Source organism: Perognathus longimembris, chromosome 18, assembly GCF_023159225.1.
Source record: "Perognathus longimembris pacificus isolate PPM17 chromosome 18, ASM2315922v1, whole genome shotgun sequence".
Classification (NCBI taxonomy): Eukaryota; Metazoa; Chordata; class Mammalia; order Rodentia; family Heteromyidae; genus Perognathus; species Perognathus longimembris.
In genome coordinates this window covers 37,667,337-37,739,425 of record NC_063178.1, presented here as the reverse complement: position 1 = coordinate 37,739,425, position 72,089 = coordinate 37,667,337, and the positions used below count along the sequence as shown (strand labels likewise).

The 72,089-nt window shown below is 38.9% G+C and overlaps 2 pseudogenes; both read right to left on the bottom strand.

Annotated features, from left to right (window-relative positions):
- Positions 1-3,221, bottom strand: part of LOC125366950 — a 6,287-nt pseudogene extending 3,066 nt beyond the window's left edge.
- A 9,103-nt stretch (positions 3,222-12,324) lies between these two features.
- On the bottom strand, positions 12,325-17,061 carry LOC125367291 (annotated as a pseudogene).
- Between the last annotated feature and the right edge of the window lie 55,028 nt (positions 17,062-72,089).

Below are 72,089 nucleotides of genomic sequence, written 5' to 3'. Positions count from 1 at the left end.
TCAGTATACATTTTAAGGTTGAATTTTGATTACTTATATGCCCTGAAAGTTAATACAATTAAAGCCCACTGACCTAGCAACTACCATGGCCCACTCTTCCATATCTTCAGATAAAAACAGTTCATGGCCATGTAGAGCATAAGGAGAAAACTGTCCTACTTTCACCTGAAGTTGAAGACCTTCTGGAAAATTCCAAATGTTCACAATATCGTACTCTGTTCCCAGTTTTCTTTTCTCATCTAAAATCACTTGATCCCCAGCAAGATAGTGAAATTGGCTGTCCTTCAGAAAATGGTGCAGCAAAAAGTGATTCATCAGCTTATGGAGAAGTATATTCCAGAGTTAAGACTGAAAACTTGAAATAAGAAAAGCTCCTCATTGCATTTAATCTTACATTTAGAACTAAAGAATACAACAGACATCTAATAAATTATCCCAGAAGAAAATATCTGTAGGAATAAAAATATTCTTTCTGAATCCTGGTCACTCAGAAAAGAGTTCAGAGGCCTATTTTGAGGAGAAACTAATTCTACATGTAGTCATGAATGAAGCAATTCTCAATTGCTAAGCAACAGTTTACCAAAGCCACTAATTTTATGAATGATAGTAGTTAGAGCTTGCAAAATTTTTAATGCCTATACTAGAATAAAACCAGGTCATTTGTGAAAAACATGGGTAAATCTGTTCACCCAGGTCATCCTTTGCTATTCCATAAGAAACTCATGGGTGAAAAGTGAATTTACAGTTTTCAAATCATCAGCTATATATGTGTGGAGGTTATTTGTAACTGAAAATATTAGCAGAACGTGTAATTCATTTCATCCTTGTTACTGTCCTGCTTTGCTTTAGAGCATTTGAACAATTTGAACATGTTTCTAGAGTACCTCACAAATATTTAAATCAGTATGAGTTTTTGTGTTTTTAAAAAATACCTGAAGGGGCTGGGAATATGGCCTAGTGGCAAGAGTGCTTGCCTCATAAACATGAAGCCCTAGGTTTGATTCCTCAGCACCACATATATACGAAAAGGACAGACGTGGCACTGTGGTTCAAGTGGCAGAGTGCTAACCATGAGAAAAAGAAGCCAGGGACTGTTCTCAGGCCCTGACTCCAAGCCCCAGGACTGTCCAAAAAATACCTGACATATTTAACTTCATACTGTAAGAAAGCTTACTAGGAAGTGACTTTGATTATTGTTTATGCTATCCAAAACAGAATGCCTTACCTGGGTGGGGGATGGCACCATCCCTTTTCTGTTTTCCATTGTTTGTAATTCTGTTTGATGAAGAAGCATCTCATGGAGAGCCTGGGCCAAAACATTGTATATATTGTAACTGTCTGCAGACATAGTCATGTCAAAAGCGTGCCCTGGACACCAATCTAAAGAGGCTTCATGAGGACAGTTCTATCACATTACACAGTCAGACTCAGAATCAGAGCAATTAAAAAAGAGAAACCACAGGATAGCAAGGAAAAAGTCTTTTGGGTATGTGGAAGGGTTAACTGTCTTGACAAAATCTGTAAATCCGGAAATATCTGGGTGATGGTGTAAAAAAATGAGAGGCACATGCAATGAACCTTGTATGAAATATCTCCTTCTTATATTGTCAAATCCCACTGTGAATTCAAGATGCAAACTTTGCCTCTTATTAATATTTCTCAATATACATCATTAATTCTAGTAACGATTCATTATCACCATAATAATTACAATATTTACTGTAGATTTATTATTCTGGTTATAAATAGTTCCATGATATGTATTATATGCTAGGACATGGTTTGGGAATGCTAGCTCAAAGGCTATACAAACTCTGTTCTTGGATATCTCTTCTTTCAATGCAGGAAGAATCCACAAACCATTCTCATCATGTATGGTTAACAGTCCCACCCAGTTCCATCTGAGGTTAAGCAGTAAGGAGATCATGGCAGTAGCTAGTAATGTGTCCTTTGGGGTCATCTGATAGATACCAGGAAACTTGTTGTGGTCATTCAGGGCATGATCAAAAGGCCCAAAAGTGAGCTAAAGGGAATGAAAATTGGATTCTCCATGCATCAGAAGATTTCTATTCCATAATGATATATATTTGTAATGAGTTGAAGTAGATGGAGGGTAGATTTTAATTTTAGTTTTTCAAAATTTAATTTGATTTTTAATAGTTGTACAACATACACATTAATTCCTACAATAACTCTTGAGCTTTGTCACTGTGTCTGTCATCCCATCTATATCAACCCCACTAATTCTCTGAGTTCTCCATTTCCATTTTCATCTGTGCACATTGCATCTTACATTGTGTATGTTCACTTACCTTCTCTGTATTCCTTTGCCCCTTTCAATATCTACCCCCATAAGCCCTATCTCCTCAGATAAAATATACTGTGTTGTTCTGGTGGTCATATTTAATGAATGCTATGTGTTGGTTTATCAAAAAGTTATATGACAGAATTCCACCTGTATATGTACCGTATATTGTACAATAAGCATGTATGTATTTAATTGAATATCTTTATTACATATTTATTTCATATTTCATGTTCATAGTTTAGATTTAACTTTCTTATATAAGAGAACATACATCCACTTTCTCTTTCTGAGGCTGTCCTACTTCATTCAATATTACTTGTTCATGTGTGGCGTGTGTGTGTGTGTGTGTGTGTATGTGTATGTATGTGTATGCAAATGCCCATGTCCGTGTTTGTGTGCTACTGCACAGCATGAATGCAGGGCTTCATGCATTTCACTGGCTTTTCCCCTCAAGGCTAGTATTCTACCATTTTAACCACACATTACTTCCTGCTTTTTGCTGCTTCTTTAGTGTTAATTCTCCTGAGTAGCTAAGATTATAGGTGTGAGACACCAGCACCTATTTCAACTCACCTTTACACTTTCAAATCATTTTCCCTTTCATGTTTTTTTAAAGAAAATATTGATGAGTCTTACAATTCCAAATTTTCCCTTTGTCTGATCTAACTTTTCCCTTCCAAAAAATGAGACTGTAGATATCATATTACCTGATTCCTAAATCTTTGTTATCATAAAATTTGACATGTTTATAAATCCAGTCTCTTTCTGTTACTATTTTCTAGCACCTAAAATGGCACCAAATGGGACAAAAATATTCCCCCACTCCTAACACCCTCACCTGTGGAAAACTGTAGAGGCGCAACAATGTCCCAATCTGGGCAGATGTTAATCCTGTAAGTACTGCTGTAGACATGCTGTCTCCCATACATGTGTAGTTTGGAGTGTTGTACTTCCCAAAGAGACTAATGAAGGGACGTTTAAATACTGCCCAACCTCCAAATTGAACATTACAGATATCAAATCCCAGAGTTAAGTTATGCAAAAGACCAGGGTTTTGGCTGATCTCTTCAGTAGCAAAAGTCAAGGCCAAAACGAACTGGTAGTTATTTATTTATTTATTTATTTATTTATTTATTTATTTATTTATTTATTTATTTTGATCAGTCCTGGGGCTTGGACTCAGGGCCTGAGCACTGTCCCTGGCTTCTTTTTGCTCAAGGCTAGCACTCTGCCACTTGAACCACAGCGCCACTTCTGGCCATTTTCTGTATATGTGGTGCTTGGGAATCGAACCCAGGGCCTCATGTATATGAGGCAGACACTCTTGCCACTAGGCCATATCCCCAGCAAACTGGTAGTTCTTGAAGATAAACCTGTGCATTGAGCAAAGAATTTTAGGAGGAGTATTTCTAAACAAATGACTTTGATGGATTGAGTATTTGCTTCTTTGCCAAGGAAGATATTAACACATTACCCTCAGTTAGGATGCAATGTGAATGTAGTGTCTTATGCTTTAATATAGGATTATGTAAGTACATGAATGTTATTTTTCATGAATGAAATTCAGAAACCTACTTAAGGTGAGAGAGAAAGAGCTTGCTTAGTCTCCCTTACCAAATCCACCAAATCAATAACCAGTTGTCTATTTAACAGGGAATAGGCTTTCAGGAGACACCAAATATTCTATTGCTATTGTCTTGGTATAATCAACTGCACTTGTGCGAAAAATCTTGTGTTTTAAGTCATCTCATTGATGTTATGTGGCTATATGGCAGGGCAGCTTAACTAAAGAATGTTGAATTTAAGAGCATATTTCAGAAGCAATGTCATTTAGGAAAGATCTTATAGCCAACTCTGCTCACAGACGCAAACATATAGAATGAATTTTCCTGCAATTTCAACCAGAACAAGGGTTCAAATATGAGGTGAGGGAATTTTATTCTTATTTGTGTAACAAAAGCAAAGGGATGTATGTAATTACAAAGAACTCATTATGGAGAGACTAATCTCCAACGAGGGGGATGAGGAAAGAGTTGGGAGCAAGATTTACATTGAAATCCCAAGTTCCAAGACCACCATGATACAAAAAAAAAAGTATTATCATCCCAATATATTTAGATTGAAATACTGGAAAGGAAAGAATATAAAGGAGGAAAAAGAATGAAAGTGCTATATTTTTCTTTCATGCCTTTGTGCACAATGGTGAGAGTATGTATTCACACACTCTAGAAAAATTAAAATGAAATCAATACACATTGCTTAGTAAAGGAAACAATGGGGCAAGATGGAAATACAAATGAGCAGATTAACTCTTTCAACATATAGTGTATGCATATGTGAATTCACCATGGCAGCAAATACTTGTGACCCCTTCTAAACAGAAGAAAATAGCGAGCTTGAAGAAAATATAACTGAGAATACACATGTGGAGGAGTAAATTAAAAGCAAGAATGAATACATGTGAAAGAGGCTTGGTCAAAAGTTGACAACAGTACTTAAAATAGCAAATAATTGTGTTTGGGGATGTATCAAATCTTTGAGAATGCCAAAAAGTTAAAATGAGTGTTCTACAATGTAATGCCAGAATTTAACATTCATAATGTATGCAAGGCTACAAATATAAGATAACTAAAGATCAAAATTAATCAGATTTTTGACCTTGACAGCTACAAAAGTACATCACGCTGCTTTATGATCAAATTCTCAGAGTAAAGAAAAAAAGGGTAATAAGACGATGGGATCAAGACTGAACTCAACGGAATTACATTTATCAACACATATTGCCCATGTTCCTTGTTGTACTGAATCAGTATGGTGAAAAGAGCTATATTACTGAAAATCATCTACAGATTCAATGAAGTCTAAAATAAATCTCCCCTCACTTCTGTCACAGAAATAGAACAGGCATGCCTCAATTTTACAAAAAAGGGAAATCCTCAAAGAGCAAGAGCTATTAATACTGAAGTATCTCTGTATTAGATTTTTCTAGAACACTGGGGAGCCATATCAGCAGAACAAAAATCCAATAAGCAAAACAGACACATAGATTAATGAAACATGGATCAAAGAAATCCCTGTAAACAACTTCAGGTATCTGATGCTTAGAGCAGTTGACACATAATACATGCCCTAAAAATGGCATTCTTAGTATGAAAATTTTCACCTGTGAAACGAGGTATCCATGTGTCACACACTGATAAGAGACCCTAGCCTTCAACATGTTTTTTTTAATATATTTTTATTATCAAACTGAATTACAGAGAGATTACAGTTTCATACATTAGGCATTGGATACATTTCTTGTACTGTTACCTCATCCCTCATTCCCCCCTCCCCCTCCGTCTTCCCCTTCCCCCTCCCCCTCAGTTGTTAGTTCATTTTCATCGAACAGTTTGTAAGTATTGCTTTTGTAGTTGTTTGTCTTTTTTTACCCTGTGTCTCTCGATTTTGGTATTCCCTTCCAATTTCCTTGTTCTAATACCAGTATACACTGTTTCCAATTTACTCAGATAAGATACAGAGATAGTGTAGGTACAACCACAGGAAGGTTAAGCTCAAAACTGATCATTTCTTAAGTAGAGACTGGAACTTTGTTAAGAAGTAGAGAAAATGATGAAAATTATACATATGTAGGTGAACTTAATGCAACTTAAATAATTCATACAGTAATAGCAAGAAGAAAACTATGGACTTGTCTAAGTGGTTGGATTCTTTCAAATTGAAAAGCCTCAGCACAATGAAAGAAACAGTGGGACAGCCAAATGAATGGTTGAAAATCTTGCTACCTCTTCTTCTCACAGAGAATTAAAATCCTAGTATAAAACAACTCTTAAAATTTAAATACTAGTAGGATAAACGTTCAATCAAGGAACAAACATATGAACAGAAGGTTTAAGAATTAAAAAGTATAAATGGAAAATGAATTCAGAAAAAATGATCAACCATTTGAACAATCAGTACAATAGAAATCAAAGGTTTAATGAGTTACCTATCACCCCAGACAGGAATTGCAGTTTTATTGGAACTGAAAAATGAATGTAGGCAGTGAATGAATGGAAAATATCAATCTGACAGTTTAGGGCTAGAGAAATTTAACCTGAAGGTTCATTCATTCATCGGAGAATGGCAGTGATGGGAGCAAGGAATATGCATTTTTAAATGATATTATCAAGCACATAAAACTCAGAGACGAACACTGAGCTGGAGATTCATGCTTGAAACATGGTATTTAATTGCTGCTTCTGTGATATAAATTAAAAAGTAGCTCCTTTGTTTATATTAATTAATTTGTTATTAAAATTCATTAGTTTTTTTTTTTTTTTTTTTTTTTTTGGCCAGTCCTGGGCCTTGGACTCAGGGCCTGAGCACTGTCCCTGGCTTCTTCCCGCTCAAGGCTAGCACTCTGCCACTTGAGCCACAGCGCCGCTTCTGGCCGTTTTCTGTATATGTGGTGCTGGGGAATCGAACCTAGGGCCTCGTGTATCCGAGGCAGGCACTCTTGCCACTAGGCTATATCCCCAGCCCATCATTAGTTTTTTAATGTAAGGAAAGAGCCTTTCAGGTTACTTCCTTAAAAGGTCCCATGTAGATAGCATAGGTACATATTGTCATTGCTCATTTTAACCTAGGCAAATATCTTCTCATTAATGGCATGAGAGCTAGAGGCTTCTCATTTCAGAGTTGTTTTAAAATATATTCATAAGTAAATTACTTATTCTCCTATTTGTCATTCATGCACATATATACTTGGATCTACCTCATATACAAAAGTAGCCAGTCCTTCATGCAGAACTTCTAGAACACAGGGGTAGCTTCTGACAATCATTGATGAATTTCTTTAGTAGAAAATCAATAGAAGAGGAGGTGTTTTGATTCTAAGTGTACTATGTACTTATATGGATATGTTACAATAAAACTCATTCTTAGTATAATTTGTATTAAATAAAAAATAGAAACATGTTTTAAATCCAAAAAATACGGTTTTGGTGATATCTATGAAAATTAAAAATTGCAGATACAGTAAGAAATTAAAACTACCTGGTCAGGAGGCTGAAACCTTAGGGTCTTGAGTCAAAGGCAGTTGTGACAGAAAAGTCCATGACACTCTTATATCCAGTTGGAAGTGGGGTATGGCTCAAGTGGTAAACCATCAGCCTTGAGAAAAAAGAACAACGAAGAGGTCAAAGCTATCCAATCACGGGTAGCTCATACCTGTAATCCTAGCTACCTCAGAAAGCTGAAAATGAATAGAAGAAATTACAGATATGAGAGAGAAAAAAAACACAGCGTGGGACATCATATAAAAATGGTGATAAGTAGAGTGATGACTATAATCGAAGTATGTGATATATGGGGTGGAACTGTAATATGAACCAGATAGGTGGCACAAGTACTATATTACATGAATATGGAGAAACATTGTAAGGAACATCACCGGATGATGCATTGTGTCAAATATCTCACCTACTGATATCTAATTTCAGTGATCCTTGTATCTATATGGAAACCCTCAAGGATAAATATTGCTATCTATGGTCAATACTATACATAAAATTTTACCATCCCCAGGCAATACTTCTCTTTATATCTGTAGGTAGTGAAGGATATTCACTGGCTCAAACTCTAATATTCACTATGTCCATTGTAGTACAGGAACACACATACAGAAGCATATATTGAGAAAGTAAGAGAAACCTGGGTATAAGAAAATTAAGCTAGGTCACGCACACATACCTATGCTTGTTTAGCTACCCAGAAGGCTGAGATCTGAGGATCATGTTTTGAAGTCAACTTGGGCAGGGATGTCTGTGAGATTCTTATCTCCATTGAACAACCAAACAGTGCCAGATATGGAGCTGTGGATCAAGTGATAGAGCAGTAACTTTGAGAAAATTAGCTCACAGACAGTGCCCAAGATAAGGACATCTATCGTCAATAGCAGGGAAGTGGCTACTAAATGTGGACAGCCAGCTCAGTTACACTTGTTACATTTTACTTTACAATAGGTATCAAATAGGCTGCTAGACTTTTTTCAGTTCTGTATAGAGATTTTTCTATTCCTTATTTTGTTTTATATAGGCATTGATTAGTGACACCTTCTGGTACAGACAAATAGTTGAGGAAATGCATGTGCACACAAACAAAGCAGAATTCATCTTGAGCAGATAAAATTCTCCCATAAGGGATCTTTGATATTGCCTGGTAGTACCTAGATTGCGAAGATATCTCACATGAAATAAAAGACTCATTCCTTAGTTAGAAACAGTAAGTACTTGCCTACAGTAAGAACACACACACACACACACACACACACACACACACAGAGTGAAGTCATAGTATCAGAATCAGTCTAGGCTCTGTCCTTTAGTGGCTAACACTCTTCCACTTGAGCAATAGATCTACTTCCAACATTTGATGAGTTAATTGTAGATTAAAGTCTCACAAATTTTCATTCCTGGGCTGGTTTCACACCTCCGTCCTCAGATATCCATGTCCTGAGTAGTTAGAGTCACAACCATGAGCCACAAACCTACAGTGAGAATTATTATCAATGTCCTCAAAATAGGTTACCAAAAAAAATCTTCTCAGACCTCTGGCCTGTAGGGATGGAAGTGAGTCTGCAGCCTTTCAGTACAGAACCTCTGACATGGATTCAGATTGCTTGTAATAATATTCATCCTAGGCAATAATATCTGGGATGGAGGAGATACATGGATGCTGGAATAAAGAGAAGAAAAGCCCTGGTAAAGAGAAGCTAGGTGCAGAAGACAGAGGAAATGGAAGTGTGCCCCTAGATTTGTCTGTGTTGTTGCCAATCCTGAGAACAAAACAGTAAATGGATATAAACTGATCAGGTACTTACATTTTGGTTTTTTCATGCCTGGAAGCATCGCAGTTATTGTGATCTGTTCCCAAAGTGTAGAAAGGGAAAAACTCAGCAATCATCACATCTACATCCATGTGTTCTCACTGCTTCATGGTTGAAAAGCAGCTAGTGCCAGCCAAGGACCTGACAGGAAGAGGAAGCTGGAGAAAAGTGAGTATGAAAATCAAAGGGCACATCCATGAAGCATCTGCCACATTGAAATTTGGGCAGGACATGAGGCCAACAATTTCAGATATGTATATCCATATATCCTTGTATATATGCACATGTCTTGTTATTGACATTAATGCCCCTTGCAACCTACCTTTCATCAAAAGTGCTTGGGCATCCCCAGAAGAATTTGTAAAAGCTCTTCCCTGGGGCTCTGCATATGAGGCCTTGCATCCAGAAGAAAAACACGAGGTGGAAAATATGTTTGCAAATTCTCCTTCCTCACCTCAGGTGCTGTGATTTGCTCCAGTACCACAGGGATGAAGTTATGTTAGACATTTTTGGTCCAACTTTTGAGTCAAGTAAGTAATTGCATAAAAGCCATTTGGGATGATGCATCTGGATTGCATCAGAGGTGTCACATTAAGTACATGGTGAAATGACTAGAAAACAATATATGCCCATGAGATAATAATTATATGAATTATTTGATACTAAGTGAAGTAAGCTAGATTCAAAGAAACAGGTTGTATAGTTTCCCTCCTATTTTATAACTGAAGTATGCCTAGAAACCTACAAGTAAACACAGTAGATTGAAAAAGACAAAAATAAACACACTTGGACAGAGAAATCACACTCTAGACTTGCACAGTGAGACTTGTAGAGGATATTGTTAGAAGAATATTACTATGGCTCAATAGCTATGGGTATATGATCATATAAAATATGCATTGGAATCAACTACAAGAAATGGAGAAAAGAAGTTTTTTGCATTTGCTTGTTCTTTTTTATTTTTTAATTGATTTACTTATTGTCATAGTGATGTACAGAGGGGTTAAAGTTTCATAGTAAGGCAGTGTGCACATTTCATATCCAACTTGATACCTCCTCCCTCATTTTTCCCACATTGCCCCTCTCCCCAGCTCCCTCCCCCCCAAAGTTGTACAATTGGGTTACAACATATGGTTTCGTAAGTATTGCCATTGCATTGGTTCGCCTTTTAACCTTTGTCTCTCCATTTTGTTCCCATCCACTAATAGCAATCTTAATGCATTTCTTCTCACAGTGAGTTGTACAGGAAATATTTTTCCTGTAATTGGAAACAGATTCGGTGTCTCTAGCTCCCCAGAATCACTGTTGGTATACACTTGTCACACCTGATGCTGTGAGATGGTCACAGAGCCACGAATACTGGCCTTGTGATCTGGATACAGGTGGGCCTTTTTCAAGATGCTCTAGATCTAGACTTCAAATTGCCTGGGTTGCTAAATTCTTCAAAATGTTCAAACCATGTTTCCTGTCAACCCATAACAAATTAGTTCACACCCAGAATATACTGAACCATCTATTCAAAGAGTGAATGTCAATTCTCCTATCATGAGACGCTTACCTGCAGTTGGGGTGGAGGGTTTAGGGAAGTCCAAGAGAAGCACCTCTATTAGATAATTCCAGAACCATGGGTAATGAAAAATAGAAGTGCAATCTTAGTCTGGACGTGTGGAAGGTGCTATGCCTCTTAAGATCTTTTCTCTTCTTCTAGCTTCTTTACAAGCACAATATTCTCTTGATCCAGCCTCACTTATTTGTGGAATGAGCCAAAAAAAGACTTATTCATGAAGAGGACACCAGATACTATCTCGAAGGGATTTCCCTAACCTAAATCTACACAGAACAAAATTGGCTGAGAACAGAGTGAGAGTCTCTAGTCATACATATTTAGGAAGGATCTGGATGTCATGAAACATTACCTTCAAATGGACCAACTCTGGTGTAAGGAATTTTTTTCCTGGCACTCTATACAGCTTACTGAGATTATAAGGAAAATCCAAGCTTTGTTGGAGTCAAAGTAATGCAGATCTGTCCTTAAGACTAGAAATCCTAAAGAGTTCAGGAAGTGGAAAGCCCTAATGGATCCATCTAGAACCCAAGAAATTCTCAATTCTGGTTTGGATGTCATAACTGAGGAGCAGGCTAGAAAGTGAGTATGCTTTGGTCTCAATGGACAGTGCTTTTCAGCATGGTAGTTGTGTGTGTGTGTGTGTGTGTGTGTGTGTGTGAGTGTGTGTGTGTGTGTGTGTGTGTTTGACTTGGGCAACCACTAAAGTCCATTACTCTTGTGATGTTCTTTAGAACCCTGATGTACAGGGCATCGTATTCTGGAAGAAGAAGGCATGGGATGGTGGTCACTGTTTTGAGCTACGGTTGAGGCAGTGGCTCAGAGCTGAGACCGGTGACAAACTATCCATAAGAAAGAAAAAGTAGGGAATGTGGGCTGGGGATATGGCCTAGTGGCAAGAGTGCTTGCCTTATATACATGAGGCCCTGGGTTCAATTCCCCAGCACCACATATACAGAAAATGGCCAGAAGTGGCGCTGTGGCTCAAGCGGTAGAGTGCTAGCCTTGAGCAAAAAGAAGCCAGGGACAGTGCTCAGGCCCTGAGTCCAAGCCCCAGGACTAGCCAAAAAAAAAAAAAAAGAAAAAAAAAAAGAAAAAAAGTAGGGAATGGAATTTTCAGAAAAGGATAGAGCTACTAACCACGTTTTTTCTGGACAGGAAAGCCCAAGAGAAACTTATCTCCAGCTAACTAACAAGGGGTCAAAAGTGATTCTGGGTTAAATTGGTAAAGCACCAGCTTTGAGCAAAGAAAGTCAGGAATGGTACCCAGACTTTAAGTTCAAGCTGCAGGACTGGCACCAAAGAAGAAATTTTAAGCAAGTAATTAAGAAAGAAATTCATAACATAAGTCAACAGTGAAAATATGCTACTGAAGATGATGGGAGAGCTGCAGAGTGAATAGAAAGAACCAAAAAATATACCAGTAATATTCAAATTTACCTAGCTATGAGAACATTAGAGAGAAAAGAGTTTCACTTATTCAATCAAGTGAATCCACCAATATAAACTGCTATCTGATGGGAAAAAAGCATAGCGGATTTACTTGCACCTTCTATATGTCTCCTTAAACATGTAATTTTCATATTAAGAAGATTTATTTCTTCTGATATGGGTTTTATCCCTGAAGCTGTGCACACAGTTTCTATCTGGCCTTACCAAGATGATGTAGCACTTGGGGGCAAAGATGCAGCCCAGGAGCCCTGAACTGGAGGCCAAGATGGAGAACCTCCACAGCCACCATGACCTTCCCCTTGGCACTGTGGTAGACAGGCAGGAAGCTGAGCCACACACTGCAGAATACCAGCATGCTGAAGGTCAGGAACTTGGCTTCATTGAAGGTGTCAGGAAGGTTCCTGGCCAGGAAAGCCACAGTGAAGCTGACCATGGCCAGGGAGCCCAGGTATCCCAAGACACAGTAGAAAGCAGTGAGGGAGCCCTTGTTACACAGGATAGTGAGGTGGCCATGTTCAGACTGTGCATCTGTGTCAATGAAGGGAGGAGAGGTTCCCAGCCAGAGTCCACAGAGGGTCACCTGGATCAGGGTGCAGATGGGAATGATGAAGTTAGGAGCCCCTGACACCAGCAGCCACCTCATCATTCTCCCTGGAGTAGTGACCTTGAAGGCCAGAACTACAGTTACAGTTTTGGCCAAGACAGAAGAAACAGCTACAGTAAATGTAACTCCAAATGTGGTTTGCTGTAGAATGCAGGTGACTGTGTTGGGATGGCCAATAAAGAGCAAGGGACAGAGGAAGCAGAAGATGAGGGAGACAAGCAGGATGTAGCTGAGAGCCTGGTTATTAGCCTTGACAATGGGGGTATTGTGATGTTTCACAAAGACTCCAAGGACACCTGCCGTGAGTGTAGATAAACCAAGAGCCATGCAGGCCAAGGCCATCCCCAAGGGCTCTCCATAAGCCAGGAAGGTTGCAGCTCTTAGGAGGCACTGGTTTCTCTGTGTGTTGGCAAAATGCTGATCTGAGCACTTCACACACTGCTCTGTATCTGGTGAGAAGTTTGGTCTATCATTAGTTCTTGTTGAGTTCCACTCATTTTTTTCAAATAAATTAGGAAATTGTTCACTTAGATGTAATTCAAAGACGTTAACATTTTCTATCATAAATGTACTTTTTTTTTCTTTTCTACATCAGAACCTTCTCTCCTCTCCATATTTTTCTTTATGTAAGCTATATTTTCTACATTTTTCTTCCTTCTGTGGTTACCACATGTATGCATAATGTGCCAATTTTGGCAGGCTAATGTCCTAACAACCTTTTTCTAACGCTTTTTGTCATACTTTTTAGCAGTTAGCACTGTGCACAGTTTTGTAATCTTATAGAAATTTGTAAATTTGACAACATAAACTTTCCTATATGTCTTCTTCTGACACTCTTAATCCCTGTGGCACATCCTTGTACTCCTACTCATCTATGAAGCAATGGAAACAGAGAAAACACTCTTTCATTCTCTTAAGCCACACTCAGTCTCACTTCTTAAACTGATTCCATCTTTTTGAACACTTTCTCTATTGCAGGAACAGTTCTATGCACTACAAAATAAAGGTGTACAAAATCACAGTTTCTTGTGTGGACAAAATTTATCTCCTAAGGTGAACACTTTCCTGTATATGATGTGCATAATTTTGTTTTATAGTTTTAAACTTAATGATTAGTGCCAGAAGTGATTTCTTGTAGATAAGTTTGCCTGTAGGAGACTACAAAATATTAATAAAATAATTAATTCAAAGTTGTGACCTGTGGTATTTCAATTAGCAATGCCATCAATTGTCACCCTTAAATTAACAGAGAGAAGGAATATGGGCTCTGTAATCCTAATACACAAGTTTTGCATTGACTTTGTTGGATTGTGAAAATCTAGGGAGAGATAAAGAATTTCTTCAGAAGTCATGGGCTTACCTGTACCATTAGCAATCTCATTCTCTGGGCAAGGGGTACAATCAAAGCAACAGACAGCCTCCCCCTCCTGAGGAGATTTCCTATATCCAGGACCACAGCTCTCACTGCAGACAGAGTGAGGCGTCTGAGGGAAATCAGATATTTTTCAGTAACTGGTCAGTTTTATTTTCTTAATTGTCAAAGTGTAGTACAGAGGGGTTACAGGTAAAGCAATGAGTACATTTATTGTTCAACTTGATACCTTCTCCCTCATTTCCCCTCCTCCCTCTCCCTTTTCCCTCTCCCCCAATGAGTGTATAGTTGGTTTATACCAAATGGTTTTGTAACTGGTCAGTTTTTTAACTAACACTCTAAGACCTTCAGAATTTTAAAAATTTAGATTATTCAACCCAATATTCCCATGCAAGTAAGTAAATTTGATTAATTGAAAGCTGTTACACATTTTAGATCCCATAGTTTCTATTGAGAAATGAGAGATCTTTAAAAGGTGGAAATTAATGGTGAAGATGTTAAGTCCTAGTTGCTTTCCCTATGGAACTACCTTGAATTAATGTCATTATATGTTGTCTCACCTGTGGCATTGTAAAGAGAAAAGAGGAAGAATTTGAACCTTTAAAAGTATGCTGGAAACTAAATCACAGACCTCCCTTTTATAAGGTTATGTGAACTCCAGGTCCATCGTATCTATCTCTTCATTTTCCAGCAGCAATGAGATGAGAATCTCCTTTGCACACACCCCCTTCGATGATATCTCTAACCAGAGATTCTTAAGAAGCTGGAAAACTAACCATTGAATGAAACCTCCATAAAAGGGAACAAAATCAACCTTTCAACCCCATAAAGTGATTCATCAGGTACTTTGTCACCATGTTAGAAACCTGCTTAAATGTAATTTGTATTTTAAGACATTCTAAATCAACATTTTGAAACACACTTAATTTTTCGTGTTGATCCTTGGGCTTTAAGGCAAGGACTGGGCACTGTTGTTGAGCTCTTCTTACTCAAGATTAGCACTCGACCACTTGAGTCACGGCTCCATTTCCAGATTTTGTTGGTTAACTGAGATTAGAGTCTCACAAACCTTTCTGGCTTGTTAAGATTTACCCTGACCTGTAATCTTAGATCAGAGGACATTAGCATCCTGAGCAGCTAGGATGACAGATATGAGCACCAACACTTGGCCTTATTAAATTATTATGTTCCTTTTCTATTCAAGAGTCACTCAATAAATTTTTTTAAGTTGGAAATAATTAAATGCGTGATACATAGGATATAAATACATGTGCCAGACCTAAGGCCTGAACTAAGGGACTTAGTACTGTATATAATATTAATTGCTTAAGGCAAGTGCTTCACAACTTGAATTAGAGCTCCACTTCCAGCATTATTACTGGTTCATAGGAGATAAGTGTCTTAAGGACTCTTGTGTAGTCTGCCTCCAAACCATGATATTTACATCTCAGCCATCTCAGTAATTAGGATTAAAGGAGGATCTTGCTGGCACCACGCCAGATAAACATTTTAATGTTGAATTTTGCACTTGCACACACACACACACACACACACACACATATAAATCATTATGTTTGGATCAAACCAACCTCTGTAGTTCCTATGGCCCACTGTATCATATCTTCAGATAAAGACAGTTGTTGACCATGTTGAGCATATGGAGAAAACATTCCTACTTGTGCCTCAAGTTGAAGACCTTCTGGAAAATTCCAAATATTTACAATGTCATATTCTGCCTCCAATTTTTTTTTCTTATCCAAACTCACTTCATCTCCAGCAGGATTGTGAAATTGGATGTTCTTCAGGAAAGAATGCAGCTAAAAGAGATTCATCATCTTATGGTGAAGTCTATTACAGAGCTAAGACAGAAAACTTGAAATAAGAAAAGCTCCTCATTGCCTTTAAATCTGATTCAGATTTCAAAAATACAACAGACATATAATGAAACATCAGAGAACAAAATCCATGGACAATAAAAAATAATATTTCTGAGTCCTGGTCACTGAGAAAAGAGTTTGGAGGCTTATTTTTAAGAGTACTAATTCTACATATAGTCATGAATGAAACAATTCTAAGCTCCCTACCTGCAGTTTGCCACAGCCACTATTTTTCTGATTGTATACCATTTGAGCTTGCAAAAAATTCAAAACAAAACGTAGAATTATTCTAGATCACTTAGGAAAAATATGGATAATTCTGCTCAGCATAACATCCTTTGCGACTTCCTAAGAAACTAAAAGGAGAAAGATGAATTAACAGTTTTCAGAACATTAGCTATGAGCATGGTGAAGTTATCTGTAACTAAGAGTTTATAAAAACATGGAATACATTTCTTTCTTGTTATTGGTTTGCTGTTGCTTAAGATCATATGAGCACTTGTGTAGAACACATCACAGATAATTATTTGTTTATAATTACTTCAATTTTATAAATATACTTGAAATATAGCATTTCATACAGTGAGAAACCCCTTTAGGGAGTGACTTTGCATATGTTCTGTGCCATCCAACAATAAGGCCCTTACCTGTGCATGGTTAGGCACTGTCCCCTTCCTATTTCTCATTGTTTGTGTTTCTGTTTGATGAAGAATCATCTCATGAAGAGCCTGGGCCACCGCATACACAGCGTTGTATATGTTGTAACTGTCTGCAGACATGGACATGTCAAAAGTGTGCCCAGGCAACCAATCCAAGGAGGCCTCATGAAGACAGTTCTCCCACATTATACAGTCCGACCCAGAATCAGAGCAATTAAAAAAGAGCAACCACAGCCAAGCAAGGAAAAAGTCTTCTGGGTATCTGCAAGGGTTTACTGCCTTGACAAAATCTGTGAATCCAGAAAGATCTGGGTGATGGTGTGAGAAACTGAGAGGTACATGGGATGACCCTAGCATGAAATATTTCTTTCTGATAGTTAAATCCCACTGTGAGTTCAGGATACACACTATGCCTTTTATTAATATGTGCTCAATGCACCTCATTAAATCTACAAGGGCATCATCATCACCATACATGATGAGGACATTTGCTGAAGATTTATTAATCTGCTTATAAAGGGACATGACTTTGAGTGCATATGATACACCATAGGTTGTAATCACTAGCTCAAAGGCTATACAAACTCTGTTCTTGGTCATCTCTCTTTTCAATTCAGGGAGAATCCACAAACCATTATCGTCTTTTAAGGTGCACAGTCCTACCCAGTTCCAGCTGAAGTGAAGCAGTAAGGAGACCATGGCAGTGGCTATTGATGTGTCCTTTGGGGCCATCTGATACAGACCAGGAAACTTGTTATGGTCACTCAGGGCATGATTAAAAGGCCCAAAGCTAAGCTAAAAAAATCAAATTTGGACAGTCCATGAATGAGAATGTTAACATCTATCACAATCTCTATCATGAAGTATATTAAGTAACCAGTATAATTAGGTGGAAAGCCATTTGTTTGGTTTCAAAATATTTTAATTGTTTTCAGTAGTTTTTCAATGCACTCATACAATGCCTTTGGTCTCTGTCATTATTTCTGTCTATAACTCCTATCTATACCAACCAAACCCATTCCAACTTCCAAAGTCCATTTTTACATTGGTACATTGAATACTATGCTGTCATTTTCCACCCATATACTTTCACTCCCCATTCCTCTGCTCTTTTGCACACACATTTAATATCTATCACCCTCAGACAGGATAGGTGTCAACTTTCCATGTTCATTTATTTTTATACTGTCTAATATTTGGTCAGACAATATATTATGGAATTCCATCCCTATGGTATACTAAAAACTATCCAGATGGATCATGTATGTACAAAAATAGCTTTGTATGTATTCCATATTGATTATTGATTTCATATTTCATGGTCTGTTTTAGCTCTAACTTTCATATATGAGAAAACAAGTGTCTTCTTCCTTTCTAAGCCTGATTTAATTCATGAGTGCATGTTTGTGTGTGTGTGCAAACTAGCCAGTAGATCACAATGAACTCAGGGTCTCATGCGCTAACTGGACTTGTTCCCTCAAGGCTAGCACTCTTCCAATGGAACTGCACATTCACTTTCTGCTTTTGGCTGCCTAATGAGATGTAAAAGTTTCTTGAACAACTGGGATTACAGGCGTGAGCTACCAGCACAAAGGTGAACATATTTCCACACTTTAAAATCATTTCCTATTTCTAATTTTTTTAAAAGAATCCCTTTGACTGCTGTAATTTTTCTATCCTCTTTGCACATGGGACTATAAATATACAATTACTTTGAACTCTTTTTTTGGATATCACAAAATCCAATAGGCTCATAAATCTAGTATCTTCCTATGATTCTATTCTATCACCTGAAATGGCACAAAATTAGACATTTATTTAATATACCCCCACTTTCTCACCTCACCTGTGGATACCTGTAGATGCCTAACAATGTCCCAATCTGTGAAGCTGTTAATCCTGATGATCCTGTCAGCACTGCTCTCAATTTACTCTCTCTCATACAGGAGTAGTTTGGACTCTTGTACTTCCCAAAGAGGCAAATGAAGGGATTTTTAAATGCTAGCGAAGCTCCAAATTGAACATCATAGATATCAAATCCCAGAGTCCAGTTGTGTAAAAGATGAGAATTTTTGTTGATTCCTTCAGTAGCAAAAGCCAAGGCTAAAACAAACTGGTAGTTTTTGAAGATAAACCTATATAATGAACATAGAAATTTAGAAGGAGTGTTTCAAAACCTATGAATTTGATGGGTTGAATAATTGCTTATTTTTGCCAGGGAATAGGTTAAAACATGACTCTTATTTTAAATGAGGTAATACTTAGATTGTATACCACATCTGACATAAAATAATGACACGGTGTTTAGTTTGATATAGTAACTTTTTGTGTACACTAAAACAGCGTGAGACATTGAGGGAGACAGAGAGGGGGTTGGGGGAGAGGGAGAGAGAAAGAGAATGTATCTGTGAGTATGTATATGTGTGTGTCCTGACCTTGAAATCAAGGCCTGGATACTCTCATTGAACTGTTTTGTTCAAGGCCAGCACTCCATTACTTGACCCAAAGATCCACTTCCAGATTTTGGCTGGGTACGTGGAAATAAATTCTCAAGGATTTTCATGTCCAGGCTGGCTCCAACCCTCAATCCTGAGATGTCAGCCTTTTAGTATATAGGATTACAATCATGTGCCACCAGATTACAATAAGAATTTTAATCTATTTCCTCAAAATGTGTGATACAAAAGAAAAATATTCAGACCACTGTCCAGTGGGGAAGGAAATACAAACTTTTGGTACGGAATTCTGTCCACTGACTCAGGTTGTCTGTAATAACATCACTTCATCATCAACCATGATAGCTGGGATGCAGGAGATACAGGAATGGTGGAGTAAAGTGAAGAACTTACAGCTCTGGAAAGGAGAAGCTACCCTGAATGAAACAAGTCTTCTAATGACAGGCAGAAAATCACTCAGAGTACTTGCAAAATAGAATGATGAAACTGAGCTGTTTTTGATACACTAGGGATAGGAGGTCAGGGCAAAGAAGACAGAGGATATTGATGTGCACACGCAAGTTCCCTCAGCCATTGCCAATCCTGAAAACAAAACAGTGAATAGAAATAGAATGAAAAGTGACTTACGGCTTATTGTCTTCTTTCCTGGAAGCATCACTGTTACTGACATCTGTTCCTAAAGTGTAGAGAGGGAAAAATCCAGCAATCATCACATCTCCATCCATGTGAGCTCGCTGCTTCATTGTAGAAAAGCAGCTAGTGCCAGCCAAGGACTTGACAAGAAGGGGAAGCTGGAGAAGATTGAGTATGAAGATCAAAGGGCACATCCCTGAAGCAAGTGCCAAGATGAAATTCTGCCTTGAAGTAAGCTTGCAGTCCCAGGTATGTATATTCATATATGTCTGTATGTATGCATACGTGTCTTTTTATTGGCTGAGATCTAAACTGTAGCCCATGTTCTTTTAATGAAGCCTCTTGTTAATCCCCAGGGAAGAATGTGTAAAACTCTTCCCTGAGGCTCTGCATCTGAGGCCTTGCATCCAGGTGAAAAACAAGACTTTGAAAACATGTTTGCCTGTTTTTCTTCTTCAACACAAGTGCTATGATTTTTCCAACACCACAGATACTGAACCCCCAGAGATGAAAGTTGTCTTTGTTATGTTTGGTTCAACGTCTGTGTCAAGAAACTATTTGCATGAAAGACTTTGGGAGTGACCCAACTAGATTTCCTCAGAGGATGCTATTTTCATGCGCACAGTGAAATGGCAGGGAAAAAACTACACCATTAAGATGTTAACCAAACATATGAGTATATCATATCCATAGGGTCAATTCACCTACCCACTATCCATTATAGCCACAGAGCATTGCTGGTTGATGCAAGCATCTTCCAGCAGGTATTCCATAGGCAGAGGCCTCTACAAATATACTCATTTCATTTTGCCTAAGGAAGCTATGATGCTGCTGAGTCCTGTAATTAAGCAATGCCAAAGCCGAGTGTGAAACCGAGTGTCATGCTTCCATTCTGAACTTTCACCAACATACAGGGGTAAATTTTCTAAACTTTCTAATATAGATGAAGTTATTTTCATGATGCACTTGTCTGAGAGCACGTGGTAATAGATGTCATTCAACTCTATCATAAGACTTATTCAATATCAAGAACAACTCTATGTTTTCTCTTGTTAGAATATATCAAAATTCCATGTAGAGACCTCAATGGCCCCAGAGAACTGGGCCATTGTATGTCATTTTGGCAGTATGGCCATTTTCACAATATTGCTTCTGGCTATCCATGAATATGGAAGGATGAAAGGTCTTTACATTTCCTGCTCTCTTGCATTATTTTGTTCAGACTTCTTTAGTTTTCACACAAAGCTCTTTTATCTCTTTGGCTGGGTTAATTCCTAGTTGCTGTTGTTTTAGTTCATTACAAATGGAGTTTTGGAGTTTTTTAATGGATTCTCTTTGTGCTTGTACACTGCTAGCATATGGAAAGGCTACTGATTTGGGGAGTTAATTTTGTATTCTGCTTCTTTGCCAGATTGTTTGATCCTCTCTAAGCTCTTTGCTCTTAGAAATGGAAATGTCTTTGAATTAAAACACCATGTTGTTTGCAAATAGAGGCAGTTTAATTTCTTCTTTCCTTATGTGAGTCCTATTTATATATTTTTTCTTTCATGATTGCTATGAGTAGAATTCAAGAACTATATTGAAGAGGAGTGGAGAGAGTGCATATTTGAATTCCTTATGAATGGGGCAATGCCTTTCTTTCTGATGGAAGCATAGAATTCCATTGTTGTGTATATATATATATATATATATATATATATATATATATATATATATATACTTTCTTGAATCATTTGTCTACCTCTGTCGATGGGAATGTGGACTGATTCCATATATTAACTGTGATAAATAATGCTGCAATGAACATGATTATGCTAGTAGCTTTAGTGTAGCCTTGTTCATGGGCTTTGGGGTATATTTCCAGGAGTGGGATTTATGGTAATAGGAAGGTCTTTCAGGAACCCCCATGCTGCTTTCCAAAGTAACAATAAATTTACTTTCCCACCAACAGTGTAGTAATGTTCCCTTTTCTCCATATTCCTGCTACCATTTTTTATATTAATTTAAGTGATAATGGCCATAGTAACTAGGTTGAGGAGCAAACCCATTCTTGCTTTGATTTGCATTTCTTTTATGGTCAGAGATGTTGAACATCTCTTCATGTATCTATAGGCCATTCTTTTTCCTTCCTCTGAGATATCTCTCTTTAGCCCATTTATTCATGGGGTTATTGAGTTTCTGTGGGTCCATGTAGAGACTGAACTTCTGTGACACAAACACCATCAATGACTATTTCTGTGATATGCTGTCTTGCTAAAGATGTCCTGAAGCAGCACTTATGTCAAAGTGCTGTGGTACGAATTGGGTTGGGGACAATATTCCTCTGTCGATTCTCATCATTCTCATCAATTACAACTTCACTCTTCCAGCCACTTCTACAGTTGCTCCTCTAAAGGCAGATCTAAATCTTCAACACCTGTAACTCCCACATAATTGCTGTTTTCTGTTCTTTGGAACAGGTGCATTTGTATATGTCACACAAGTTCTCCACGAATTGGGGGGGGGGATCCCTTCTTTCTTTTATCCCATTGTAAGTCCCATGAGGAAATTTTTATTCCACATTTTCAGGACAAAGATGTCAAAGTTGTGGGGAGAAAGTCATTGATTAGGAAAGAGTTTTCATCAGGAAGTATCTCTCCGTAGCTACAGATGTACAATCTGTTTATTTTCTTGTCAGTTGAATTGAAAATACCATTGTTTTTTATTATAATGGTTACTTGCATATCCTCTTAAGGTATTTTGCCAATTTTTATCAATAGTATATTTCGTTTCATTCATTTAACATATATATGTACTAAGAAAAATTTTATCTTTTATTTATTGTCATTATAGCTTTTTATTCTGAAGGAAAATTATCTTATAATCAAATACCTTCAGTATGAAGGTATTTATATATTTCAAAGGCTTGTGTTGCTTTATTTCAATTTGTTATTGTCATGTGGAAATAAAAGCAATTTGTCACTACTCTTTTATTTTCATCATCCATTGAGAAGGAATATGCCTATATTTAATACCAGTAATTCATAGATAAGCAAAATCTGACTTACAAAGCATGTCGCCCGGAACTGCTATGCAGTTGTAGGCATTGTGCAGCATTAAAATTCATTGGGAAAATTTTTATGCTTATCTTTATATATGAAAATATCTTATACTAAATCTCCCACACACATGTGCACGTGCGAGCACACACACACACACACACACACACACACACACAAAACAAACCAGAGTGAAATAGTCCTCTCTTCTTATAATTTCCTTCAAGGCCAGTGTGCCTTGGGCCTCCATCCATTTCTAACTCACTTTAGCTTTTGGCCTAGTGATTTTAAAATCTTTTCTAGTTATTTTCTTACAATTATTTTTTAATTTTTTTTGTAGAGACAGGAAGAATGAGGGGGAAAATAGCTAATTATCGTTCTTTGAAATTGCACTCATCTTCTGAGGATCCATGTATAATTACTTCTTTTTCTAAGCTAAATATGTCACTGCTTTCCTTCCTCATTGGGTCAAATTTGAAATGATTGAACTTGTTGTCCTTTTCCTTCGTGATCTCTTCTGGATTGTGGTGATCCCAGGGTGTGAAGCTATGCACTGTCTCCTCTATTCTAATGGGAGATTAAGCTACTTCCAAATACAGGGCTGGAAGTGATAGTTTCACTATTACTCAGTCTATATGGCTCATGAGAGTAGTTTGCGGTTTATCCTCAAAATACCTTTTAAAAGCATCTGAATAGAACGTTACCATGTGATATGCGGCAATATATCACAAATCAAAAGATGTTCTTTTTTGAGAAGCAAATGTAAATCATATGCGCTGAATTGAGACTAAAAAAAAGAGAAAATTGAAGTCCTGTAGTAGCTGAATAGTCATCAGACACCAAGACTGTTAAGTACAGCATGGAATTAGATTTTGTACTTTTACATTTAACAAATAACATTCTTTGTTTTACATAGGGATATATTAATATGAGTATGTGAGGTCTGGGATACTGTGTCAAGACTCCATTAGGGTAATATCCACCAAATGATTTCATCAAAATCTCTGTGTTTCCTTAATTTATTCCATTTCATCAACATAAAAGGGATTTAAGTTGAAATAATTAAAACCAAAATTTCCCCCAAAGGATGTGTAAAATCTATATAAAATTCCTCTTTCTCTGAGTCATTAATTGCTTAGGAAATAAAAATAAAACCAGAATATACTATCCATTGATTAAAGATATATTGTATTTCCACAAAATTGGAAAAGCTTAGCTCAAACTCATACAATACTAGCGGCTCACTAAAATGAGACTTAAATTTTAAGAAAATAAATGCTGTGCTATTGAAAATGCAGAATTTGGACAGCCCTCTGTCACCTAGACAAAGAGTGTGATATTCCACTGGAACTAAATTAAAAGGTGTGGGTGATCTATCATATTTAGCAGCACTTTAATAAAGCACAAAAGCTGCCCGTCATGAATAAAAACAGGAAAACATAGTCAGGTATCTAGTGGTTCATTCCTGTAATGTTATCTGCTCAGGAGAGTGAGATTTGAGGATTTCAATTCAAAGCCAGAATGGGCAGAATAGTCTGTGAGACTCTTATCTCTAATTAAACATCAAGAAGTCTGAAGTGGATGTGTGGCTCAAGTATAGAGTACTAGCTATCAGGAAAAAAAAAAAAAAAACTCAGGGATAGTAAACAGACCCTGAGTTCAAGCTGCAAGATTGACACTAAATGAGGGACAGGGTAACAAACAGTACAAGAAATGTATCCAATGCCTAACGTATGAAACTGTAACCTCTCTGTATATCAATTTGCTAATAAAAATTTGAAGAAAAAAAAGATTGGCACTAAAACACTAAAGGAAGAGCCCTGTACACTTTGCATGTAGGCATTCCAACAGAGTGAGACCAATGGAAGATATTCTTAGGAGAGGAGCACAAAGGAACAATAGCTATGTGCATCCTATCTTATAAAATGCTATTTACTGAAATGAATTCAAGTTGATGTATCAGTGGTTTGTTTTTCTTGGTTGCTGTTTTTGTTTTCTTTCCCATCGCTCTTTTTCATTCATATACTGTCTTTAGGAGTGCAAGTGTGGGCACAGAAATGGAGGGAGCAAGTGTAAACAAAGGATGCAGTGGTACTTGCTGGACACTATGTTGAAAATGAAAGATAAAAAGTGAAGGAGGAGGGAGGGCTGGGGATATGGCCTAGTGGCAAGAGTGCTTGCCTCGTATACATGAGGCCCTGGGTTCAATTCCCCAGCACCACTTATACAGAAAATGGCCAGAAGTGGCGCTGTGGCTCAAGTGGCAGAGTGCTAGCCTTGAGCAAAAAGAAGCCATGGACAGTGCTCAGGCCCTGAGTCCAAGCCCCAGGACTGGCAAAAAAAAAAACAAAAAAACGTGAAGGAGGAGGTAACAAACAGTACAAGCAATGTACCCAAGGCCTATCATATGGAATTGTAACCTCTCTGTACATCACTTTGACAATAAATAAGAAGAGAAAAAAAATGACAGAGGACATAAAATATTTGTGGGTAGGGATGGAAGGGAAAAAGTGGGACAGAGAGATGCATGGGGTAACATTGTTCAAGAAGGAATGTACACTCTATGACTTTTGGAATTGTAACCCCTTTGTACATCATCTTTACACTGGCAATAAAACAATTCAAAAATGAAAGAAATGACATCTGGTTGTAAAAACAAAATTCCTAAATATTTACTGTTAACAGTCTCCCTTCTCTGCATACCCACAGTAACAATACATTGAGTCCCATTTCTCTCTGTCTCTGACATCTCTCTTTTTCTGTCTGTCCCTCTCCTTTCTGCCTTTCTCTCCCTTTCTTCATTTTCCTCCACTATCTCATTTCTCCCTGTGCTATTCTTTCTCACTTTTCCCCTCACTTTATGCACAGTAAATCTTCTCTCAACAATCATTACCCAGGATGTTATCCTGTGAGATGAAGGGCCTTCTTATCCTGCTCTGAGGTTTCTTGAGGGTATCTTGGTATTAAAATGCTCCTCCCCTTCTGGGTGCCTGAACACCCTCCTGGGAGGGATGCAACACAAGAATAGAACTTACTGGTGTTATGTGTCAATAGGTGTACACCTAGCCCTTCACAAAGAACTTAGTTCAAAAGACACTAAGAAGAGGGGATAAAGATTAAGTACATATTAAATAGAAGGAATGAAAAACATATACAAAAAATGTAATCAATAGATCTTTATTCATTGAAGTAAAATTTCCATATTATAAACAAACACAAGACTGGAAAATTACTATATATTTAGTTTAGAAATTGTATATAATAATCAAATATATGATTTCAGTCATAACAATGTTTATTTCAACTTCTATTATTTTTATTCCTGAAGCCATGCAGAACATTTCTATGTGGACTTAATAAGATGATGTAGCACCTGGGGGCAAAGATGCAGCCCAGGAGCCCTGCACTGGAGGCCAAGATGGAGAAGACCTCCACAGTCACCTTGACTTTCCTCTAGGTACTGCAGTATACAGGCAGGAATGTGAGCCACACACTGCAGAACACCAGCATGCTGAAAGTCAGGAACTTGGCCTCATTGAAGGTGTCAGGCAGGTTCCTGGCCAGGAAAGCCACAGTGAAGCTGACCACGGCCAGGGAGTGAAGTATCCCAAGACAACAGTAGAAAGCAGTGAGGGAGCCCTTGTTACACAGGATGAAGAGGTGGCCATGTTCAGATGGTGCATATGTGTTAATAAAGAGATGTGAATTCCTAGTCAGAGTACACAGAGAGTCACCTGGATCAGGATGCAGATAGGAATGATGAATTTATGAGCCCCTGATACCAGAAGCCACCCCATTCTTCTCCCTGGAGAAGTGACCTTGAAGGCCAGAAACACAGTTACAGTTTTGGCCAAGACAGTGGAAACAGCCACAATTCCAAATGTGGTTTGCTGTACTATGCAGATGACTGTGTTTGGTGGGCCAATAAAGAGCAAGGAACATAGAAAACAGAAGATGCGGAAGGTGAGCAGGATGTAGCTGAGAGCCTGGTTATTAGCTGTGACAATGGGGGTGTTCTGATGTTCCACTGTGGGAGAATAACTTCTCTGACCAGTGCAAAACAGCCTGGGCACAGAAGTTCTGATGCCTTATTAGCAAACTAATAGGTCTATGGGGAAACATCTCAATTCAGGGTCTCCTGTGTTTGCTGGCCAAAGGAAGCCACTCTTTGTTATGAGAATCTCTTGGGAGACTTGCTTGACCAGCTGCCATTAGCTAAAGTCTCTTCACAGTAAATAGGAAAGTCTATTCACAGTTAATAGAGTCTTGGTCAAAGTCTTGAGCACATAGTAGCTAGGTGGTAAAGTTTTCCCTTGACTGGTTTATTCCTCTGTCAACATTACTTGAAGTAGCTCAGCCCTTAATAGTAAACACTCTTTGAAGTAGCCATCTTTTGGAGTAGGTACACTTTTGTATTAGTTTCCTTCCTCCCAGTAGTAGCAGCCTCAATTTTTGTGTTTGAGATGGATATCATGCTGTGTTAACTTTTGCCCTGGAAGTTGTGAGTTGATTTCTAACCATATAGAAACCCTGGCCCTCCTGAAATAAAGTGTGCATTTGTCCACTCTCCTGCGTCCCCCGTGTCCTGACTATGGTTGCAGTTACCCAGGTCCAACATTTCACAAAGACCCCAAGAATGCTGCAAGAGTAGATAAACCAAAACCCATGCAGGCCAAGGCCATCCCCAGGGGCTCTCCATAAGCCAGGAAGCTTGCAACAATTTGGAGGCACTGCTTTCCCTCTGTGTTGGCATCCTGGGGATTAGAACAATTCCCACACTGCTCCATATCTTGTGAGGAAATCAAATAACTATTAGTTCCTTTTGGTACTTGAAAGTAAATTAGGAAATCCCTACAGAGAGATAATTCTAAAATGTCAATACTTAGTAGCATAAAGTATATACTACCAATGTTACCAGGAATGTGTAGTATTATTTGTATGTCTTCATCATTTTCCCACATGCATTCTCACATTCACTTTTTTTCAGTCTTATTGAAACATTTTTTTACTCAGAGTGATGATAACACATATTATTTCTTGCTTATTCTATTGTCCTAATAAATATGTTCTATACTTCTTCTCACTGCCATAAGAATTCTCAGTCTTATGTGTTCTACTCAACCACAAATCCAAAATTTTTTATTTTGGCCAGTCCTGGGGCTTGGACTCAGGGCCTGAGCACTGTCCCTGGCTTCTTTTTGCTCAAGGCTAGCACTTTGCCACTTGAGCCACAGCACCACCTCTGGCCATTTTCTATATATGTGGTGCTGGGGAATTGAACCCAGGGCTTCCTGTATACGAGGCAAGTGTTCTTGCCACTAGGCCATATCCCCAGCCCAAATCCAAAATTTTTGATAGTAAAGTATGCATGCACTTCCCTGTGTGTCTCAGCGCACTATGAATAGGAGCCCTTCCTTGAAGTTGTTATATTTGTCTCTCCAACTCCCTGTAAAATGTTGGGCTGCAGAGAATGAAGTCAGTTTTTCATGCCCTAAAGTCATGGTATGCAGAACACATGTGGCTTCTCTTTACCACAAACCCAAGCCCGAGCTCTGTTGCAAGAACAGTTCTGTACACTAGGAAATAAAGACATAAAAGATATCTATTTTCCTTGTGGTCTAAACACAATTTTGAAGAATATGTAGGACTCATCCTTAAAAAGGCTTTGCACTTAATATGGTAGAAGTTAATTGCATTACTGTGTAGTTGAATAAACATGTATACAAAAAAAGTAGCACAACTTTTGTACACATAATTTACAGACTGAGATTTTTTTCAAAGACCACTATCATCCACTGTCATTACTAAATTACTAAGTGAAGAAAATAAGTCTTTGATTATGCATCCTAATACCCAACTTTGCATGGATTGGGGGACATGTGGAGAGTGCATTAGTTTCTCCCTAAGTCATAAACTCACCTGTCCCCATAGCCATCTTATTCTCTGAGCAAGGGATACAGTCTAAACAACAGGCAGCCTTTCTCTCCTATAGGAATTTCCTGAATCCAGGACCACAACTCTCACTGCACACAGAGTGAGGAGGCTGAGGAAAATGAGGTACACAAAAGTTATCCTTCAATGCTTGCTACAATCTCCAAAAAGTCCACTTTTTAAAAGTAGGGTTATAAAGCACTGCATTTCTATGCACATAATTCTGTCAGTTAATTGAATGTTATTATAGATTCCTTATCTTTTCACAAAAGACTATTGACCTCTAGCCTTGATCTCTCCCTAGCCTGTTGAAGTACTGAGGAGTGTTAAACCTTCAAAAAATGGAGATTTATGTTGAGAAATTAAGTCCTAGCGGCCAGCACTATGAACTTCTTGGAATTACTATCATTATATGTTGTATCCTACTCATCTGTGATGTAATGAGGAGCAAGGAAAATGAATCTTTGTAGCCTACAAAGTGCACTGTAAGGTAAATCACAGACCTGCTTTTTACAAGGTTATATGAACACCAGGTTCACCATATCTTATTTTTCCAGTGCCCTTGTGGTGAGAATCTTCTCACATGGACCCTCACCAAAGATTCCTCTCACCAAAATTCCCCAAGTGGCAGGCAAACTGAACATTGAATGCAACCTCCACAGAGGGGAGTGAAATAAACCTTTGAAACACATGAAGTAATTTTTTCAGGTAATTTATGACAGTATAGAAACATATTAATAAAATGCAATTTATTTTCAATGATAACATTCTAAACCAACATTTAGAAATATATTTAAGTTTTTTTGAGGCTTAAATTCAGGGTCTGGGTAATAACTTTGGACTACTTTTGCTCAAATTTAGTATTCTACCACTTGAACCAGACTCACTTGAGCTTTTTGGTAGATAACTGAGATGAATGTCTTCCAGGTTTTTCTGCTATAAAATGATCTGTAATACTAGATCTGAGAATGTTTCTGCCTGAGTAGACAAGATTAAAACCAAGAGTCACTAGTGACCAGTGCTGTTAATTTATTTTGTTTCTTTTCTATCCAAGAGGCAATCAATACAATTTCTTAAATTGGAAATATTTCACTGTGCAGTACTGGGCTGTTGGTAGGCACATAGGATATAAAATTGTGTGTGTGTGTGTGTGTGTGTGTGTGTGTGTGTGTGTGTGTTGGACCCAGGTAACTGCAACCATAGTCAGGACACGGGGGATGCAGAGGTGAATGGACCAATGCGCAATTTATTTCAGGAGGGCCAGGGTTTATATAGGGTTAGAAATCAATTCACAACTTCAAAGGTAAAAATTAATATAGCATGATATCTATATCGATACAAAAGTTGCAGATGTCTCTAATGCAAGGGAGGAGGCTACAAAAGTTTATGCTACAACAAAGGATGACTACTACAAAGGGCTGAGCTACTACAAAGATTGTTGATATAAAAACAAAGGATTAAACCAGTAAAGGAAGAACTATATCACCTAGCTACTGTTTCCTGGAGACTAATTATCTTTGACCATGACTACTCTATTTACTGTGAAAAGACTTCCCTGGAGAAGCTGGGCAAACAAATCTCCCCAGGGAGGCTCTATACTCATGAGGAAGTGGCTTCCTTTGACCATCAAACCTAGGAGACTTCTTTAATGGAGATTTTTCCCCATAGGCCTATTAGTTTGCTGAGGCTAAGTTTTCCACCGGTCAGAGAAGTTATTCTTCCACGTGTGTGTGTGTGTGTGTGTGTGTGTGTGTGTGTGTGTGTGTGTGTTTGCCAGAAACAAGACTTGAATTCAGAGCCTAGCCTTTGTGTCTGAGCTTTGTTACATAAGGCTAGCAGTATGCTACTTGTTCTACAGTACTACATTCAGCTTTATTTCTGTGTGGTTAGGCTGCATAAACTTATTTGAAACCATGATATTCACATCTCAGCCATCTTAGGTAGCTAGTATAAAAGGAGTAAGTTTTCAGCTCCCAACCAAATATATTTTTAAGGGTTAAGTTTGCTCATTTACATGCTCTTAACTTATTACAATTAGTTCCAACCCACATCTATAGTTCCTGTGGCTCACATTACCATATCATCAGGTAGAGAGTTGATGCCCATAAAGAGTATATGAAGAAAACTTTCTTATTTTCCTTTTATTTATTTTATTGTTTTTTTTTCAGTTTTGTTTTATTTATTCACAGCCCACACTTGAATACAGCAACAATTGTCCAAAAAACTACATTTCTACTATGGAAAAAGCTATGTTTTCTGATGGTCAACATGTCTGATTATGCTGTACCTTTCTTTTTTTAATATATATATATTATCAAAATGGATTACAGAGAGGTTACAGTTTCATACATTAGGCATTGGATGCATTTCTTGTACTGTTTGTTACCTCGTCCCTCATTCCCCCCTCGCCCCTCCCCCTTTCCTTCCCCCCCATGAGTTGTTCAGTTCATTTACCCCAAACAGTTTTACAAGTATTGCTTTTGTAATTATTTGTCCTTTTTTACCCCGTGTCTCTCGATTTTGGTATTCACTTCCAATTTCCTAGTTCTAATACCAGTATACCCAGTTTCCAATATACTCAGATAAGATACAGAGTAAGTGTAGGTACAACCACAGGAAGGTGATACAAGATCATCAATAACAGAGGCTACAGTTACATATGGCACGTTGAAAGTAGTTACAACTGTGATATAACAATCATTTCCATAACATGGTGTTCATTTCACTTAGCATCATCTTATGTGTTCATAAGGGTATAGCTGTTGGGCCCCTCTGATCCTCTGCTGTGACTTGCCTAAACCTGAGCTAATTATTCCCTATAAGAGAAACCATAGAGTCCATGTTTCTTTGGGTCTGGCTCACTTCACTTAGTATAATTTTTTTTCAAGTCCTTCCATTTCCTTACAAATGGGGCAATGTCATTCTTTCTGACAGAGGCATAAAATACCGTTGTGTATATGTACCACATTATCCTGATCCATTCATCTACAGAGGGGCATCTGGATTGGCTCCATATTCTAGCTATGACAAATTGTGCTGCGATGAACATTGTGCTAGTGGATATAGTGTGATTTTGTTCGTAGTCTTTTGGATAGATACCCAAATGTGGGGCTGCTGGGTCATGGGGGACCTCTATGTTTAGCCTTCTGAGGAATCTCCATACCACTTCTCAGAGTGGCTGAACCAGTTTACATTCCCACCAACAATGAAATAGTGTTCCCTTTTGGCCACATCCCCTCCAACAATAGTTATTGTTAGATTTCTTGATATAGGATATTCTTAATGGGGTGAGATGGAATCTCAATGTTGTCTTGATTTGCATTTCTTTTATGGGAAGTGATGTAGAGCACTTTTTCATATGTCTCTTGGCTATTCTCATTTCCTCATCAGAAAAGTCTCTTTTTAAATCTCTAGCCCACTTGATGAGGGGGCTATTGGTTCTTTGCGGTTTTGTTTTGGAGGAAGTTAATTTTTTTAATTCTGCATATATTTTAGATATGAGGCCTTTGTCCGTTGAATGGCCAGTAAATATCTTCTCCCAATCTGTGGGCTTTCTGTTTATCTGACGAGCTATGTCCTTTGCCCTGCAGAAGCTCTGCAGTTTGATGCAGTCCCATTTTTCCGACCTTTCTTTGATTTGTAGCCTTTCTGGATCTTTGTTAAGGAAGTTCCGTCCTGCGCCAAGGACCCCAAGTGTTCCTCCTACTCCTTCCTTTAGTGTTTTCAGGGTGTCTGTTTTGATTTCTAGGTATTTTATCCATTTGGAATTGATCTTGGTGCAGGGTGATATATAAGGATCTCGTTTTAGTTTGTTGCATGAGTTGAACCAGCTTTGCCAGCACCATTTGTTAAAGAGGCTATCTTTCTTCCAGACTATTGTTTTAGCTCCTTTATCAAAGACAAAGTAGGCGTAGTTCTGTGGGTTCATTTCTGGGTCTTCAATTCTGTTCCATTGGTCTTCAGGCCTGTTCCTGTGCCAATACCAAGATGTTTTTATTACTATAGCTGTATAATCCAGCTTGAAGTTGGATATTGTACTTCCTCCAGCACCATTCTTTCTGCTTAGTGTTATTTTTGCTATTCTGGGTCTTTTGTTGTCCATATGAATTTCTGGATTGCTTCCTCTATTTCATTAAAAAATGGTGTTGGGATATTAATGGGTATTGCATTGAATTTGTAGATAGCCTTTAGCAATATTGCCATTTTGATTTTATTAATCCTCCCAATCTAGGAGCATGGGAGGTATTTCCATTTCCTTAGTTCTGCCTTAATTTCATTTTTCATGTTTTTAAAGTTCCCATTGCAGAGGTCTTTCACTTCTTTGGTTAAGGTTATTCATAGGTACTTTATGTTTTTTGAGACTATTGCAAAAGGACTTGTTTTCCTGATTTCAGCCTCAGTCATTGGGTTGTTAGCATAGAGAAAGTCTGTTGATTTTTGAGGGTTTATTTTATATCCTGCAACTTTGCCAAGTTCTGGATCAGCTCTAGTAGCTTGGGGGTAGAGTCTATGGGGTTCTTTAGGTATAGGATCATGTCATCTGCAAAAAGTGAAAGTTTAACTACATCTTTTTTTATTTGGATCCACTTTATATTTTCTTCTTGCCTAATTGTTCTGTCTAGGAATTCTAGTACTATGTTGAAGAGAAGGGGAGACAGTTGACATCCCTCCCTTGTTCCTGATTTTAAAGGGAATGGCTTTAGTTTTTTATCATTTAGAGTTATTCTTGCTGTTGGTTTGTCTTAAACTGCGTTGATTGTATTCAGAAATGTTCCCTGGAAACCCAATTTTTCCAGGGCTTTTAGCATAAATGGGTGATGGATTTTATCAAACACTTTCTCTGCATTGAGTGATATAACCATGTGGTTGTTTACCTTGTTCCAGTTGATATGGTGAATTGCATTAATTGAATTGCGTATATTGAACCAACTTTGCATCCCTGGGATGAGTCCAGTTTGATCGTGGTGTTTAATTTTTTTGATGACCTGTTGAAGTCGATTGGCCAGAATTTTGTTGAGAATTTTTGAGTCTATATTCATCAGGGAAATCGGTCTATAGTCCTCTTTCCGTGATGAGTCCCTGCCTGGTTTTGGGATGAGGGTTATACTGGCTTCATAGAATGTGTCTGGTAGTGAACGTTCTCTTTCAATTTCATTGAAGAGTTTGAGAAATATTGGTGTGAGTTCTGTTTTGGAGGCCTTGTAGAATTCTGTTGTGAATCTGTCTGGACCTGGGCTTTTCTTGGATGGGAGATCACTTATTGCCATTTCTATTTCATTACTGGATATGGTTCTGTTTAGAAGGTTTAAATCTTCATGGTTGAGTTTGGGAATATCAATTTTTTCTAGAAAATCATCCATTTCTTCCAAGTTCTCGAATTTGTTGGCATAAGGGTTTGCAAAATAGTCCCTTATTATGGTCTAATTTTTTTTTTTCTGTAGTGATGTTATCTGATTCATCTCTTATCTTTATTTGAGCATGTTGCCTTCATTTTTTGGTCAGATTTGCTAGGGGTCTGTCTATCTTGTTGATTTTTTTCAAAGAACCAAGGATTTGTTTTGTTTATTCTTTCGATGTTTATTTTTTTGTCTCTAATTGATTTAATCCTGATTTGATTTTAATTAGTTGCTGTCGTCTATTGACTTGGGGTTTGGCTTCTTGTCTTTTAAGGAAACTAAGGTGCTTCCTTAAATTATTGAGTTGCTGTTTCTCCAGTTTGTTGGTGTATGCATTCAGAGATATAAATTTTCCTCTGAGTACTGCCTTTTCTGTGTCCCAAAGGAGCTGCCATTTTGTGTCCTCAAGTTGGTTGAGTTCACCTAAACATTTGAATTTCCCTTTTAATTTCTTCAATGACCCACTGATGGTTCAGCAGTGTGTTGTTTAGTCTCCATAAACTGTAGGATTTTCTGTGGTGGCTGTTTGAGATGAGCTCTAATTTTCTTCCATTGTGGTCTGAGAGAATGCAGGGAATGGTTTTGATACTTCTGAATTTGTACAGATTTTCTTTGTGACCTTAGATGTTATGTATTTTGGAGAATATTCCATGTGCCGCTCAGAAGAATGTGTATTCTGTTGTTGCAGGGTGGAATATTGTGTAGATGTCAATTAAGTCTAGTTGGTCTATGCAATTATTTAGTTCTGTGGTTTCTTTGTTCAGTTTTTGGCGTGTTGATTTATCCTGAGGTGATAGTGGAGTGTTAAAGTCCCCAACTATCAATGTGTTTGGGTCTAAGTGTTTTTAGAGTCAGTAATGTTTGTTTGATGAATTTGGGTGCTCCTGTATTTTGTGTGTAGATATTTAGGATGGTTATATCTTCCTGTAGGAAGTAGTATGTAGTAACTTTCTTTATCTCTTCTTACCTTTTTAAATTTGAAGTCGATTTTGTCTGACACTAGGATTGCAACTCTGGCCTGCTTATGGGGGCCATTTGCTTGATAGATTTGTTTCCAACCTTTCACTTTTAGAAGATGTTTACTTTTGCTGGATAGATGAGTCTCTTGGAGGCAGCAGAAAGAAGGGTCTTGATTTTTGATCCAACTTATGAGCCTATGTTGTTTGATTGGTGAATTAAGTCCATTAATGTTGAGAGTTAGGATTGAGAGATGATCATTTGGTCCTTTCATTATCCCTATCTTGTTAAAGGCTGAGTCTTTCCATTTGTTGATCTGATATTCTGGTTTACTATTTAGGGTTCATTTTTCTGTCTGCATGGGGATCTTGATTTTTTTCCCTGTATAGTACATCTTTGAGGATTTTTTGTAAAGCTGGTTTGGTGGAGATATATTGTTTCAGTTTTTCCTTACTGTGGAATATTTTTATTTGACCTTCGGCTATGAATGAGAGTTTAGCTGGGTACACTATTCTTGGTTGGTAGTTATTTTTATTTACGGTTTGGCATACCTCATTCCAGGCTTTCCTTGTTTTCATGGTCTCTGCTAAGAAGTCTGGTTTAATTCTGATTGATTTTCCTTTACATGTGATTGTTTTCTTCTCCCTAACAGCTTTAAGGATTCTTTCCTTGGACTCTATTTATCCTGTTTTGATTACAATGTGTCAGTGGGATGTCCTATTCTGGTCTGGTCGGTTTGGGGTTTTAAATGCTTCTTGTATCTGTATAGGCCTATCCTTGTGGATATTTGGGAAGTTCTTGGCTAATATTCTGTTAAATAGGTTGCCTATTCCATGAATTTCCTTTCCAGGTTTTCGTCAACACCTATTATTCTTAAAATTGGCTTTCTGATTGTATCTTGAATCTGATGGAGTGATCTGTTTTGTCGATTGGATTGGTTTTGTATTGCTTTTGATCTTTCTCCATAGATTCTAGGGAATCTTCAGCTCCTGAGATTCGATCCTCTGCTTCAGTTAGTCGGGACTGTAGGCTAACTACTTGATTTCAAATCTCTTTTCCTTCAGACTGGTCTTTCCTGATGATTTCCATGTCCTTGCAATAATTATCTCTTAGGTCCTGCATGGACCTTTTTACTTCATTAACTTCATTAGTTTGGTTTTGAGTTCTATCTCTCAAATCTTTTATCTGGGTAGTTATCTTTTCATTTGACTCTTGAAGTTCATTTATCTATTTGTGGGGCCATGAAATTCCCAATTAATTTTTGCTTTGTCTCCACACGCTCTAGAATAATTGACTGAATAGATTCAAACTTTTCTTTTATCATTTTTATCAGTAAACTTCGTAGAGCATTTTGAGGGTTCTCTTCTATGTTTTGATTGAATGCTCTGCTTCCGGCTTGTTTTGAGTGAGAGATAATTCTCCATTGTTTGCCATCTTTCTTGTGTTTCTTCTACCCATTTGGATTGGGAATGCCAATCTATACTCCTGTGAGCACTGTTTAAGACCCAAAGGAGACCTCACCACACACTGTTGTTTAAATCTTAGAAGTTCACAATTATATGTGGATACCTTTTATTCCTCTGTATAAAATTATATTTGTTGTTCCTAAAGAATACAATTTCAATATATCAACCAATCCTGAGCCCTGTATTTAGTAGTTATTTATTTACTGTTACAACCCTATGAGCAATTCTTGTTATTATATTAAGTTCTTTTTGGACTGGCTTTCTTTATGAACCCCTTTGATTCATTCGGAATAAGCAGGGATACCCTCTATCCAGTAACCAGGAGTCAATGTAATCTGGAGGTCCTAGAAGCAAGTCACGAGGGTAAGTTAGAGGTAGTAAAGAGAATAGAGTAAAATGAATGGGGGTTTGTGATGATTTTGGTTTAGTTTCAGTGACATGGAATGGTGGAGGAGAGTAGAATCAGTAGAAACAACAAGGTTAAAATGATAGACAATGGAGAGTTAGCAGTAAAGAGTGGAGGTGTTATTCATAGGAAAGTAATTTTTAAAGAAAGAGAATGCAAAGAGAGAAATAAAGAAAAAATACTGGACGACAGATGCACATAACAGAGAAAAATTATTTAAAAAAATAAAAAGGAAAAAAGAAAAAAATCAGGAAAAAAACCCAACAACAAAAAACAAACAAAATAGAACTTGATAGAACCAACAGGTATAAATGGAAAACAGAAACAAACCAATGACGTTTCAGAAATGAGAATATATTAAAAAAAAGAAAGCTTAAAAAAAGTTCTAGAAAAAATAAATAAATAAAATGGAGTCTTCCTTGTTTGGGTGGACTTTCTACAGTCTCTGGTTTCCTTGTGATGGTCTGCAGTCTATTCTGCCGCTTGGCTTGTTTGACTTGCTTTCAGTTCGCAGGGGGTGGATCTGCTGTGACTCTCTTCCCCCTGTCACTGAAATCCTGGGGCTCTGTGGTTCCCACAGCTTGCAGGTAAGACTTGGGCATCCTCTGTAGGTGGCGGAGATGAACAGTTTTGGGAACCGTGGCTCCTCCCATCTGCTGTAGGGCCGCTGCCTTTAATGCCTGGCTTTGAATAGTCTGTGGACTCAATAGGACCGGGCGCCTCTTGTCTGGTTTACCAAGCTCAGAGTTGCTCGCCGGGGGAGGTTCCTCCCTCCTGGGCTGGGCGGCCTTCTGGGTAGAGCAGGGTATGGAATTTAGCTCCATTTCGGGCTGGGAATTGGGCTTCGAAACAGGACCGTTCTCTGTCTCAGGAACTGTTTGTTCTCCCATGTGGCTGTTCTGTGCCACTGGTATGGTAGCTGCTCACCGCTTTTGCTTTTAATTGAGGAATTCCGGTGGTCCAGGCAGGCCACCTCTAGCTGAGCCTAGGCCCAGGACAAGTCAACCCCCTCTCCCCCTGCCTGGGCAGGGGTCATACTCCTGGGTGGAGTTGGCTCTCACTGGTCGGTCCCTCTTGCCCTTCTCAAAGATGGCTGCTTTGTCCTTGCTTTCCCCAGGCGGGCTTTAGCTTCAGTCTGGTCTGACCCTATGCCAGTGTCAAAGATGGTGCTTTGCTCTGGTGGTGGGGGAAGGAGCTGCTCTGTGGGCGCGAGTGAGAGTGACTTTCATGGGGGTACTCATGCATTCTCTGCAATTTCGGCCCATCTGTGCTCATCTTGTGATCTGTCCATATCCCGCCATCTGGAGGATTTTTCCCTGGTCTCCATTGAGTGCTTTAGCTGTGGGGAGTGCAAGGCACTGTGCAGGCGCTGGCACTGGCGTGGTGGCAGGATGCTGCCCGGAGCTCAAATCTGTGTTTTCAGACCAGCAAAGTCAATTTTTCCTTCCTAGCCAGAATTCCTGTACTGTTATAACTTACTTTTGCTATCTTTCTAGGGGTAAAAGTTTCTGTGGGATGGGAAAACTGCGATTTCAGAGGGAGCTCAGCTAGGGCTCTGCTGCTCCTCTGCCATCTTCCTGGAAGTCAACTTTCCTATTTTCACCTCAAGTTGAAGGCTTTCTGGAAAATTCCAAGTGTTCACAATGCCATGTTCTGCCTCCAACTTGCTTTTCTCACCCCAAATCATTTCATCTCCAGGAGGATTGTGAAATTGGATGTGCTTCAGAAAAGGGGACAGCTAAAAGAGATACATCATATGGTGAGAAAAATCCCAGAGTTAATACTGAAAACCTGAATTTTAAAAAGCTCCTGATTGCTTTTAATTTTTATTCAGAATTCAAGCATAGTAGGCACTTAATGAAGTGTCTCAGAAGACAATCTATGAATGAAACAGAACTAGCCTTTTGAATTCTGGTCACTCAACAAAGATATTTTGTGGCCTCTTTTCAAGTGAAATCACTTGAATGTTAATAGTCTCTGTTGCCCAGATAGAGTTTTCTGCAATCACTAATTTTATGAACATCTATACTTGGACCTCTGTAAAATTTTAATGCACAAAGTAGAACTTAATTAGATTACTAATGAAACCTACGGATAATTCTATTCGGTAAGTCATCTTTTGCTATTACACAAGAAACTGATATGGATAAGGTCAATTTACAGTGTACAAAATATTAGCTACGGTCATGTTGAGGTGATTGTTAAGTAAAAGAATGGATAGAAACATGGGATACATTTTGTTCTTGTTACTGGCCTACTTTTCCTTAAGAGCACACGAACACATGAAGAGTTTACCTCACAGACATTTAACAAGTATTATTTCTTGGGTTATGGAAATAATACCTGAAATATGTAATCTCATACAACAAGAAATCCCTCTAGAAAGTGAATTTCTCCATGGTGTGTGCTATCCAAAATGGAAGGCCTTACCTGTGCAGGGGAAGGCAATGTTCCTATCCTATTTCCCATTGTTTATACTTCTGTTTGATGAAGAAGCATCCCATGGAGAGCCTGGGCCACTGCATACACAGCGTTTTATATATTGTAACAGTCTTCAGTCATAGTCATGTCAAAAACATTCCCAGGCAAGCAATCCAAGGAGGCATCATGAGGACAGTTACCCCATGTTACACAGTCAGACTCAAAATCTGAGCAATTAAAAGAGAAAAACCACAGCCCAGCAAGGAACAACAGCCGCTGAGCTGAAGGCTGATGTGGAGAAAGCTATGAAGGCTTATAATTTGTCCGAGGAGGTAAAGACTCAAAGTAGGCAGGAGCTAAAAGAGATGGCTACACCTGAACAATCTCCTGTCAGTTTTGTTAAAGAAAACTTAACATCAAATAAACCTTTGGCCCCTACATATGCTCCTTCAGAGAATGATGTTAATTTAGGCAGCTCAGAAGCACAGTCGAAGTGCTAAATATGCTCTTGCGATCTGCCAGGGGCCGTCAGGAAGGTGAAAGTAAAAAACAAAAGATTGCAACCGTGGGACCCACTTTTACTTTAATTAATCTAATTCCTATGGTTCTGTTTCTCTCTTGCTATCAAACTTTTCCTGTCATTCAACCCCCTCCAACCAGAGGTGTGGCACATCCCCCTCATTATCAAGAAATTGACCAGGTTCACTTAACTTAGGCCTGCTGTAATACGGGGCCGGCTCGTGGCTCTGTTCCAGTGAAGGAGGCTTCCCCATCATCTTTTCTTTACAACCAGGCACTAGTAGGGGAGCTGACACTACCTGTTTCAGTCCATCAGACTGGAATTGGGGAAAGACTAGTGATTTTTCTTTTACTTCTCAAGAGAATTTCTACTGCAATTGCACTTTTAATTTGCGCCTGCACTACATGTTTCATGTGTCTTTGTCCTTGTCTGATTAGTTGTGTTTTGTGTGGAGTGCTAAATTGGAAAAAAGGCCTTTGGTGGGCAGCCTCGGCAGGCTGATTGCCAGGGGATGGAAATCTCCGCTGGGGAGGATCCCGCCTGAGAATTTTCAGGGCCCTATGGACTTTCCATCACTCTGACTGGCAGCTTGTGGACGCTGGACATGCCATCCAAGGCATAAAAGCCTCTGTGTCTATGTCCTGTTTTATCTTGACTAGCTTTGTCTTTGAGGTTGATACCAGTTTTTAATATGAACTTTTGTTTCCCATATTTCTATTGTCTATTTACATGCCTATGGGCAAAACATCTAGTATGTACTGAGTCTCCTTCTGCAAGAAGGCAGAAAAAGTGCAGGCTGCTAAGAGCCAAGTTCAAACAGCCTGCTAATCTTATCCTGAGAGTAATTCAAAACTGTAGAATGCCCCTAGCTAAAATTGGGCTAAACACTGGAGTCAAGTGCTGGATGGGCTCAGTTATACTCCAGGGGACCCCAACCCAATTATCTTCAGCTAAAAGGTATTTAGTATGCTAAGATATTTTGCTACAACTAACAGGTCTTAGTGAATAACACTAAAAAAATGCTAAAACCATTCATTAAAGGTTGGTTTTAAGTTTCGGCCATTGCAAGAGTAAGATTGGCAAAAATACCTCTTGCCACTAAAAAATGTATGTACGGCTGATAGTTGTTTTGAGTGCTTTTAAGTTCTTTTATATAAATACTTGCATATGTGAATGTATGGGTGTGTATGTGTAAGGTAATAGTAAGATTAACTATCTTAAGTTACATATTATCAGGTAAATATTTTAAAGTATATAAACCAATGGGGATAGAAGTACACAACTTTCATTAACTCTCTTTATATAGAAAAAATGGTTCTTTTAAAACAGGTAGCCAGGAGGCAATGTGCCCCCTGGGCTTCAGTTTTTCTATTCAAATAAAGGCTGAGGTGTAGGTGTGAAAGCCTTTACTTTAAAAGGCTTTAGAATGTTTTTCTAGATAAGAAATTTGGAAGTGAAAACAGGTAGCCTAAAGCAATGGGTGGCATCTAGGCTCCAGATTACTTCAAATACACCCAGGCTTGGTAAAAGACTTGACATCAAAAATGGATTTCTAAATGTTTGTTTTAAGTTGGATATAGGAAAACTATGGCTACCACGATGATTGTTTAATTGCTACTACAGTTTGCCTTGCAGGTTTTCAATAAAATGATTTATTATTTGCTGCACCTGATAAAAATATTTTATCAGAATTGTTGCAATTTTTGCCTTTACACTTGCAACATTATGGTTTAATAATTGCCCCTGGTAAAATTCATTTAAACAGAAGACCCATTTAAGTATCTTGGATATTTACTTAGAAGACAAGCAGTTATCCCCCAATTAATAAAAATTCTGACTGAGGAGGTAAAAATTCTTAATGATTTTCCAAAGTTGTTAGGGGACATTTCTTTCAGAAATCCTGCGCTTCAATAAACAGAACTTTGAGCACTGTCTGAAAACAGAGGGGAAGGCAAGCATTTTTAATCATGTATACAACATGCCCCCAAATCTTTATACTTTGTTTTTAAGGTCAGTCATATGTTGGACCTGGGTAACTTCAACCATAGTCAGCACACAGGGGTTGCAGAGGCGGGTGGACCAATGCACACTTTATTTCAGGAGGGCCAGGGTTTATATAGGGTTAGAAATCAATTCACAACTTCAAGGGTAAAAATTAATACAGCATGATATCCATTTCCATACAAAAGTTGGGGATGTCCCTACTGCGAAGGAGGAGGCTATTACAAAAGTTTTCGCTACTACAAAGGGCTGAGCTACTACAAAGATTGTTGATATCAAGACAAAGGATTAAACCAGTCAAAGCAGGACTCTACCATCTAGCTATAATTTCCTGGAGACTAATTATATTTGACCATGACTTCTCAATTTACTGTGAAGAGACTTCCCTATTTACTGTGAAAAGGTTTTGCTAAAGCAGCTGGGCAAGCAAGTCTCCCCAGGGAGGCTCTGTACAGGGGAAGAGACTCATGAAAAAAGTGGCTTTCTTTGACCATCAAACACAGGAGACTCTTAGTGGAGATTTTTCCCCATAGGCCTATTAGTTTGCTAATAAGGCATCAGAACTTCTGTGCCGAGGCTAAGATTCCCACTGGTCAGAGAAGTTATTCTCCCACAGTCAGTTTTTGGTTGAGAAAATAACTTAATTGTGACATACTACTAAATATGCCCTGTTGTAAAATTTTTCTGATTATTATAAGCTGGGATTTTTTGAGAGATGGTTGATCATGGCAGGCCGGGTGGCAGGTAGGCAGGTAGACACGCAGACTGGCAGGCAGGCAGATAGGTATTAGGAGGTACAGTCAACATCCTGTCGTGCTCACCCTTCTCTCAGAAATCCTAGGCTACGATAAGCAGAAATTCGTGGACTGTCTCAAAATATCTGGGAAGGCAAGCATTTTTAATAATGGGACAAAAGACCTAAGTTCTTTATACATTGTGTTAAGGGCAGTCATATTGGTTGAGCAAACAATGTCAATTATGACATAATAGTAGTTAAGTTTTTTTGTCATTTTTTTTTGTCTTTTTTGAGCCTGTGATTTCTGAGAGATGGGTGATCATGGCAGGCAGGCAGGCACACATCCAGGCATGCAGGCAAGCAGGAAAGCAGACAGGTAGGCCTGAAGGCAGGCAGGCTTTAGGAGGTACTGTCAACATCTAGTCAGAAATTCCAGGCTACAACAATTAGAAGTTCCTGCTGTCTCAACACATCTGGGAAGGGAAACACTTATAATTATGTATACAAAATGCCACCAAATACTTTATACATTCTGCTTAAGGGCAGTCAGGTTTGTTGAGCAAATCATTTCAATTATGACATCATAGTAGCTATGTTGTATTTTAATTTTTTTTCAGTTTATTGTACCCAGTGATTTCTGAGAGATGGGTGAACATAGCAGGCAGGCAGGCAGGCATGCAAGCTGGCAAGAAGCAGGCAGGAAGGAAGGCAGGCATTAGGAGGTACAGACAATATCCTGTTATGATCACCCTTCTCACAGAAATCCCAGAATACAATAAACAGATCCTCGAGCACTGTCATAACATGTCTGGGAAGGAAGCATTTTTAATAATTTATTCAACATAGCCCCAAATCCTTTATACCTTGTGTTTAAGGGAAGTCAGATTGGTTGAGCAAATAATATCAATTATGACATTGTAGTAGCTATGTTCTGCTGTAATGTTTTTCTGTTTCTTGTAGCCTGGGATTTCTGAGAGATGGGTGATCATGTCAGGCAGGCAGGCAGGCAGGCTGGCTGGCTGGCTGGCAGGTAGACAGGGAGGCATTAGGAGGTACAGTCAACATCTGCCATGATCACCCTTCTCTCAGAAATCCCAGGCCACAATAAAGACAACGTTGTGCACTGTTTCAACAGGTATGGGAAGGGAAGAATTTTTAATAATGTATACAACATGCCCCCAAATCCTTGATACCTTGTGCTTAATGGCAGTCAGATTGGTTGAGCAAATAATGTCAATGAAGACATAATAGTAGCTATGTTTTGTTGTAACTTTTTCTGTTTATTGTAGCTTGGGTTTTCTGAGTGATTGGTGATCATGGCAAGCAGTTATGCCATCCTCTTCTCATGCAAATCCGTTGAACTTCAGCAGGATTGTGAACTTGGATATTCTTCAGGAAAGGGTGTTGCATGTTGAAGGGTACTTCATGGTGAAGTACATCTGAGACTTAAAACAGAAAACCTGAACTAAGAAAAGCCCCTCACTGCCTTTAATTTCTGATTACTAAATGAAAAATAGCAGAGAAATGTAATAACATAACCCAGTAGAAATTCTATTTTACCATAATTACTTGATTACTTGTAGGAAAGTCTCATGTACTTTCAAGTCCCAGTTTGCTTCAAATGACAAGTCTCAGTTCTCAGTCTCCTGAGTAACACACACACACACACACACACACACACACACACACACACATTTATTCACCCCCCCACATATTAATAAAATTGTATTTTCCCCAGCTTTCCTTGTATCACTGGAATGGAAAAGAGAAATACCCTCCAATCTTCTCTCTTGAGACAATTTCTCAAACCTGAAAATAACCCCAATGACCCAAACTTTTTATTTAGCAGAACGTGGGTGTGGCGAAGAGCCAGTTGAAAAATACACAATAGTGGGGTCTTCTGAAAACATCCTGGGATTTTAGTGTCTCCGTTTATTGTTTACCAAAAGTAAGGAAAGTAAACAATGTTCCCATTGCAGGCAAATTCTAAGGATATATTTTTTACACATTTTTATTTACTGTGTTCACTATAAACATGAACCACACCTGCTATAAAATATTTTTTTAATTTAGCTGTCAAGAAAGTTCATAGTGTTATAATACAATGGCACATGGTCATATTTTATTTCAAATTAGTTTGCTTATCACCCATTTCAAATCATTAATAGTGAAGTGTTATCCCCAAACTCTAAATTTGACTTCAGTTTCTAGAGGAAAAATTTGTATAAATAAAATTAAATTTACCTTGGTTTTCTCTGTGGAATCATTTTCTTTTTTTTCTTTTGTTTCCCTAGCTGTGGTTTATGTTCAAGTTTGGGTCAAGCTAGTAGTCAAACTGTCATTGGACCCAGGTGAGGGTTAAGGACATTTTTCTTTAAAAGTAGGGAATTTTCAACTGTAAGGTAAATCAGTCACACACACAAAACACATTTTGAGAAGTCAAGTTGGGAGTCTCTATTGGAAAAGCAACAATTTCAGGAAGGCTTTTTTTGTCACAGTGAACTGCCATGTCCCTTAAATACACTTAACATTGCTAGAAAAAGGATACATGACATTAGTAAAACAAAAAAAGAACAGAAAAACAATTCAAACAAACCAGATCAACTCAAATGGAAAGCTGACATAGAATGCCATGGTGACTGGACAGGGCAAGAGGCATGGTGTAATGGCATCTGAGCAGGTATGGGCATAAATGAGGTCAAGTCACAGGCAGAGTCAAAGAAAGCTTGAGAGGTTCTGACCCACGGTTGGCACCTCCGGTAAACTATTGTTCAAGTCCCTGTCCTGCCTCTCAGTATTCAGGTCTACCCCTCACCTGGGAGGTAGGACCTCACCTTACTTTACCAAGAAGACAAGATGGCAACAGGTAACCTCAATTCCTTAACTAGCACACAGCCAAGATGAAGCCAGCTATACTTAGCCTCCCCATTTCACACTTAGAGTTTTTTGATTGCAGAATGAGATTTCTGGAAAAGTCACGATGTTGAAAAAATATGGCAGAGATTTATCAGGTAAGCACACAAGCAAGCAAACAGAAGCAGACAAAAATTATGCAGACAAACAGAAGGGCAGGAGCCCACTATAACAGAGTGTGCATGGTCTCATGAGATAGAGAGATTTTGATGGTAACGGCAGGGGGTCTACCTTCAAAGTTATGTAAAGACAGATTATCTTTGCTCTAATCACTCCTGGTGTTACTTTCTGAGTTTCTGGGTGTTTGGGGCACTCTTTGCAGGTAAGAATGTATCCTGCCATGGAACAGATCCTTTCCCTTGAGACAAGGAAGGCATTCTGTCATCTGTATTTTGGGTAAGGGGTTGCTTAAGCCTTGGGGAAGCAAGTCTCTCAGAAAGGCATACATGCTGTCAGACAAGTGTTATTTATTTGGATGAGACAATCATCCCTAGGAATGAATGCCTCCTGTTGTCTCTCTTTGATGTAAAGATGGCACTTCTCCATTCATCATATGATCTTTCTGAGAATCCTTCATTAGGCCTCATTTTCCTCAAGTTATCAATCTCAAAACATCATCTGAAAAGGCAGCAGAGCCTTTCTAAGTAGTTTGGTTATTTATTCTCTCATATCTGTGCATTTGCAACACTTACATGGAAATCAAATCTTCATTTGAGAGGACTTTTTTTTTTTTTGGCTGGTTCTGGGGCTTGAACTTTGTGTAAGGTTTGCTGAAGTGAAACCACCCCATAGTTCAGGCAGAAAAGTGTTCACTGGGGGAGAGCAAACTGCCAGCACACCTTGCAGTGGAAGGCCCACAGAAGTGGGCTGACCACTGGCAGGGTTGGAATTAAGTAGGAAGGGAAATGGAGGAGCTGTGGCCATGGTGAATGCAGATGTGACCTCAGCATCTGGGAACCTCCCACAATTCGAGGAGGTATGACTGGGGCAGTCCAGGATGTGCCCTCAGAGAAAGGGAAGGTAACTGTCTCCAGGTGTCTCTAGGTAATGCAGATGCTGATTGGAGACTTCTTGCATGGAAAACAAAGTGGATGAGGAAGCCTATGTGCAGACTGGCATAGAGAGACTGTGGCCTTCCTAGACAAGCATATCATTCCAGGCTTCTGAATTTTAAAGTGAAAAGGGGTGCTGATTCTCTTTTGCTACTTCCTGCTGGCAAGGGGCACATTAGGGGTAGGAGAGAGAGATGGCTGGTCCAGTCCAGGAGAATGTAGCTAGTGGCAACTGTTTCTTGGTGAACCTGTGTATGTGTCCTTGGATAAAATTTGACAGGTATTTTACAAGGCAAGGGCTTAGCAATAAGAACAAATGTTAGAAGACACATAAACAACAGAAGGAAGGCCTCAGTTTCTGGGGCCCATGAAGAGAGGCAGCAGTTAGTGTAGCAAGTAACATTAGAATATGAATTCATACCTTCCTAGGAGATGGCTGGGAGAACATGAACAGAGATTAGCAACTTCAAGAAAGACCCTAGGCTTCATGGCGATGTACTTTCATTGGGGCATATGTAATCTTCAGGCTCTCTGGTGAATTGGCAGGGATATGCTGCTCAAGTGCCAGGGGAGTAGGGAAAATTATACAAGACCAGCCGTGGGAAAGGTAAGTGCAGAGAGTAAGGAAGGCTTGGACATACAAAACTTCTAACCATTTACCACTGTGTTAGCATGAAGTGTAAGGCATTTTATCCTTTTAGTGAAAAAGACATCTAGATATGGTGATGGCATGGGTGGGATTGAAGTTCTGCAGAATGTAAAAGGGCGTGGTCATGTAAGACATAGTGGGGTGGAGTTCCCCAGTATATAGAAGGACAGAGAACTCTTACAAGTTTCCTAGATGTCATGTTGGCTCTTAATAAGTTCAGGTTAATCCTGTGAAAAGAAATATGTTGACTTGTTCTTCTCCTTTGAAGAGCTGGACAAATAGCTGACAATGTTGTGATACACATTTATTAAGAGAGTTGTCATCATTCAGTGGCTCCTCCAGGGTTTTTCTTTGAAAACAGCTTAGAACCAAGAAAGTAGCATGATGGCCAACAAGCAACAGGAATTCTGCAGCCAGTAGCCAGGGCAAAGTTTAATGCCACTATACTCTAGTGTGTGTTTTGTAACTTTTCAAGCCTCCTCGAGTGTTTTGAAATTTCTTTTCTGTGTGCCTTCAGCAGATCACCAAAACACAGGTGATTTTCCTATCTGTTACTAGGGATTCATCTGAAAGGACTTCCAACTTGTCTAAGTCATTTGGGGGATGGAGGGAGGAAGTGGAGCTTGAATTCAGGGCACAGGTGCTATTCCTGACCTCTTTTCTGCTCAAGGCTAGCTCTCATAATTTAACCAATAATTCCACTTCTGGTACTCTGGTGATTAACTTTAGATAACTCATGGATTTCCTGTCAGGCGTGGCTTTAAACCACATTTCTGAGACCTCAGCCTCCTGAATAGCTGGAATTATGCAGAGCCACAAGTGCTGGCTGAGATTTGTTTTAATCACCAACATGGATACTATGCATTGTATTTACCTTAATTCTTTGAATCTTTAAGAGTTGTTCATCTTTGTTATTTTTTTTCTTTTTTTGTGTGTGAATGAGAATATGGCCTTCCATATCTTTCCAGGAGCAACTATAAAGTCAAAGTAAGTGACATCATTTTCCCATGATGGTCACAGAGTTTCACTCTGATATTGTGCTTCAAATGAAGATAAGGTAATCACTACTCTCTTCCCAATATATTTGGGTTGAGATACTGGAAAGAAGGAAAACAGAGGACTAAGGAGGATAACAGTATTTTTCTTTATGTTTTGTCTTATATATGTGTGCAATGGAATGTGGGAGTGTGGACATTCTAATGAAATGAATATAATGAAATGAAGGCACATTGTATAAAGAAGGAATCAATGGAAGCAGCATGGAAATAGAAGTGATTCAAAATGGACTGAAAGTATCCACAGAAATACAAGAAAATGGAAATTAAGGAAAAATTGGTTCTTACAGAAAATAAGCAGGTTACAGGGCAGACAATGAAGGAGTTAGAGGACAGTTCTAAATATGCTTTGAAAACACAATGGTAAAAATGTATATAAAAAGAAAAAAAACCTACAGAAGGCAAAAAGTGAGCGTGGTTGGACTACCTAAAGATTAGTAGAATAATTCATGGCATCTACAAAGAGACATAAGTGAATATCAGAAGATGGGAAGGGGTCCAATGTAAACATAGTCTCACAACAAAATAATATGAGAGAAGACAGATAACCTTAAGGAGGTAAAGGAGTCCATATAAGACCTAAAAGAAAGCCATAAAAATAATCAAGTATGAGGGACAAAAATAAAAAAATATGAAATGGAAAATTTTGACAGTGGAATAGAAGACATAGAAAACATTTTCTAGAACAAATATAAGAAACAATGAAGGAACTTGCAAGGACTTCTGGGATCAAGCAGAAGGACTAATTTAAGATCAACTATTCAGGAAGAAAAATAACATACAATGAAAGATACAGGTGACACATTTAACAGAATTCTACTGAGAATTTCATGACCATGCAAAATTATAGACACATTATAGACATAGAGACTTCCAGGAAGATGGCAGAGGAGGAGTAGATCCCTAGTTAAGCTCCCTCTGAGATCTCAGTTTTACCACTCCAGAGAAACTCTTACTCCAAGAAAGACAGCCAAAGTAAGTTATAACAGTATAGAGATTCTGGCCAGAAAGGAAAAATCGACTTTGCTGGCCAGAAAACAGATTTGAGCCCCAGGTGGCGTCCTGCTGCCACGTACAGCACCCGGCACTCCACACACCTAAAGCACACAGAGGTGACCAGGAAGAAATCCTCCAGATGGAGCTAGACAGATGCATATCACAGGCTGAGCAAGGAGGGGCCAAAATCGTAGAGAAAGAATGAGTACCCCAGGAAAGACATTCTTACCCATGCCCACAGAGCAGCATCAGGAAGGTAGTCCTTCCCCCATCACAACAGCAAGGCACCATCTTTGACTCTGGCATAAACTGGGACAGAGTAGACTGGAAATAAAGTGGGCCACAGGAAAGCAAGGACAGAGGGGCCATCTTTGAAAAGGGCAAGAGTAACTGAATGGTGAGAGACAGCTCTGCCCAGGAGAAGGTCCCTCTGCCTAGGCAAGAGGTTTGTTCCTGGGCCATGGCTCACAAACTTAGGTAAAGTCAGCCAGAGCTGCCCACTGCCATCCCACCTTGCCCTGCCAATGCTGCAGCTGCTAACTCCTCAGAAGCCAGAATTTCTAAAATCAAACTGAAAGTGGCAAGCAGCTACTAGCAGCATGGAACAAACAGATGGAGAGTAAACAGTTCCAGAGTCAGATAAACATCCCCATTACAGTGGACGCCCAAATACTACCAGCAAACTGAGCTGAATTCCATGGCCAGCTCCACCCAGGAGAACGTATCCCCCTGCCCCCTGCTTCCCACTCCCCCCCCCCACAGCATGTGGCTCTCAGCCAGGTAAACCAGGCCCAAGGTGCCCCACCCTGATGAGTCTGCAGCATAGTCAGAGGTAGGCATTAAAGGCAACAGCACCAGAGCAGACTGGAGGAGCCATGGTTCCCAAGAATGTTCAGCGTCCCTCAACTACAGAAGACACCCAGCTCCAGCCTGCAGGCTGTGCAAACCACAGAGCCCCAGGATTTAATGAATAGGGGAGGAAAGTCAGAACAGATCCACACCCTCCAAGCTGAAAGCAAATCAAACCAGCCAATCAGCACGAAAGCAAACTGTAGACCAGTGCAAGGAAACTAGAGACTGGAAATAGTCCACCCAAACAAGGAAGACTCCCTTTGGCTTTGCATGTCTGTCTAATTCTTGTTTCTTAACCATTTTTTTTTTTTGGCCAGTCCTGGGCCTTGGACTCAGGGCCTGAGCACTGTCCCTGGCTTCTTCCCGCTCAAGGCTAGCACTCTGCCACTTGAGCCACAGCGCCGCTTCTGGCCGTTTTCTGTATATGTGGTGCTGGGGAATTGAACCTAGGGCCTCGTGTATCCGAGGCAGGCACTCTTGCCACTAGGCTATATCCCCAGCCCCCCATTTTTTTAACTTTTTTATTTTTTCTCTTTCATTTTTTAGTCGTTTGAGTTTTTTGTGACATTTTTGTTTTGTTTTGTGTGTTTGTTTTTCTGTATTTATTCTTAGTTTCTTGTTTTACATTTTTTTCTTTAAAATTACTTTCCTTTGACTAAAACCTTTAGTCTTCGGTTGACTCTCCAATGCTTATCATTTTAATTTTGTTCTTTCTACCCACTCTACTCTTCTCCATTCTTCCACGTCACTGAAACTGAACCAAAATCATCATCCCCCATTCCTTCTACTCCATTCTCTTCACTACTCCTAACTTACCCTCCTAAATTTACTTCCAGGAATTCCAGACTCCACTGACCCCTGGTTATTGGCAGACTAGTTAGAAGATACCCCTGTTCAATCTGAGTGAGTCAAAGGGGTTCATAGAGAAATACCTCCAGTACAAAAAGAACTAAATGTAAGAACAAATTTGCTCATAGAATTATAGCAGTAAACAAGTAACCATTGAATACAGAGCTCAGGGTTGGTTGTTATATTAAAATTATATTCTATGGGGATACCAAATCTGCCTTTATATACAAAAAGACAGGGAAGGTATCTGTATATGATTGTGAACTTCTAAGATTTATACAACAGGGCTTGGTAAGGTCTGCTTTGGGTTTTAAACAGTGCTCACAGGTGCTTGTAGATTGGCATTTCCAATCCAAATGGGCAGAAGAAGCACAAGAAAGATAGCAAGCCAGGAATCTCATCTCCCACTCAAAATAAGCTGGAAGCAGAGCAGTCAATCAAAGACCTAGAAGAGAACCCTCAAAATTCTCTACAAATTCTACTGATAAAAATGTTAAAAGTTTGAATCTCTTCAGACAAGTATTCTAGAATATAAGGAGGTGATCCAAAGATTAATACATCAGTCCGCCCATAGATTAATAGAGGATATCATGGCCTCCACAAATAGAAAGATAAATGAACTTCAAGAGTCCAATGAAAAGATAGCTACCAAGCTGAAAGATTTGAAAGACAGCACTCAGAACCAAATTAGTGAAGTAAAGAAATCCATACAGGACCTACTAGAAAATTATAGCAAAGACATGGAAGCCATCAAGAAAGACCAGTCAGATGGAAGGAAGATTTGAAATTAAGTAGTTAGCCTAAAGAACAGACTAGAAGCAGAGGATTGAATCGTAGAAACTGAAGCTTCCTTATACTGTATGGAGAAAGAACATCAACAACAACAAAAAAATACAAAACCAATCGAATAAGCAAAACAGATCACTTCAGGAGCTCCAATATACAATCAAGAAGCCCAATTTAAGGCTAATAGATATTGAGGAAAACCTAGAGAAAGAAGTTAATGGAATAGGCAATATGTTCAATGGGATAATAGTAGAGCACTTCCCAAATATCCAGAAGGATAAGCCTATCCAGACACAAGAAGCAGTTAGAATGCCAAACAGACCAGACTACAATAGGACATCACAATGATACATTGTGATCAAAACAGGATCAATAAAGACCAAAGAAAGAATCCTTAAAGCTGCTAGGGAGAAGAAAACAATCACATATATAGGAAAAACAATCAGATTTACTCCAGACTTCTCAGCAGAGTCCATGAAAGCAAGGAGAGCCTGGAATGCCACACTCCAAAGAAAAATAACTATCAACCAAAAATACTGTACCCAGCTAAACTTGCATTCATAGCCAAAGGTCAAGTAAAAGTCTTCCACAGTAAGGAAAAACTGAAACAATATATCTCTATCAAAGCAGCACTACAGAAAATCCTCAAGGATGTCCTATACATGGAAAATAATCAAGAACAAAATGCAGACAGAAAAATGAACCCTAATTAGAAAACCGGGATATTAGGACAAGAATAGGGAAGGCACAGCTTTTAACAAGTTAGCTATACTGAAAGGAACAAATGATGATCTCTCAATCCTAACTCTCAATATTAATGGATTTAACTCTCCAATTAAATGACCTAGGCACAAAAATTGGATCAAAAATCAAAAGCTGTCTTTCTGCTGCCTCCAAGAGACACATCTAGCCAGCAAAAGCAAACATCTTCTAAAAGTGAAACACTGGAATAAAATCTACCAAGCAAATGGCCCCCATAAGCAGGCTGGAGTTGCAATTCTACTATCCGCAACAATTGACTTCAAATTAAAAATAGTAAGAAGAGACAAAGATGGTTACTACATACTAATAATGTGATCTTTCCTAAAGGAGGATATCACCATCCTAAATATCTATACCCCAAATACCGGAGCACCCAACTTCAAACAAACACTACTGATTCTAAAAAGAATCATAGATCCAAACACATTGATAGTGGATAACTATAACACTTCACTGCCACCTCTGGACAGATCACCATGACAAAAACTGAGGAAAGAAACCTCAGAACTAAAAAACAGCACAGACCAACGAGACTTAATTGACATCTACATAATATTCCATCCAGGAACACCAGAATATACCTTCTTTTAAGCAGCACATGGAACATTCTCCAAAACAGATCACATCTTAGGGCACAATACAAATCTGCACAAATTCAGAAGAATCAAAGTCATTCCCTGCATTCTCACAGACCACAATGGAATAAAATTAGAGCTCAATACAAACAGCCACCACAGAAAATCCTACAAGTCATGGAGACAGAACAACACACTGTTGAAGCACCAGTGGGTCATTGAAGAAATTAGAACAGAAATTCAAATGTTTATGGCATTAAACCAAGATGGGCACAAAAAGTACCACCTTCTTTGGCAAACAGCAAAGGCAGTACTCAGAGGAAAATTTATATCTCAGAGTACCTACATCAACAAACTAGAGAAACGGCAACTCAGCCACTTAAGGAAGTACCTTAAGCTTCTTTAAAGAGAACAAGCCAAACCCAAGCCAATAGATAGAAGCAAATATTTAAAATTTAATCAGAATTAAATGACTTAGAGTTAAAAAATAGAAAGAATCAACAAAATGAAGAGTTGGTTCTTTGAAAAAATTAACAAGATAGGCAGACTTCTAGCAAACTGACCAAAAAACGAAGGCATCACACCAGAATAAACAACATTAGAGATGAAACAGGTAAAATCACCACAGAAGCAACCAAGATTCAGAACACAATAAGGGAATATTTTGCAAACCTTTACACCAACTAATTCAAGAACCTAGAAGAAATGGATGAATTCCTAGCAAAAATTGATATTCCAAAATTTAACCATGAAGATATATACCTTGTAAGCAGACCCATATCCAGCATTGACATAGAAACTTCAATAAGAGATCTCCCATCCAAGAAAAGCAGAGGTCCAAATGGATTCACAGCAGAATTCTACAAGGCCTTTAAAACAGAAATCATACCAATATTTCTCAAACTCTTCAATGAAATTGAAAGAGAAAGTTCACTACCAAACACATTCTATGATACCAGTATAACCCTTATCCCAAAAGCAGGTGGGACTCAAGGAAAGAGAACTATAGGATGATTTCCCTGATGCAAATTGATGCAAGAATTCTCAACAAAATTCTGGCCAATCGACTTCAACAGGTCATCAAAAACATCATACACTATGACCAAACTGGATTCATCCCCGGTATCCAGAGCTGGTTCAATGTACGCAAGTCAATCAAAATAAACTACCACATCAACAGGATCAAGGTCAAGAATCATATGATTATTTCGCTAGATGCAGAAAAAGCATCTAATAAAATCCAGCACCAAATTATGATAAAAGCTTTGGAGAAACTAGGATTCCAGGGAACACTCATGAATATAATTAAGGCTGAATGTGACAAATCCACAGTGAACATTACTTTTAATGGGGACAAGATAACGCCATTTCTTCTAAAATCAGGAGCAAGACAAGGTTGTCCGCTCATCCCTCTCCTCTTCAAAATAGTACTGGAATTCCTAGCCAGAGCAATAAGGCAAGAGGAAGATATAACGGGGATCCAAATAGGAAAAGATGAAGTCAAACTCTCTCTCTCTCTCTCTCTCTTTGCAGAGAACATGATCCTGTACGAAAAGAACCTCATAGACTCTACTCCCAAGCTACTTGAGCTGATCCAAAACTTTGGCAAAGAGCAGGATATAAAATAAACCCTCAAATATCAATGGTTTTTCAATATGCCAATGACCCAAAGACTGAGGCCAAAATCAGGAAAGCAATTCCTTTTGCAATAGCCTCAAAAACATAAAATACCTAGGAATAACCTTAACTAAAGAAGTGAAAGACCTCTGTGATGAGAACATTCAAAACATGAAAAACGAAATTAAGGCGGAACTAAGGAAATGGAAAAACGTCCCGTGCTGTTGGATTGGTAGAATTAATACAGTCAAAATGGCAATATTGCCAAAGGCTATTTACAAATTCAATGCAATACCCATTAATATCCCAACATCATTTTTTAATGAAATAGAGGAAGCAAACCAGAAATTCATATGGAACAATAAAAGACCGCAAAAAGCAAAAATAATCCTAAGTAGAATGTGGGAGAGTTAACTTCTCTGACCAGTGGAAAACTTAGCCTTGGCACAGTTACTCTGGTGCCTCATTAGCACACTAAGAGGTCTGTGGGGAAAAATCCCTACTAATGAGTTCTTTTGTGACTGCGGGCCAAAGGAAGCCACCTTTTGTTATGAGAATCTCCCTTTCCCCTGTACAGAGTCTCCCTGAGGAGACTTGCTGGACCAGCTGCCTTTAGGGAAAGATTCTTCCTGTAGATAGGGAAGTCTCTTCACTAGTAAACAGAGAAGTCATGATCTTGAGGAAATAATAGCTAGGTGATAATTACAGTTCTGCCTTGACTGGTTATAATCCCTTGTTTTGATATCAACAATGTTTGTAGTAACTACCTTTTGTAATAGGAAAACTTTTGTATTAGTTTCCTCCCTCCCAGTAGTAACATCCTCCACTTGTATTGGAGATGGCTATCATGCTGTATTAATTTTTACCCTTGAAGTTGTGAATTTGATTTCTAACCCTTTATAAACCCTGGCCCTCTTGAAATAAAGTGTGCATTGGTCCACTCACCTCTGCATCCCCTATGTCCTGACTATGGTTGCAGTTACCTGGGTCCAACAGTAGAAAGAATAGAGCTGGAGGAATTACAATACCAAACTTCAAGCTGTATTACAAAGCTACAGTAATAAAAAACAGTTTGGTGTTGGCACAAGAACAAGCCTGAGAACCAATGGAACAGAACTGAAGAGTCAGAAATGAACCCGCAGATCTATGCCTTCTTAATCTTTAATAAAGGAGCTAAAAAATAGGATGGAAGAAAGACAGCCTTTTCAATAAATGGTCCTGGCAAAACTGGTTCAACACCTGCCAGAAATTTAAACTTGATCCTTATATGTCACCATGCACCAAAATAAATTTCAAATGGATCAATGACCTCGAAATAAAAACAGATACCCTGAAAACACTACAACAAGGAATAAGAGAAACCCGTGGGCTCCTTGTCATGGGACGGAACTTCCTTAACAAAGGCCCAGAAATGCAACAAATCAAAGAAAGGTTCGACAAATGGAAATGCATCAAACTGCAGAGCTTCTGCAGGGAAAAGGATATAGCTTGCAAGATAAACAGAAAGCCCGCAGATTGGGAGAAGATCTTTACTGGGCATATAATGGAAAAAAAGCCTCATATATAAAATATATGCAGAACTAAAAAAAAAAAATTCCTCCAAAACAAATCCTCAAAGAACCTACAGCCCCCTCAACAAGTTGGCTAAAAACCTAAAAAGAGACTTCACTGAAGAGGAAATGAGAATGGCCAAGAGACATATGAAAAAGTGCTCTATATCACTGGCCATAAAAGAAATGCAAATCAAAACAACATTGAGATTCCAGATTCTACCTCACCCCAGTAAGAATGTCCATTATCAAGAAATCTAACAATAAGAAATGCTGGAGGTGATGTTGCCAAAGGAAACCCTACTACATTGTTGGTGGACATGTAAACTTATTCAGCCACTCTGGAAAGTATTATGGAGATTCCTCAGAAGGCTACACATAGTGCTCCCCTAAGATCCAGAAGCCCCATTCTTGGGCATCTACCCAAAAGATTAAAAACAAGAATACACTAAAGCCACCAACACAAGAATGTTCATCACAGCACAGTTTGTCATTGCTAAAATATGGAACCAACCCAGATGCCCCTCAGTAGACAAATGGATCAGGAAAATGTGGTACATATACACAATGGAAATTTATTTCTCTATCAGAAAGAAAGGCATTGCCCCATTCATAAGGAAATGGAAGAATTTGGAAAAAAAATTATACTAAGTGAAGTGAGCCAGACCCAAAGAAACATGGAATCTACGGTTTCCCTCATAGGGAATAGTTAGTTCAAGCTTAGGCTAGTCACACCAGAGGATCACAAGAGCCCAATAGCTATGCTCTTATGAACACATAAGATGATGCTAAGTGAATGAACTCCAAGTTAGGGAAACAAGTGTTATATCACTGTTGTAACTAATTTCAACATGCCATGTGAAGCCATAGCTTTTTTGTTGTTGTTGATGATCCTCTTGGATCCCCTTCCTGTAGTTTTCCCTGTGCTATCACTGTATCTCATCTGAGTATCATGGATACTGTATATACTGGTATTAGAACTAGGGATGGAAAAGAGAATATTAAAATTGAGAGAGAAATGATAAAATGACAAAGACTCCAAAAGAAATACTTACAAAACCATTGGTGTAAACCAACTGAAATACTCATGGGGAGAAAGGGAAAGGGAGAAGAGAGTTGGGGAATGGAAGGAAATAAGGAAGGATGTAAAAAATTGTACAAGAAATGTACCCACTGCCCTTTGTATGAAACTGTAACCCATCTGTATATCACTTTTGCAAAAAATGAGTAATTATTCAGTAAAAAGAAGACATAGAAATCCAAATAGACTAGACCAGGAAAGAAAAAAACCATCCGGTTGGGATATTGTAATACCCACAGGATCAGAAGAGACCAAGGAAAGAATTATGGAACCTAATCAGAAAGAAGCAATTGATTGCTTATGAAGGAAAAGCTGTCAGAATAAGTACAAATTGCTCATCTGAGACCATGAAGGCAAGAAGAGCTTTAAAAGGGGTCTGCCCAGCTTATAGGCAAATAATCAAGTAGAATGTACCCAGCAAAGCACTCTTTCATATCTGAAAGAGACATGTAAGTATTGCTTTTGGTGTCATTTGTCCTTTTATCCTTTGTCTCTCGATTTTGATATTCACTTTCCTTTCCCTAGTTCTAATACCAGTATATAGAGTATTCAGTGCACTCAGATGAGATACAGTGATAGCGCGGGTACAACCACAGGAAGGGAATACAAGAGGATCATCAACAAAAGGAGCTACAGTTTCACATGGCATGTTGAAAGTAATTATAACCGTGATACAACAGTCGTTTCCCTAACATGTTCATCATCTTATGTGCTCATATTATGAACACCTAAATGACAATTTCTTAATGCCATGACGGAGGGATCAAATCAACAAGATGGCATAGCACTTCTGTTTTTTTCACACTAACCAAACACTGAACTAATGCAGACTTTAAGATAGTCCATGATACAACACTAGCTGAAGACTTCACAGAAAGTTCTTCCCAACAAAATCAACAGAACGGCATCAGAATTAAATTTCACCACTAATCACATGAAGCCCACATATCCAAAGAGATTATTTCAGTGAAATTCTATTGATTAAAACACTGTTCATCAACATACTGAACATTGTCGAGGAGAGGTGATGGTGAGGACAAAATACCTGGCAAGTTTTAATTTTTTTGAAAGTATATTGAGCACACATGCAGATCACACTGTAGTATTCCTACAAATTAAGGAAGAATATAGCCACATAACATGAAAATCAAATGAGTTATTCTGAAACCATTGCCAAATACTTTCATAAAATTATATTAAAAGTTTTCAATGTAATTAAAGATTAATGCATGATAATGTGAATAGTTTTTCAAGGCAAATAACAAGAAATACACTGATCCTTTGAAGAAATAAAAGTGACAACAGCATAGCATATTGCTACAGATATAGAAAATGGAGGAATGAAAGGAACATCACAGTCTTGTTTAAATCAAGTGCTCAGATACTGAAAGAACTTACCCTGTATTTCAATTAACTAGAAATAGATCCCTAAATGGGTAAAAAGAATGAAATATATCAGAAAAATGAAATAAGGAGTAAAATCACAATAGCAATAAGCAAGGATTCAAAGGGAGGTTGTATAAAAGCAAAAGTGTAATGTGACTGAAGAAAAAATCATGAACAAGCACAGCAATAATCAACACAATTGCACATATCAATACATAGCTCCCAGATTCTGGATGAACTTAAACAGTGTGGTGCATAAAGCCATATTACTGAAAATCATGCACTAGTTCAGTGATGTCTCTATCCCATTTCCTATCAATTCTTCATGGACACTGAACACTCAAGACTAAATTTTTTGAGAAACTAAATCGATAATTATCTAGACCTATCTTAAGACACAGTAAGTATGCTGAATTATCAATATACTCTGCCTGTATTCCCTTTGTGAAACTCTACCAATAGCAGAAAAATTACTGGAACTTGACAGGGAGTAAAAAAGATGAGGGTCACCATACCTACACTGGTAACTTCAGTAGAACTCAAACCATCATAAAATAAAATAATAACAAGAATTAGTTCTGAATGTGTCTAAGTAGGAGAATTCCTAAATTCCATCCAAAACTAGAAATGTAAAATAGCTTTGGTTGTATCAGATTAGAAAGTTTCAGTACAATGCATGCAACAGTGGGACAGCCAAATGTATAGTTGAAACTATTGCTGCTTATTCATCTCTAAGAATATGAATAAAATAATTCTGAAAAGTATATTCCAGTAGTAAAAGTACAAATAAGAAACTCACTTATGAGCAGACATTTTTAAAATTATATATTACAAGTGGAAATACAATGCAGGAAAAAAATGTTCAAGCCTTTGAGCAACCAGGACAGAAATATCAAAGCTACAGTGAGTTACCTATCAAGCCAGAAAGAAATTGCAGTTTTCTGGAACTTGAAAGTGTTTTGGGGGCAATGAGAGAATGGATAATAACCAGCTGAACGTTTAGGGCTAGAGAAGTTTAAGTTGAATTGGAAGATGACAGTATGGGCAGAAGGAATATGCATTTTTTTTTTTTTTTTGGCCAGTCCTGGGGCTTGGACTCAGGGCCTGAGCACTGTCCCTGGCTTCTTCTTGCTCAAGGCTAGCACTCTGCCACTTGAGCCACAGCGCCACTTCTGGCCATTTTCTGTATATGTGGTGCTGGGGAATCGAACCCAGGGCCTCATGTATATGAGGCAGGCAATCTTGCCACTAGGCCATATCCCCAGCCCATGGAATATGCACTTTTAAATGATGGTATCAAACACATAAAACCTAAGGTAAAGAATCTTAACTGGAGAAGCATGCTGGAAACATGGTATTTAAATGCTGCTCTCCTGTGGAAAAAGTAGCTACTTCAAAAGTGATGAAAAGAGGTCACAGACAGTGCACAGGCCCTGAGTTTCCAAGTGAAACACCAACCCACTCCCCGCCCCAAACAACAACAACAACAGCAAACAGACAAGCGACCATGCTAGTGATGTAGAAGATAAGGATATATATTCTATAGCAGGGAAGAGAGTAATTCTACCCCTTCCATCTCTGATCCCATCTGTGGGCATCTGTCCAAGTGACACTTGTAATATCAGCACTTGAAATGAAGTTCACAAAATAGTCAATGCCATTTTCTTTTGAAATAGGTATCAAATTGCCTGCTGTATTTTTTGGAGTTGTGTATAGCCACCTCTCTCTCGCTCTCTCTCTCTCTCGCTCTCTGTCTCTCTCTCTCTCTCTCTCTCTCTCTCTTTCTTTGTACACCATTAATTCGTGAGACATTCTTAACAGACCAAAAGCCAAGCATATGCAAGTCCTCAATTAAAGCAGATCTCATCTTGGACAGATAAATACTCTGAATAGGGATCTTTGATAATGCTTACCTGCTTAACGATACCTGGATTGTAGAGTATTTGTGACATGAACTAATGACACAGTTCTTACTTTTAAGGGTAACTATTTTTACAGTAAAAGACAGACAGAGAGAGAGAGAGAGAGAGAGAGAGAGAATGTGTGTTTGTGTCCATGTGTCTGTGTCCTATGGCTTTGATTGACTGTATGGACACTGTCCTTTAGCTTTCTTGCTCAAGGATAGCATTCTCCCACTTGATCCCCAGCTGCACTCTCAGCTTTGGCTGAAGAAAAGGACTTACATTATTAGGGAGTTTCATGCCTGAGATGGATTTAAACATTAGCTTACTGAAGTGTTAATGATTACTTGATCATCTAGCAGCTTACCATGAGAATTTTTGTCAATGTCCTCAAAATATATGTGTTACCAAACAAAACTTCTGAGACCACTGTCTTCTGGGGAAGGAAATGTGTCTGTAGCCTTTTAGTACAGAACACTTGCCACTGATTCAGATGTTTGTAATCACATCACTCCATCCTCTGCAGTGACATCTGGCATGGAAAAGATGCAAGGATTAAAGTGAAGTGCGTACAGCCCTGGAGAGAAAAGCTACAAGGAAGAAAAAGATAGCCATTTCCTGCAGGAAGTTATAAATTTTCTCAACAGTAGATGGAAAATGCAATAATTAAACTGAGCTGTTTCTGACTAAGGACAGTTGGCAGGGTAGAGAAGACAGAAAACACTCACCTGTGCTTCCAGAGTTCCGTCAGCCATTGCCTATTCTGAGAACAAAACATAAATGGAAAAATACTGATAAGTTACTTACTGGTTGTTCTCTCCATATGCAGAAACATCGCTGTTACTGTTATCAGCTCTCAAAGTGTACAGAGGGAAAATCCCAGCAATCATCATATCTCCACCCATGTGTGCTTGGGGCTTCATTGTAGAAAAGCATCTAGGGCCAGCCAAGGACCTGACAAGGAGGAGAAGTTGCATAAGAAGGAATGTGAAATTCAAAGGACACATCCCTGAAGCCTCTTCCAAGCTGAAATCCTGACTGGAGGTGAGGAAGATTTGGGTATACATATATTCATGTAACTCTGTACATGTGTACATGTGTCTTTTAGTGAGTCTTTTTAGTGGCAGAGATGTATGTAGCCAATCTTTCATGAGAACTTCTTGTGAATCCCCAGGAAGAATGTGTAAAACTCTTCCCTGAGGCTCTGCACCTGAGATCTTGCATCCAGAAGAAAAAAAATAAGTTGGAAAACAAGTTTGCAGATTCTCCTTCTTCATCCCAGATGCTATGCTTTCCTCCACCATCACAGATAGTGAGGCCCTAGGGATGAAGTTCACTTTGATAGATTTGGTCCAAGATCTGTGTCATGGAAGCCATTTAGGATGATGCAACTGGCTTGCATCAAATGCTAAATGAGGTGAATGATGAAATGGTCAGAAAAAAAAATGTATGCCAGTAAGTTACTAGGGTATCACATCCTGTGTGTCAATTCACAAACTCAATGTGTAGAACAGCCACGGAAAGTTGCTGGTTCAGCCAGACAAGTTTCTATAAGATTTCCATGTACACAGGCCTCCACAAATGCACCTGCTGACTATTCTCTGGGAAGCAATGATGCAGCATCTTATTGAGGTCTCTGCATGGAATTTATGTCAAAAACATTCTGACCAATTCACAGATCAATTCATCATAAATCTATCATCAATTAAGTAATCTCAAAAATCCAACTTAATTCTCAAATTGAGTTTCATATTTTAATCTGAATGTTAACCTTCACACATGCAAGTTTTCCAAACATGCTAACACAGATCAAGATTTTGTTTTCATGATGCACTGGTCAGAGAACATGTGGTAATAGAGGAAATTCTCAAGCATAAATCAATATGAAACCCAACTGTATGTTTTCTACTTTTAATAATATGTTAAACTCAAATCCTTGCAGAGACATCAAGGGGACTGGAGACTGGAGCTACTTCTGGGTAATGAACACACTCTTGAAGAAGGCTGCAGTGGTGGATGCACATACATATCACAGTAGTTGAAAAAATACTTGTTAAACCTTCAAAATATTCAGCCCACACTTTCTGTTCATCTACTTGACAGTAATTTTAATAATGTGAAACTATAAAGCCTACCTTTGAAGCCTAGACAATAGAGCTTGGGAAATGGGGTTTTCAGAGCAGCACCCACATTGACCATTGCCAGCACCATGTGTGAGGAACCAGAGAGGTGTAGGCTTAGCCTGGCCCTGTGGAATGTGTAGTCCACACCCGTGGGATCTTCCCTGTGCCTTTATGTCCTGATGAAGACAACCTGCTATGGAGCATGCTTGAATTATTTGAGGAATGAGAACAGGAAGAACTCTTTAGGCAGACTGAATCACATTCTATCTAAAAGGAATATCCCTAACCTTCATATAGACAGAGCAAGGATGAAGAAGAGCAGAATGAGAGGCTCTAGTCACCCAGTATTTTCGGGGAAGGAGCTGTTTTTCCTCACACATTGCATAGACATGAAACAGCTATACTGTAGCAGCATTACTCCTGGCACTGAGCATGGTTTACTGAGATGATCAGCAAAACCACAGTACTGCTGGGCTCCAGTCAATGGAGAGTTTGTCATGAACACTAGATTTCCTAAACAGGTTCAGTAGGTGTGTTACACACTCATGGATACTCGGCATGATGACATTCTCCCTTACTCCAGTTTGAACTTCAGAGCACAGGACCAACTCACAAAGTAAGTGTTTTGGTCTACAGAGAGGGTACTTTTCTTCAGGATGGTGATATATGAGATGTGCCCTAGTATGCTGAGGTATGGGGCTTTCCCTACAGGAGAAAGAACATATAGGAGGGTAGGTATTGTTTTGAGTTCCAGTTGAGACTTGGGTTCAGAGTGGAGTTTTATAACAAACATTGTTCTGACAGAGAAAGGAAGGTATGGAACCGTCAGAAAAGGATAGAGCTATTAACAATGCTTGTTCTCTGCTTTCTCCCTACTGTCAGTAAGTATTTGGGTTTCCTGCTTAGGCAGCCCAAGGGCCTTTCTTTGTGTTGTGCTGATCTTTAAACTGAGAGCAACAATTAATGATCCCCAGAACCACAGGGTGATAAGGGAGGAATTTGCACTCTTCTTTGGACTCAGGTTCCCTCCTGTCTACTTCAAGTGCCAGCACCTCTATCCTGGCCCTATGGCAGGGTGACTACTGAGAGATCTGTAAATTCCCAGAGTGTGTTTGTCTCCTTCCTCAACAGAAACTCTGTAAGTTTGTGTCATACCTGGAATGTCATGCCCTCCTTCCCTTGGCTCAGATGGAGGTGCAAGGGTCCAGCAAAGAAAAGCCTGATATCTCCGACCATGGAGCTGAAAGGATGGGCTGTGGCCTAGTGGTAGAATGCTTGCCTACCATTCATGAAGCCCTGGGTTTGATTCCTCAGCATCAAATATACAGAAAATGCCAGAAGTGGTGCTGTGGCTCAAGAGGTAGGGTGCTAGCCTTGAGCAAAAAGAAGCCAGGGACAGTTCTCAGGCCCTGAGTTCAAGCTCGAGGAATGGCAAAAAAAGTAAAGAAACCATGGAGCTGAAGAAGAGTTTATGTGGGCAGGAATGATGAATCACTCGAATGGGCGAAGACTTCAACCCTAGCCTTGAGCCAGGAGTGAGATAACCCTGAAATATAAAGGAGGGAAGTTATAGAAATTTTGTATTGATGGTTGTACTTTTGGTGTCATAAGGAATGAAGCATTCCTTGGTCTTTGCAAAGACTTAGGACAAAACGGTAATGTCCATCCCCTTTTTGTCTTATGTTGCTCTGTCATCAGCTCCTACTTTCATTCTGGATCAAATGCCAGAGATAGATTTAGCTACATCACTGAGTCTGTCACATATCCCAGTAGGTGAATTAGTATCAGTGCCTTCTTCACACTCACCTCTGACAATCAACTAAGACACACAAAGACAAACTGCTGCACTAGTCCCTGATTCACCCTGTATTGGTAACACTAACATTAGATCAAGAGCTACAGCAAGAGCTAGCTCTATCATATTGTCTTGTTCTAGAGGCTGCTACTGTCCAAGAAAATTTTATACACACAGAAGTCCTCAGTACCTCTTCCAGAGCTGTAGCTGGCTTCCTGAGATTCTGTATTGTCTCAAACCAATCCATCAACTTCAATGAAAGTTATGGATGATTCAGCCATTAGGTCCTAGTCTCTCGCCATTCTTACCAAGATTATGGATTCTCCTCCACCCAATTCCATCAGCTTACAGTTTAATTTGCTCTTGGCCCTTGTTTTCCTCCTTGGAAGCTGTGGACCTCTGGTTCCACACACACCTAAAGTGAAAGCTTAGAGATGTAGGTGACCCCAATGTTCTACCCATCAAAGCTGAGGACTATAACTGTGTCTCACTGAGAGATATTATGTAGGTGTATCCATTGTTTCTTTGCTAAGTTAAAGTCTTTGTGTGTGGGGTGTACTGAATATTGTTCTTCATTGGGAGTTCTTAGGATGCAACAAATGCCTTGTTCTTGGTATTTACTTTTCCTGAATTCTACTTCTTGGTTTCTTAGCTATTGATTGATTCAAAACTACTTTGCCTCCAGCTCTCACTTTGTTAGCCCTTCTGCTGTGAGGCCTATGTAAGAGTAACTTGTTAGATGAATATTCAGACAAGGATGTCTGACAAGTAATGTTATCCAATCAAAATCTGCTCATGATGTCTCTGCTGCACTGTATAGGTTTTGTGTGTGTGTGCCAGTGTTGAGGCTTGAAGTCAGCACCTGGGTACTATACCTGTGCTTTTGTGCTCAAAGCTAGTGATCTACCACTTTGAGCCAATATCATTGCTGGATTTGAGGTATTTAATTGGTGATAAGCATATTAGTGATATTCCAGCCTAGGCTGGATTTGAACCACAACACTTAGATCTCAGGCTCCTGAGTAGCTAGGATTATACCAATGAGCCACAAACACGCATCTCCCTCTGTGTATTTTTTGCAAAAATGTTTCCCTCACTGGATCAGCAAACGAATGGACTTAAATCCTTTTGTGCATTCCCACCATAGTTGTGATTACAGGAATGCACCTCTATTGAGACTGTCATGCACACAGGACTGGACTGGAACTCTGATTCCCTTAATCCCTACTTCTTACACAGTTAGGATGAGAACTATGCACACTATGAAATGAACAGATCCCATAAATTTTTGTCCAGCCTGGATTTAGACAGCAATCTTATTATTCTCAATTAGGATTATAGTTATTTGCCATTGATTGATGGTTAAGGATTAATTTTCTCTTCTTAAAAAAATCAATCCACTGGATTTTTTAGGGATATAGGATTGGGGAATATACCACATTCATCATTTCAATTCTACTAATTTGTGATTATAGAAAGTCTTTCGATATTCTGATCGTTATTCAGTTTCTCCCTTCTAAGCTTTAGTTTTCTTCAGAGAAGTCTCATATATCCTTTCTTAGTTTTGCAGTCTAGGTGCTCCTTTTTAGGAAAGCTGACATTTGAACATATATTTTAAATGAACTGTGCTTAATATTTTGTTTTACCTTAAAAGATTAAAAAGAAAACTTAAGTTTTGGCCAAACTGACAAAAGAGAAGTTATTTTTCCAACTCTATTACATATATAATATATATATATTACATATAATATATGTATATAAACTGTGAAATTTTATTTTGTATGTAATGTTAGTTTTTTACTGCTATATTCAATTGATCAAATGCACCTGTATTCATTATTTCTTTAATTTACCCTGAAAAGTTTTAACATATCTTATTGGGCTCCATTATCTTTCTTTCTATTCTTGGGTATAAAATTTGTAATGTTATGATAGAATGTATCTAAGCCTTTTGGAAGCAACAGAATATTAGATGAAAACATTCCTATGATTACATTTTCCTTCTTCCATTCTCTGGCCTTTTTGTTCTCTCTATATTTATCTATGACCATACTGTATGTGCTACTTTAATCCTGCTTCCTACTCATTCATTCTTGCTGTAACACATCCAATCATCCATGAGTACATTCTCCACATCCCTTCATTTAAGAGAAAATCATGTTTTGTAAATTTACTGAAAACCAAATAAGAAGAAATTGGAAAGGAACACACAGTATTATGTAAAAGAATTGAAATCAAGTATTCTCCCAACAACCTCCTGGAGTATATCACAAAGTATAGATTCAGTGTTTTACCTAGTTATATTAAATCAATTCTACTAACAAATTCCTAATATATAAGGGGGATGGTAGACAAACACATCCAACAGAAACTGAGAGAATATTTTGATGATATCTGGATAAATATACTGTGGATATTGGAAATATATTTACATGATTTCATTTGTTTCACAGCATGCAGTTATTAATCTCATAGATTTCTTTGCCTGGGCTGGCTACAATCAGCAATCCTCAGATCTGTGCTACCTGAGTTACTAGGATTACAGATATAAAACATTGGTTCCCAGCTTGGAATTTTTTTTTTTTTTTTTTTTTTTGGCCAGTCCTGGGCCTTGGACTCAGGGCCTGAGAACTGTCCCTGGCTTCTTCCCGCTCAAGGCTAGCACTCTGCCACTTGAGCCACAGCGCCGCTTCTGGCCGTTTTCTGTATATGTGGTGCTGGGGAATCGAACCTATGGCCTCGTGTATATGAGGCAGGCACTCTTGCCACTAGGCTATATCCCCAGCCCTGGAATTTTTTTATACGTGTTTTAATTTCATTTATTTATATTGCCTGCCGGGCCAGCCGGCAGGGGAACAGGAATCCTGACTGAGGGGCGGCGGGGATAAGGAAAAGGAAAAATAAGGCAAGAGAAAAAAGACAAGAGACAAAGATGGGGTACGGGAGGTCTGCAGCCGTAAGGTTGAACCTCAAGACTGCAGCAACAGTTTATTCTTAACTTCCAGCTTATATGCAGTTTTGGAACCAGAGAATAGCATAGGGTTGTTAAAATTTAAGAACACACAGGGGCTTTGAAGTTGGCAAACATTTGATTATGGTAAACACAGGAAAAGGTAGATTAACTTAGGAATCTACTCTGGCGGACATAGCAAGGTGCAGACAATGGCAAAGCAATTCCAGATAGTGCCCATGAGCAAAGGTCCTTGCATCTGGTACATCCTCGCGATAACAGCACAGCCCGTGGTAAGGATGAATCTAGCTGCAAGTTTGGCTCCCGACATCAGTACGGCCAGAGGTCAGGATGAGCTTAGCTGCTAGCCCAGCTCCCGACAGTTCCCCCGTCTTTTTATTAAAAGAAGCGAACCCGCCTGTCTTAGGTGGGATGGGTACCCCAGCCTGCCTAACCCGTCTTAGGGAACAACTTCAGAGCAGTGCTGAAGGCCCTTTCTTAGGTCGGTCTAGGCTGGCACCGCCTCATACCCGTCTCTGGCTGCGGTTCCTCTCAGAGGAAATTAATTTACTTGGAGCTTGACCTTATGCAGCTGGCTGGCTAAACTCATGAAAGAGTTTTGCAATATGCGTACAATGCAAGGAAGGCATAGGCAAGCCATCAGCAAAAGTATCCCTGGGCCGAGCAATGTCATTAGCAGCCCCTTAACGTTAGTTAAGGAAGGGACATATTGTTGAAGTTGTTCAAACAGTTCATTTGCGGTTTCTGCCACTTTAAAGTCCAAAGGCGGAGCCTGTTCTAGTCCAGCTATTTGTCTATGGAGTTGAAAGAGATCTAAGGACAAGTTATTATGGTGCCAAATACCATTTAGATGTGCTACAACTTGTTCCCAAGGATAGCTCGACCCATTATACTTATGGAGGGTCAAACAAATAAAGTCAAACACAGCATGACAGCGCACCCGTTGCAAAGTTTGTAAGGCACGAATTTGTTCTCCCAGAGACATCACAGATTCCTACAATGATTCTAACTTCTGTTCCACCTTATCATCAATCCTGCCTTGAAAGTGCAGGGTTTGTGTGGTATTATGAGCAACCTGATTAACATAGTGAGCTGTCTGCACATTTTGTGTTAAAGCCACAGTAGGCGCTGCAGCAGAGGCAGCTAAGGAAATAAAGGCTAAAATTCCTGCTATTAGTAGCCCTACAAATCGTCTAGGGCGCATAAGTTCTTTTAAATGTTTTAACACTTGAATACATGTTTCTTCATACCAAGCTTCAGATAAGTTTACAGGAAGCATAACAAATGTTGGTTGCTTAATAATAATTACAGAACCAGTAAGACCACTATACAAGCAATTTGTAAAAGAACAGTTAGTGCAGGTAACATCGAAGTACATGGCTCCTATAGAAATATTAAAAGGTCCATACATAATAGCATAAGAGGGTGTTACACAACTCATAATATTTTTTAAAGAAGTAGAAGTGGGCCAGGAGATATTGTCTAGGGCAGCCACTAACATCCAGACATGGCGTTGAGAGCGTCCATTCATCCACCACAGACCTGGGTTGAACCTGTTGGTAAGATTAGCTCCAGACCAGTCCATCAGCTGAGAATTAGTTCCGTACGCTGATCTGTTGACATGGACGAACACCTCAGCTCCCTCCCAGGTCGCGGGGTGCACAATCGGTGGATCTGGCACGTAAGCCCAGTGGGTCAGCGCTTGTACCGTTCTGATGAGTTTCCATAATCCGAACACAATGCTCAGGTAGCCAGCGGGCATCATTTTCATCCTGTGAAAAAACACAGACATGTCCTCGACCCCATGTCAGTACCGGATCGGGCCTGTACCAAGCACTTGTTAAAGGATCTTTCCATTTAACTTGGGCAAAAGCTCTTTGCTCTCTCTTTTCCCAGAACCGCTATGCTGCAGGGTGGCCATTGCAATCCAAATTTAAAAAATTTAGTATGAATAAAGTATAAGAAAGTATATTAACAGGAGAGAAGGGGTATAGTTTTCCCCCCTTTTAATATAGAAATTTGGTGTTTTAACAAACCATTGGCCCGTTCGACAATTCCTTGACCATGAGGGTTATAGGGAATTCTTGTAGAGTGAACAATTTGGTAAGATTTGCAAAAAGTTTGAAAAGCTCGTCCAACATATCCCGGACCATTATCAGTTTTAATTTGTTTAGGAAGTCCCAATAGTAGCAAAGCAGCATAAGGCATGTGAGATACAATGTTTGCCGGCTTCCCCACTAAGAGGAGTAGCCATAATAAAATTAGAGTAAGTGTCTGTTGTAACATGGACAAAGCGGAGCCGTCCAAAAGAGAGGATGTGGGTAACATCCATTTGCCACACATGGTTAGCCGCTAAGCCTCGAGGATTAATCCCATTGGAGGGCACAGGCAGGAAGGTAGCACAGTTGGGACAAGTTTTTACAATTTGACAAGCTGCTTCACGAGTAATATGAAATTGCTGACGTAAGGCACGACTGTTTTGATGGTGGGCAGCATGCGATTGCTTTGCCAAGTCAATTTGAGAAAGAAAAATTTGGGTAGCCTCATCCGTAATACCATTGCCCTCCCTTAATGGTAAGAAGAGGCAAAGTGAAGTAACTTGTTAGAGGGATAATGATGTGAAATTATGCCCACAAAATTGTCCCAGGCAATGACCCAGGAATCACAAAGACTATAAAGCCATTCTTGTTGTTGTAAAGTATAGGGGATATAAATAACCTGTGGATCTCATCCAAGATACTTACAAGATTCCACATGGCACATATGGACTAAGGTGGCTACCAATTCATAATAAGGAATTAATACTTTCGAAGGAGTAGCAGGCAAGGAAAGCCACAAAAGGGGTCCCTTCTGCCAGAGGACCACTATAGGAGAATGAGGTGTAGTTAAAATATAAGCTTCCCAACGGGCTGAGTAATCTATATAATTTACATGTTGGGAAGAAATGGCAGAATTTACTATGCTCAAGGCTTTGGCTGCTTTAGTTGTCATTTCTCTGGGAGATGTAGGGTCAGGGTCCCCCTTTAATAGATCAAACAAGGGTTTTAATTTAGCTGTGGACTATTTAAGATAAGTGTGAAGCCAATTAATATCTCCCAGAAATTTTTGAAAATCATGCAAAGTACGCAAATGAGAAGTCTTAACCTCTAATTTCTGACTAGTAAAATAATAAGGACCCAAAATATGACCAAGATAAGTATACGGAGGATGATCTTGCACCTTTTCACTAGCTATTATTAACCCAAAAGAGGTGAGATCTTGTTTTAACTGTCCAAGGAGTCTTATCCAATAAAGCCCCTTTTTATTTCCAAATAAAGCAACAGGAGAACAAAGGGAGTAGAGTTTACCTGTAAGTTGCTAAAAATTGACCAACAAGTAGTTGCCAGAGTTTTGCTGTAACACTTAAAGAACAGCTGACTGAATGGGATCCATGTGCCATTAAATCAAATCATATTATTTAACCTTACCTTACTGGCACGTTAAAGAGAAAACAAATGAATAACAATAAAAGTCTCAGCTTCAGTGGATCTGAAGTGGCTGTGTCTTCCATCCCAAATTAGCAGGCCAGCAGGAGAGATGGTTTGCATCTGGATAGTTCTTTAGTAGAGTTCCCTGGATAGGCTGTCACATTTCCTGCTTGTTGCCTGTAAATTTCTACACAGACTGGTTAAGGGCATTTTTAAACAGATTTTAGAAGGCTTGGGCCTTTAACCATCTTTCTAGTCACAAAATCCACACAGATTGAAGGCCAACCAAGTCTGCTCTCTGTAGCAGCCAGGGCAGTTTCTGAGTCACAAACAACTCCCAGTTTGGGAGCCGACTGTGGAGGCAGCTTTCTGTAGCCATAGACTGCCACGGTTCACTCAGCTAGCACACATGTCAACCTGTATCCTATAAAGCAAAATGTTAATTTGGGGTCCGGAAAATTTAGGTTAATAGTCACACCTGTGCAGTTATTTCAAAATGACTTTGGTCCCTTGATCTTAAAGAGTTTATGAGAGCACCGCGAAAAAAGAGAAAAAAAAATGGAGAAGCAAAATCTTAGTCTATACCAAAGAATTGTCAGGATTAGATGTACACTTGACTCTTAGCACAGATAGACATACAGAATAACACACTGGTTGTACATTATTGTACTTACATCACGTGCTGTATATTAAAACCTTTTGGAGTTTTTTTTAGACACATTTGTTTGCTCCCAAACATATCAGTTTAGACATAAAACCTGTTTTTTGTTTTGTTTTTAAGTTTTACCAACACATAGACATAGACATACATACACATACAGACAATATGCACACGTTTTGGGGCACTAAGCGTGCCCCAATTCTAAGCGAATTGTTCTTTAATTGGCCATGTAAGTTTTTCTGGAATTCCAGTGGCAAATGATATTATTTTGCCTATATTCTAGAACCACGTGGTTAGATAGTAAGCAAGCAAGCAAACAAACAAACAAAAAAACCTTTTCAGCAAACCAAAATTTTCAGATCATCCGAGAAGCCACATTTTGA